Genomic DNA, 72,089 nt, shown 5'->3' on the forward strand with positions numbered 1-72,089 from the left:
ATTGTCTTTGTTTAGTTTCTATTTCAATAACTTGTCCATTCGTGAGAGTGGGGTGTTGATGTCTCCCACTATTATTGGGTGGGGTTCAATGTGTGTTTTGTGCTTTAGTAAAGTTTTTTATATAAATGTGGGTGTCCTTGCATTTGGGGCATAGATGTTCAGAATGGAGAATTTCTCTTGATGGGATTTTCTCTTTGATGAAAATGAAGTGTCCTTCCTTATCATGCTTGATAACTTTTGATTGAAAGACTATTTTATTGCATATTAGGATGGCAATGCCAGCTTTTTGGGGGGGGGATCATTTGCTTGAAAGACCTTCTTCCTCCCATCCCCCCCCACGTCTACTCTGAAATAGTGTCTATCTTTGTTAATCAGGTGTATTATATGCAGCAAAATACTGGATCCTGTTTGTGTATCCAGTTTGTTAGATGATGTCTCTTTATAGGTGTTTTGGGTCCATTAATATTGAGAGATATTAAAGACAGGTGACTGTTAGTTCATGTTATGTTTGTTTTTGTAGGTGGTATTATGTGCATGTGTGAGATGCTTTGTTGTGAGATGATTGATTCCTTTTTCTTTTTTTCTTTTTTTTTTTTTTTTGTAGGTACCCTCCTTGTGTTGGAGTTTTCCTTCTATAATCCTCTGTAGGCCTCGATTGGTACATAGATACTGTTTGAATTTGGTTTTGTCCTGGATATTTTGGTTTCTCCATCTATGTTGATTGAGAGTTTTGCTGGGATAGTGGCCTGGGCTGGCATTTGTGTTGTCTGATCAGAGACCGCATGACCTCTAATCAGAGTCTGCATGATCTCTGATCAGGCTCTTCTGGCATTCATAGTCTCTGTTGAAACGTCTGGGTAATTCTGACAGGTCTTCCTTTGTATATTACTTGGGTCTTTTCCCTTGCAGCTTTTAATATTCTTTCTTTGTTCTGTGCATTTAGTGTTTTGATTATTATGTGATGAGGAGATTTTTCTTTTCTGGTCCTGCTTATTTGGTGTTCTGGAGGCTTCTTGTAAGTTTATGGCAATCTATTTCTTTAGGTTGGAAATGTTTTCTTCTATGATTTTGTTGAAGATGTTTTCAGGTTCTTAGAGCTAGGAATAATCTTCATTCTTCTATATTCCAGTTATTCTTAGATTTCGTCTTTTAATTGTGTCCTGAAATTCCTGGATGTTTTAGATAAGGAGATTTTTATATTTTGAACATCTAGTTTCTTGAGTTCTTTTCATGTTTTATATATATCAGGCCTGTGCCTTTTGTGGTATTGGTCAAAATATTTCCCCATGCCTTGGCCTGTCTCTTTGTCTAATTGATGTTGTTTTTAAGTTTCATGGGGTCCTATTTATTACCTGCACTATTGATGTTCTATTCAGAAGGTTGTTTCCTGTGCCATGTGTTCAAGGTTGTTCCCTACTTTCTCTTCTATCAATTTCAGTGTATCGTGTCTTATTTTGACGTCTTTAATCCACTTGGGCTTGAGTTTCGTACATGGTGATAAATATGGATTGATTTAAGTTCGTCTATATGCAGGGATACAGTTTAACAAGCACCACTTGTTGATGGTGCTGTTCTTTCTCTATTGTGTATTTCTGGATGTCTTATGTGGGTAAAATTATGTCTGAATTAAGTTTGATTTCATTGAGCAATGTGTCTCCAAACTCAGAAATCCGCCTGCCTCTGCCTTCCAAGTGCTAGGATTAAAGGCGTGAACCACCACTGCCCAGCTATGTCTGTTTTCATGCTAATTCCATGCAGTTCTTTTATTTCTCAGGATTGTTTTAGCTAGCCTCATGTTTTGTTGTTGTAAGAGGTGGGAACCGTTCCTTCAAGGTCTGTAAACAATTTTGCTTGAATTGTGATTGAACCTTGTTGAATCTGTAGATTGTTTTGGATAGGATGCCATTATTACTCTGTTAATCCTACTGATCCATGAACATGAGAGATTTTTACGTCTTCTGATAATTTTTCAATTTATTTATTGAAAGACGTGTAGCTTTTTTTTTTGTCAGACTAGTCTTTTACTTGTCTTTTTAGAATTACTTCAATATATTTTACATTATTTGAGGGTATTATGAAGGGTGTTCTTTGCACGATTTCTTTCTCACTTTTTGGTAATTTATTTTTACTTTATTTTTTATTTATTTACATCCCAGTTGCCCTCCCCCCAATTCCCTCCCAATAGAAAGTTCCTCATTCTATTCCTTCTCACCTTCCTACTAAAAGGGTGCTCTCCTCTCACCAGTTCTTCTTCCCTGGGGCCTCAAGCCTCAAGGATTAAGCACATCTTCTCACACTGAGATGTGAATAGGCAGGCTTCTGCTATATTTGTGCCAGGGGTCTAGGTCTGACCCATCTATGCTCCTGGTTGGTGGCTCAGTCTCTGGGAGCTCTGTGGGGTCTGGGTTAGTTGAGACTGCTGATCTTATAGGGTCACTCTTCCCTTCAGTTTCTTTAACACGTCTCCTAATTCAACTATAAGAGTCCCTGACTTCAGTCTAATGTGTGGGTGTAAGAATTTGCCTCTGTTTCAGTCAGCTGCTGGTAGGGTCTCTCTGAGGACAGGCATGTTAGGCTCCCATCTGTAAGCACATCATAGCATCAGTAATAGTATCAGGCCTTGGTGCTCCACTGCATGAGATAGTTCTATACTCTACAAAACTGGAAAAATCTAGATTAAATAGCTGAATTTATAGACAGATACCATGTAACAAAGTTAAATGAAGATTAAGTAAATTATTTAAAAAAAAAAAAAAAGCCAGGTGGTGGTGGCACACACCTTTAATCCCAGTGCTTGGGAGGCAGAGGCAGGTGGATTTCTGAGTTCAAGGCCAGCCTGGTCTACAGAGTTAGTTTCAGGACACCCAGGACTACATAGAGTACATAGAGAAACCCTGTCTTGAAAAAAACAAAAAACAAAAAACAAAAACAAAAAACAAAAAAAAAACAACAACAAAAAAAACCAAAAACCAAAAAACAAAAAACAAAAAAAAAAAAACAAAAAAAAACTAAAATAAAGCCCAGGTTCAAATGGTTTCACTGCAGAATTCTATGAGACCTTCTAAGACAAGCAAGCCACAGTTCCTCTGAAACCTATACCATACAAAGACCTAATAAAGAAAGGGAACTTCAATCCACTTTCACTTGTGAATATCAATGGAAAAATACTCAATAAAATTCTCACAAACTGAATCCAAGAACACATCAAAACTATCATTCACCATGATCAAGTATGCTTCATCTCAGGAATGCAGGGATGGTTCAATATATGAAAAATCTATCAATGTAATATACTATATAAACAAACTGGAGGAAAAAAGCCACATGATCATCTCATTAGATGCTGAAACAGCCTTCAGCAAATTACAACTGCTGGTAGTTCATGTTCAAAGTCTTGGAGGACTAGGGATTCTTGGCATATACCTAAACAAAATAAAAGCAATATACAGCAAACCAACAGCCAACATCATGGAGATGTTCTGTGGTATCTACTAGAGGCATACATCGGGGGAGATGAAGCTGATTACTAAGAGAAACTCTGAGTATTGCATCTCAGGTAACAGGAAGTGGCAAAGGTCTGGAGGCATCCTACTTGGTCCTATACCCAGTGAATTAATACTGAGGCATCAGAGTCCCAGGGCTTATTTGTTTACTGTGAATATATTTAGAATTTTGTTGTTAATCTGTGAAGGACTTATTGGATAAAATGTTCTATGTGGGCTGAGCAAGCAGGTCATTCAGCAAATATTGTTCTTGGGTTTGACCTGAGTTCCTTAAACACAGCCAACCAAAGGTGGGAAACTCATAAACACCTCCTACTCCTGCTCCAGGAGATCTGGCACTTTCATTTCTGGTGTGTAACCTGTATATACAATGGAAGACATTCTCTCTCAAACACACAAATAGAAGGATAGAAACTGGGATAGACTTGTTTTCAAAAGTGCTTATGTATGACTTCTAAAACAGTGTAAAATAAACTACTTAGGTGTATAACACAAACCCTTTGTTTCTGTAAAAATCTGCTTGTTGAATTTACTTTTTAAAAGTTTGCATTTCCTCACATATCCAATAATCACTCATAAGAAACAAAATGGTTTGTAAATGACCCTAACAGACATCCTTTTATCATGAGAGAAGAACATACTTTTAATAGTCAAAACTATTTCTGTGATATTGAACCATTTTATGCTGGAGTTGAATCTCTCCAATTGGGATAGCCCTCTACTCCCAATCCATTTCTTGGTATTGGTAAAGAAAAGAAGCAAAGTGCATAGGGTGAATGCTGACCAGAGATTTCTTTGATTTCTGATTTTGACTATACTCTTGCACTTCTTCTTTAAAGGACTATGTTATATGTATAGGTCTGTCGTTTATCTCCTTTTATCAGTGATCCATCTATGTTTTATGATTTAATTAATTATAGCAATATTGTTTATACTTTCACAGTTTTTTTTCTTCTTGAACCTAAAAGCTTGCCTTTCCTAATTTCTTGGTAAATCTGTGTTTTCTAGTTGCTACAATCATCAGTGTGTGCGTTTTTACTACTTACATGATTGATAGAGTTAACACATTTTGGGGTTTTTGAAAACTTTTTCATATATTATTGTGTCATCATTAGATTTAGTTCTCAATATTTCAGAATGTCAGTCATCAGACTGGCTACTCAGCTGAGCACTGATCCCCATCAGAATGGTTGGTTGCTATGCATGTGAGAGATGTGGGAAGTCTGTTCCACTGAGGAGGGCAATATCCCTACGCAAGTGTCCTGGTAAGCGAGGTGGCCGGACATAAGGCAGCAACCAAGCAAGGGAACAAGCCAGTAAACAAAGTTCTTTTATGGTATTTATTGATTGATTGATTTATTTATTGATTTATTTATTTTTTGGGTTTTTGAGACAGGGTTTCTCTGTGTAGCCCTGGCTGCCCTGGAACTCACTTTCTAGACCAGGATGGCCTCAAACATAGAAATCCGCCTGCCTCTGCCTCCCAAGTGCTGGGATTACAGGCATGCACCACCACGCCTGGCTCTTTTATGGTTTTTATATTCATTTTCTAGCTTGTGTTTTTAACCTAAGCTCCCAAAATAATGGCCTGTGGTCTGACAGAACCATCCAAAAATCCACTTTTTGCTTGAGAGGATTTTGGTTAGAATATTTAATCTCAGCAGCAAAGGAGCAAAGTAGAACAAAAAATGGTAAGCAAAATGTGATTTTGCTCCTGGACATAACCTGTGAATGCCCTTTTTGGAGGAATGTGGAAAAATGTCAAGACTTGACCTAGAAAAAGGCATGTAGAGCAGTACCCAGAGCTTACTCAGGTGTTCTTTTAACATCTGGAAGACTGGAGTGTTGAGAGTACTACAGAGGAAGTTGAGTTATATGATTTCAATGGAAAATTGACTCCAAAAAATCTTTCACTGGAGATTATTTGTGTGATATTTTGGTCCAAAATCTTTTTTATTCTGTCCATGCCCTGAGATATTGAGTCAGTCATCAGAGGGAGATGGAAAAGAAAGAAAGAAAGAAAGAAAGAAAGAAAGAAAGAAAGAAAGAAAGAAAGAAAGAAAGAAAGAAAGAAAGAAAGAAGGAAGGAAGGAAGGAAGGAAGGAAGGAAGGAAGGAAGGAAGGAAGGAAGGAAGGAAGGAAGGAAAAGAAAAAAAGAAAAAAAAAAGAAATAATCAAGAAGTCCTGACACTGCTGGATGGTTATTACTAGTGACTCTTGTAGGACTACAGTGAAGAAAAGCAGCAAGTGGGGCAGAAAATAAATGCAAAATGTGTTCGGTAGAGGAAAACAGCACTAGGTAATTTCAGATGACAGGCAAATGCTGAAAGAGAGGCAGCAATTTTCAATGAGGTTATCACCATTATAGAGAAAGAGCAAGGGCCTTCTTTTTAATGGTGATGGCTTCCATTAAAGTGTATAAAGTTATCCTAAGAATAATGTTCCCTCCTGCTAAGCCTTCTATTCTGGAAATAGTAAGAAAAGTGATACCTAGTCACCAGAAGGAACTTCATATTATAAAACCTTCTGCAATTATAGTCTAAGCATGGCACGGTCCATCCCAAGTTAGAAGTCAAATGTGGTAGTATCACCCATGTTGTACTAGCTGTGCGTGCAAGAATGATATAAACTTTAACATCATGGATTTTTTTCTTTCTATTTGGTTTCATTTCAACACTGTTCCAGCCATCTGTTTGGCAGAGTCAGAGCCCCAGTGTGGAAACTGAGAGTTCATTGCAGGAGGCTGTGAGGATAAAGCCTGAGTTGAATTTTGAGACCACAGATGTTGAGATTCCTAAACTATAAGAAATCTAACATGGAGAGATGAATATAGTGGAAGTAAACCAAAATGAAAGATGTATGAGAAGACACAGGGACAAGGTTGTCCAAGTTCATTGAAACTGAAGCTCCATGTATCTGAGCCAAAGATGGAGGATTTGGTGTTTGCGCTGCTTAGTTTCTTGCCTTGGTCCAATCCCCCCTCAATATTTACACATTCCTCTCCACTGGAAAGGGAAGGGGTATTCTGAGCCATTTTATGTTGGACAGATGTATCTGATTTTGCAAGATGTGGCAATCGAGATTGTTCTGAGTGTCAGAAAAGACTTTAGACATTTGAATAGTGCATGGGCTGTTGTAAACTTTTGGGATCATTGGAGTTAGACTAAGTGCATTCTCAACATAGGATGACACTTGTCTCTCCTTTATCTGTTTCTTTGTCGTCCTTATGGTAGCTTGTGTAGAAACAATCTTTCTAGATTCCCTCTTGGGTTTGGAATTTAAGTGTTTATAGACTCAATCCATTTCCTGTACTTTGTGTCTACTGTGTTGATGTTGAACCTAATCAATCAGGTCCTGCCTCTTGGAGTCTTGTTTTCAAGACTCTATCCCTAATTCATCTAACATACAGTAGAGGCAGTTGCTATTCAGTGCTAAGCTGTTTTGCTAGACTGATGTTTTTATGTTTTTAATTTTGTTGCTTTTGCCTTTAAAGATAAAGTTTCTCTTTGTAGCCCTGGCTGCCCTTCAAGTAACTACATGGACCAGACAGGCCTCAAACTTAAGAGATCCATCTGCCTCTGCCGCTAGAGTATTGGGATTAAATGTGGACCAACATGCCTGGCAATTTTTGTTTTTTTATTATTGGCTGATGGACCTGGAATGTAGGCTTCTGTACACATCAAGAATATGCTAGTCTACTGATCTTCATCCATATCTTGAATTTTGAAATTTGAGAGTATATTCTATTTTTCAGAATAGCATGTATTCGTGGCATTAATACTACTTAAGACCATTGAGTCATTAGATTGTAATTTTGTAATAGTCTTTAAACCTGTTTTTTTTAATGAGTATGAATATTTTGCCTGTGTGCATGAATATGCATCTCATGTGTGCCAGGTCCTCAGAGTAGTCAACCTGGCCTCAGAAGACCTGAACTGTGAATAACAGATAGTTGTGAGCCCAAATATTAGCACTGGCAATTGAGCCCAATTATTAACATGGCCAGCAAGAGCTCTTCACTAGAGATCAATCTCTTCTGCCCTTTGTTTCATACTTATGATCAACATTTATAGTGCTTATATTGCTACCTGTTCATTTCCTTTTAGTCAGATTTTATGTTACAGTTCAAACAGGGCACTGTGGATTTCTGGAAGATGAATACAAAACTGAAGTGCAGGTACAATTTCTTGGAGGAACTTCAGTAAAAAGCGTCTGAGTTCTTTCTGTCTTTTTTTTTTTGTCTATTTGATTGATATTTATACGGAAGACCTCTGCTGTCCTAGAACTTGTTGCATAGACCAGCTTGGCATCCAGCTCAATGCGTGCTCCTATCTCTGCTTCCTGTGTGCTGGGATTAAAGACACAAGCCAATACCCCTAGCTTAACTATCTTTTCTTTTTGTACCTAGTTAATACCATTTCTCTCATGTTTCCTCCATACTTTTCATCTGTTTGCTTGTCTCTTTTTATGTTGATTAACTGAGATTTCTCTGGCAAGGCAATGTCCTATTCAAAGAGCTCAGAAATGACAAGAGGTGAACCTCCTCATTTAGTTTTCTTCTAAATTGGCTTAGTGATCACATTAGAACTTTTTCATCAGGAAATGAATCTAGAGAACACCAAAATTATGTGAATATATTGCCAATGAAGTAAACAGTTACAGTGTTTTTTCATAAAGCTTTTTATTTTACACATGTATGGAATATTTTAGAATGGAATGACCTATGATGATGTGCATGTAAACTTCACTGGAGAAGAGTGGGCTTTGCTGGATCCTTCCCAGAAGAAGCTCTACAAGGATGTGATGCTGGAAACCTACAGAAACCTCACTGCTATAGGTAGGACAGTGAAATTTCTTTGGCATTTTAAAATAAGGGGACAGCTGGTTCTTTGGTATTGATACTCTTTTGTAATTTCAAATGAGGATGAGGAGGAATAAGGTTATAAAACCAAACATGGTTCTAAGGTTCACTGAAAATAGCAACTTCAGTTTTGCCTAATTTCCAATAATATGTCATACATTTTTCTGATACTATTATTTTAGGTTACAGTTGGGAAGACTGTAATATTGAAGAACATTTTCAACGTTCTAGAAGACAAGAAAGGTAATTTTCAGGTGCAGGCTGATAGGAATATGCTTCTTAAGAAAATTTTAAAGAAAAGCAACAGTGTAAAGAAAAACTGATTTTTATCAATGATTATTAAATTTTCACAAAGCCATGTACCTCAATGTCAGGTGTTTGCAATTCATACCTCTCGGAAGGAAGACAGGGAAACAGTGCCTTAACATATCCCCATTTGAATCAGCCCCTTAGCAATATGTTGTCAAACTGCCAATCTGTTTAATCTCATACAACTTAGATGTTACAAAAGGTATACACATTGAATAGGTAGGTGCTAAGTATATATCCAAAGCCTCTAATAAGCAACTATTCCATAATAAAGCTGGTGTTACTTGTGTACTTATAGTATTGTTAAGTTTAGTAAAGTGGACAGTTTATGAGAATCAAGAAGGTTGTTGTGGAGAAATCTCAATCTCTGTATCACATGTCTGTGAAGAATAAAAAGTCAAATTATGTGAATGTAATTTGGAAACCTTTTTAACATTTTTTATTTGATATATTCTTTATTTATATTTCAAATGGTATCCCCTTTCCTCGATCTCCCCTCCCCGAAAGTTCCATGAGCCCTGTTCCCTCCCCCTGTTCCCCAATCACCCCTTCCTGTTTTCCTGTCCTTGTATAAACAAGTATTTTTTTAAGGCAGATTTATTTATTTATTATATGTAAGTACACTGTAGCTGTCTTTAGACACACCTGAAGAGAGTGTCAGATCTCATTATGGATGGTTGTGAGCCACCATGTGGTTTCTGGGATTTGAACTCAGGACCTTCAGAAGAGCAGTTAGTGCTCTTAACCACTGAGTCATCTCTCCAGCCCTTGGAAACCATTCATTTGATATTTTTCTTTCAATAGGTATATGTCACAGTGGATCCAAACCATGTGAGCATAGGGATATTAAAAGAAGCAGTGTATCTTTCTTCCAGTCCCCACTTTGAATAGGTTTTCTGAATGTGTTAAAAGTATACAATTAATTTGTTTTCCAACTTCATTGGGAATACAACCACAAACTCACACTGCAGAAAATCCCTATATGCTAGGAATGTGGAAATTCTTCTGTATATCCTGGTTCACTTTGCATATGCTGCATGAGTCACATTATAGGGAAATTTATGAATTCAATTAGTGTGGTAATGCTGAGTTCTTCCAATTCTCTTCAAATATGAAAAAAAACTCTCATATAGAAAAATGATGTTATAAATGGGAACCCTGTAATAAAAGTTCTTACCATCCCAAGTATCTTCAAAGACACAAAACTAACCCATAATGAATGGGACCACCATGATGTAAACAATGTGTTAAAACCTTAAGATCTGATTCCTCTTTTCCATTAGAACAGATTGTAAAACTCATTCATAGAGATTAAAAAGATTCATCAGTGTGATGAATGCAGTAAAGCTTTGACATGTTTTGATTATCTTTGCAGGCACGAAACAAGTCCTACTGGAGAAAAACCTATATATACTCAGTGTGGTAAAGTGTTTACACATCACAGTCATCCTCAAAAACATGACAGAACTCATCCTAGAGAGAAACCTCATGAAGGTATTCAAGATGGTAGAGCCTTTGTACAGCACAGTCACCTTCAAAGGCATGAAAGTATTCAAACTGGAGAGAAACTTTATGCATGTAATCAGTGTGGTAAAGCTTTTGCACATCGTAGTTACCTTCGAAAGCATAAAAGAATTCATATTGTAGAGAAACCCAATGAATGGAACCAATGTGGTGAGGCCTTTGCATGTGAAGGTAATCTCCAAATACATAAAAGGACATGTCCTGCACAGAAACCCTATGAATGTAACCAATGCGGTAAAGCCTTTAGGCGGCACAATAGTCTCCAAGTACATAAAAGAACGCATACTGGAGAGAAACCCTACAAATGTGATCAATGTGATAAAGCCTTTTCACAACAAGGTCATCTTAGAATACATAAAAGAACACATACTGGAGAGAAACCCTATGAATGTAATCAATGTGGTAAAGCCTTTGCAGTCCACAGTACTCTCCAAATACATAAAAGGACACATACTGCAGAGACACCCTATGAATGTAGTCAATGTGGTAAAGCCTTTAGGCGGCACAACACTCTGCAAATACATAAAAGAACACATACCGGAGAGAAACCCTACAAATGTGATCAATGTGATAAAGCCTTTTCACAACAAGGTCATCTTAGAATACATAAAAGAACACATACTGGAGAGAAACCTTATGAATGTAATCAGTGTCGCAAAGCTTTTGCACGCCATAGTCATCTTCAGATTCATGAAAGAATTCATACTGGTGAAAAACCTTACAAATGTAATCAATGTGATAAAGCCTTTTCACAATATGGTGGTCTTCAAATACATAAAAGCACACATACTGCTGAGAAGCCCTTCGAATGTAATGAATGTGGCAAAACTTTTTCACAACACAGTTATCTCCGAACACATAAAAGAACACATACTAGAGAGAAACCCTATAAATAAGGAATGTGGTAAAGCCTTTGTGTTTAGCAGAAGTTTGTAATCAAGAGCCAATTCATACTGCAGAGGATATATATATATATATATATCAGTGTGGTAAAGTTTTGCACTTCATGGCATCATTATACAAGAATACAACCTTTGGTGTTATCAATCTGTTAAAAACCTCACATCATAGTAGTTTTGAGTGATGAAAAAAAGGTCATACGGAATGGAATCTATGACTATAAAGGATTTGATAAGATTTTTTAGCCAATAAATTTACATGAAGTTAGCAAAAATTACTGATTCTGGGTTATAAATCTGACAAATTTCAACAATCAAAAATTATTATGTCCCTCTATTATGTCCTGATGACCTGGAAGAAATATAAGTTTGATTGCATCAGAAGTATCTGAAGCCTTAGCACTTTAAAGAAGTTTCAGAATCCAAATTTCTACAAAATGAAGAATGAAAGGAAATATCAGGAGAAAACAGACAAGTCTTAAAAAGTGGTGGAGCACTTGACCAATGCCACAAGACAGTTTATTTCAAATGTGGTTTAAAAAAAAAAAGGCAGCAGTGAGAGCCCACAAGGAAACAGGTAACTTGTATGCCTGCTGGAGTTTATGTCTCCCATAAGGAGAGAAAGAAAGTTGCAGTCATGAAGTCTGACTTGTATGAACAGGAAGGTATTCTGCTTCTCTGAGCCTGTGAAATTCTGTTAGGAGGACTTCAGGAGATTCTGAGCCTTAAACAGAAGTCACTCTAAGACTGGGGCAATCATGCCTTTACAAAGAGCTGTGAGAGGTATGGAAGAACTATGAGGGGGAGAGCCTTGGATTTGAAAGCTAAAGGATCAAAAGTCTAGAAAGCAATGCTCAGGGTGTACCTGAGGACAAGCTGGCTCCTACCGTACCCTCTGCATCCACTTAGCTGTGGTGGGACAGCCCCTCCAGGTCTTCTACTCTTTCCTTATTCTTGGCAACTACAAGGTAGCTGCCAATAAAAGCACTGTGCTCTTTCCCTGGCAGTCCCCACCCATTCATTAATCCCTGTAACCTGCATCCCTGGGAAGACTGAGGATATTCTAAAGAATATTTCTCCCTTTGGCTAACAATTGGTGAAACAGTGGACTGCGTAAAATTCAAATTTCCTGGGTAATCACATTCTGGGTAAGACTGAGTCCTCCAGAGCAGATTGTTTCTGCTGAACAAACATTTGCACATTGCAGGAGACAGGAGCTAAGGATGCAGTAGGTTTGAGAGACAGCTGGAAAATTGTTATAGTGCTTGGATGGATTACTTACTTTGCATCTCTCTCCTTCCACCTAAATATGTTTCTGACACAAGGATTGAAGAGTTTGCTTCTGTCTTTATCATTGTTCCAATTTAGACACACTTAATAAATACTGTTTCTAATTTTCATGATAAATTTGCTTTTTTCCTGTCTTTTTCTATTGTTTTCAATTTTTTATTATTATTTTATAGAATAGTTTCACCATGAATCTGGCTGGCCTGGAAGTAAGTAAGTAGATTCCAGTCTTCTAGAATATCAGGAAGATTTGCCCACCTTTCTGGTAGAGGGCCCCTATTATAACAGGGCATTTCAAAGCCAGCTAATTAAGGCTGTCTTGGTTGGCTTAATGGGGTTATGTGGCTGAGCCTGACTCCTTAGCAAGGCCAGGAAGATATAGGCTACTCTGAGGAACTGAAGAAGGCTACCACCAAATACAGTCCTTTTTGCCTTAAACTCTTCTATCTCTAAACTATAAGCAATATTGTTTTTCTTTATCATTGTTATAACTGTTATAAACTCTTGTGACTCATGAAAGGACTAGTAGAGACTTCTTTCTTTATTCTAAAGATGGTTCAACTCAAGCTCACAGAGATAAGTGGTTTTTCAACTGTAGGAAAGTGTAACTGAACATCTTACTACACCTGCAAGTCTAATGACCGCATTAGATGAAGTTGAAGCCACTAAAGACAGGCATTGTGACACAGGCCTTTAATCACAGAGCTCAGAAAGTGGAGGCAGAAATTTCAGGATTTCAATGTCATCCAAGTAGAGAGTGATCAGTGGGTATGGAGTGAGGCCCAAGGAACCAAGAGAGTGATTGGCTCAGGCTGATGTCTATACTATTTCCTGAAGCTCCATGACTTTACAGGTTATTACACTATCAGATTTTAGCTCTGGGGCCTGCCCAGGATGTGTTCTGTCCCCTCAGGACTTTCATCCTCTTCCTGTAGCCTAAAAATCTAGTTTATGAGCCCTGTGAAATTTGAATCCCACTCCTGTATTCTTAGCCTAACCCATTTGTACAGAGTAGAGGATGTCTCTTGGTATACGCATAAGTCGGGGCAAAGAGAAACATGAAAGGAGGGAGCAGGGTGGGTGAGGAAACGGAGAAAGGGGGAGGCAGGATCTGGTGTGGGGGAAGACAGAGAAGCCTAGAGGGGCAGGAGAATGAATAGAAATATGCAGCAGTGTGGAGTTAAGGACAGGGGAACATCTAGAAAGTTCCAGATAGCAGGGAACACGTTAAACACAAGGGAAATCTCAGAAGATACAACTTTTAAAATAGATGCTAGCTTGGGCAAGCATGTGATTCAAGAGACCTGTTTGTACATCTGGGAGTTTTAATTTAAACATACAATAGAAGATTTAAGAGACAAAATTCCTGAGTGAGGCTTGTGTTAAGGGAGGGGACCCTGCACTCCGAGTGAGGCTCACTGGTGGCGGATTGCCCACTGCCCCATGTCCGGGCATGCAAAGTCTCAGCCTGGTGTGGCTGCTGGGAGATATCACCCTTCTGGCGGCTTGGGTCTCCTGCAACCAGACTGAGAACTTTGCACGGGCTGAGCTTATGCAGTGGAGGAACTCTCTGGGCTGGTGGGGGAATAGTGGCAGGCGAGCACATCACCGCGCATCCCTGGGCATAGTTATGATGGAGGTCCCTAACCAGGGCCAATCAGCAGGGACACCCGAGAAGTGCCCCCAGAGATGTGCTAGAAACAATCCTGTTCTGGGCACTTCCAATCTCTACTTGTCGACGTGGTTCAGGGAGATAGGGAAAGGGCACCGGCAGGGCTCAGTTTCCCCTCCTTGCGGTTGTTCCTTTGCAAAGAGTGAGTCATTAAGAGTTTTTCACAGATCTTGTGAACTACATTCAACCCGGTCCTACTAGACCCTCGGATTATAGCAATATGCTGGTTCACGGCTGGGTGGAGGGAGTGGGAGCCTGAGCCCTGGAAAGTTCCCACCTCGCCCTTTGCACTCGCACCCACACACTGAACCCTTTCTTTGGGGATTGAATGGTAGTGTTCAAGACCCCCTAGGGGCTACAATTCCTGGCATATCAAATGGATGTGCTGGGCACAGAACTCAGGTGGTTCGGATGTCACATGGTGGTAGAAGGGGTCCCTTGTGACCCTTATATTTTGACTAGGTGACATTCTAGCCTAGAGATTTCGAGACCTTCCCACCCCAACCCCCAACCCCCACCCCCTCAAGCGCACATTGGCAGCTCTGAGGCTGCCAAGCCCAGAACTGCAAGAAAGTGGTTCAGGGTGGTGCTTCAGTGGGTTTGGGCAGGTGGTGCTGCTCCAGGTGAACTCGAACTGGCACTTCTAGAAGTCAGGGAGAGCTCTGCAGTCTGTAGGGTAGAAGGTGATAGCACTACTGCAAAACCCAGCCTGCATCATTTCCTAGCTAAACTTGCTGGAGTCTTAAAGGAAGAATAATATCAACCAACCAGACCCCCCCAGAATTCCCAGGGACTAAGCCACCAACAAAGGCATACACAGGGCTCCTGCTGCATACGTAGCACAGGATGGCCTTATCAGGCATCAATGGGAGAAGTCCTTGATCCTATGAATGATCGATAGATACCCCAGTGTAGGGGAATCTAGGGCAGCGAGGCAGGAGTGGGTGGGTGGATGGAGAACACCCTCATAGAAGCAGGGGGAGGGGGTATGGGATAGGGGGTTTATGGGAGGGGGAAATTGGGGTAAGGGGATAACACTTGAAATGTAAATCAAATAAATAAATAAATAAGAAAAATGAAATTTCTTTCATGTTTTCTTTCTTCATGTTCTCATTCTTTCTGTATTTCTTCTTTCCCACCTTTCTTCCTGTACACTTTTCTTTTAATTTTGTTTTGTTTTTGTTTTTGGTTGGTTGTTTTTTTTTTGTTTGTTTGCTTGTTTGTTTGTTCAAGGAAGAGCTCCATAGACCTGGCTGTCTTGGACTCACTCTGTAAAACGGGATGACCTACACTTCCAGGAAAAATTCGGTAAGCCCTCACTGCAGAGATATTAGAAAGAAAACTACAAACTAAGGAAGCCAACTACATTCGAGAAATAACAGGAAATAATTCACACTAGCAAAAATCAAAGCACATGCAAGCACACCCATAAACACCACACACACAGACATACACAGTACCATCACCAATATCAGCAATATAACAAGAATTAGCAATCACTGGGCTTTAATATCTCTCAACAAAAAGAGGACTCAATTTACCTATAAATAAACAGACTATCTGAAAGGATGTGAAATTGGGATCCATCATTCTGCTGCATACAAAATATGCACCTCAACATCAAATATAGGTTCATTTACACAATGGAATACTATTCAGCTATTAAGACTGAGGACATCATGAGTTTTGCAGACAAATGGATAGAACTAGAAAATATCATCCTGAGTGAGGTATCTCAGACTCAAAAGGACATGCATGGTATATACTCACTTATAAGTGGATATTAGCCAAAACAGTACAGAATACCCAGGATATAATCCACAGAGCTCAAGAAGGTTAACAAGCCAAAGGGACCAAGTGAGGTGCTTTGTTCCCACTTGGGAGGGAGAAGCAAGCAGAAGGCAGGTAGCAGGCTTCAGGGGGGAGGGAACTGTGTGGAAGAGGGAAGGTGGAGGGACAGGGGAAAAGGGGAACATAATCAGGTCTTGGGGGTAGACCAGTAGTAAAGCCCTGAGGGCCAGTGGAATGAATGGAAATATACAACCTTGGGAAGTAGGAGGTGGGGGAACCCTCTAGAATGTACCAGAGACCTGGGAGATGAGAGAATCTCAAGACTCAAAGGGAGGGACCTTAGATGAAATGCCCAACAGTGGAGAAGGGAACATGTAGAGTCCACTGACAGTAGAGAGAGAGAGGATCAAGTGAAGGAACAGGGTTACCATCTCACACTCAAAAACTCTAACCCAGAATTGTTTCTGTCTAAAAGAACTAGAAGGACAAAAATGGAGAGGAGACCGAGAGAAAGGTCCAGTGACAGACCCAAAATTGGGACACATTTCAAGGGGTGGCTCTAAGGTGTGACACTATTACTGATGCTACGATGTACTTGCAGACATGAATCTAGCATTGTTTCTCTCTGAGTGACCCAATAGGCAGATGACTGAGACAGAGGCAGATGTTTGCAACCAACCAATGGTCTGACGTCAGGGGCCCCTGAACTTGAATTAGGAAAAGGCTGGAAGAAACTGAGGAGGAGGGCAACCCCATAGGAAGACAAGCATTCTCAACAAACCTGGACCTCTGAGATCTCTCAATAATAAGCCACTAACCAGGCAGCATAAATTAGCTGGTCCAAGACTCCAGACACATATACAGCAGAGGACTGCCCAGTCTGGCCTCAATGAGAGAAGAGGCACCTAACCCTTGATAGACTTGAGGCCCCAGGGAATAGGGATGCTTGTGGGGTGATGTGGGGTTGTGGGGACATCCTCTTGGAGACAGGGGATGAGGAATGGGATAAGGAAATGTTGGAGAGCAGACCAGGTGGAGGATAGCAACTGGACTGTAGAAATATGATCAAAGATATAAAAAACAGTAAAAATAAGCATCACTTCAGAATAAAGTGGTAAAAAAAGTTTTTTTCAAGCAAACTAACCAACAAGCAAGCTGTGGTAATCATCGTAATACCTAATAAATTAGATATTATGTACTAATTCCATCCAAAATTAATCAAGAGATATAGAAGGACATGTCATACTATTAAAAATGAAAAATCCACAAAAATATCTTCTGAATTTTTACTATCTATACCCCAAATATACAGGCATATTCATAAAAGATGAATGAATGTAATGTTACTAAAGTTTAAATGACACATTTAATCATATTCATCAATAATGAGAGACTTCAAAATCCTACAAGTCATCCAAGCAGGGAAAAAAACAACACAGGAGTAATGAAACTAACAAAGGTTGAGAACAAATGGACTTAAAGATATATACAGAACATTTCACCCAAATACACACAAGAAATACCTTCTCCTCAACACTTCATTGAACATTCTCCAAAGTTAACCATATATTTAGTCACAAACCAAGTCTCGACAGATACAAGAAAATTGTACCTCCTATATCTCATCAGACCATCATCAATTAAAGCTGAATTTCAACAACAACAGAAACAAAACTACTAAATCAGGACCAACTAGACCATCTAAACAGTCCCATAATGCCTAAAGAAATAGAAGGAATCATAGAAAGTCTTCCAACCAAATAAAAGCACAGGACCAGATGGTTTCAGTGCAGAATTCTATCAGACCTTCAAAGAAGAGTTAACACCAATACTCTTCAAATTATTCCACAAAATAGAAACAGAAGGAACACTACCCAATTCCTTCTATGATGCCACAATTACGCTGATACCAAAGCCACACAAAGATCCAACAAAGAAAGAGAACTTCAGACCAATTTCCCTTATGAACATCGATGTAAAAATACTCAATAAAATTCTTGCCAACCGAATCCAAGAACACATCAAAACGATCATCCACCATGATCAAATAGGCTTTATCCCGGGAATGCAGGCTTGGTTCAATATACGGAAATCCATCAATGCAATCCACTACATAAACAAACTCAAAGAACAAAACCACATGGTCATTTCATTGGATGCTGAAAAAGCATTTGACAAAATTCAGCATCCTTTCATGCTTAAAGTCTTGGAGAGAACAGGAATTCAAGGCCCATACCTAAACATAGTAAAAGCAATATACAGCAAACCGGTAGCCAGCATCAAACTAAATGGAGGGAAACTTGAAGCAATCCCACTGAAATCAGGGACCAGACAAGGCTGCCCCCTTTCTCCTTATCTTTTCAATATCGTACTTGAGGTACTAGCTCAGGCAATTCGACAACATAAGGAGGTCAAAGGGATACAAATTAGATAGGTGATGCATATGAGTATCTCTGTACATAGAGACAGCTCTGAGACTGGTTGAGACTTAAATATATATATATATATATATGTATATATGTATGTATGTATATATGTATATATGTATATATACACATACATATATATATTTATATATATGTATATACATATATGTGTATATATGTGTTTATGTATATGTATATATATACATATATATATATGGGTATGAAATTCTCAAGACTTATTATTACATATTATCTTTTAAGATGGTATGAATGGAATTTAAATTGTAGTTTGATTATGTGATCAAACTAATCTCTAAAGAAATCGCAGTTGTCTTTCTTTATTGATCTTCCTTAATTGAACTCTGCACTCTGCAAGTTCTATATAAATGTCTTTACAGAGATATCTGCTGCTTGTAAGGTTTCTATACTGCAGAATGGAAAACAAGAAAGATAGCCCTGAAAGGATTCAATCTCTGGAATGCTGAGCTTTTGACACTTTCTCTTACAGTTCTCTGCTTTATCCTATCTCAACTATATTGAAGCTGTTTCCTCTACATTCATGCATCCAGGACATTTCCAGAACATCTAGCTGGCTCATCCAGCCTTTCAGAATATTTTCATGTTACAGTCAGGACTTCAGCTAATCCATGAACTTTCTTAGCTAGCCTTCCATTGACAGAAGCATTTTTCATATTTTCCTTTGGACTCCCAGAAGATAATTCTTTACCCCAGTTCAGCAAGGTGCAAGCAAAGGAAGATTGTTGTCCCATTCCCTTACATTTGAGTGGATAGCTCTGCATATTTTTTATATTTTAGATATGTCATTTTAAGGTACAATTTGCAAATATTGTAGCTTTTGACAGGAAGGAAACTAGAGAGCTTAGAATAGGGAATTTCTACTTTTCCTTTCCTCTTATCCATTGTTTCTTAGGCAAAGGAAGCAGGGTGGAAAAGAAAGGGGGATATAGTGATTTTATAGATATTAGACATATATAGATGCGTTATTACATTTACTTTTAAAGTATTTCATACCAATAATCTTACATTGGTAGAAATCTTTCTATTTGATGCAGAATTGAAGATCTAGTTCTTACATTGGTAGAGGATTTATCTATTGATACAGGTTTAAGATTCTCATTAGTATAAATCTTTATATATTGATACAAAATTTAAAATTAATTTTCTTACTCTTAGGTAGGACTTGTACCTTACGCAACTCATTTAAGAACACAAGGCTCAGAACCAGTCCTTTTAATAGTTGCTATTACAGACTGTTTAGGATGATTGAGTAATGCAATAGTCAGATAGTGAAACTTGTGGTCATGTTATATTCTAATTCAATCAATTACAGTAAAATGTTTTTAAGAGTATTCAAATAATGAATAGCTAAGTAATCTGTTTGACAATACAGTTGTGTTATACTTAAATAGATCATCTTCAAAAGTCTCAGTGATCCACAGAATATAGCATGTAATTTTATTTCATTATTAGAAGATCTTTTGACTATGAGACATGTCTGTTCCTTACAGTATCCCCATTCCACTTCAAGGAAGGATAATAGCATCAATACCTCCAAGTGAAGTTGCTCCAATTGTGACAAGTTAGACAATGGCAAGAAATGTCCTAATTTCATCTGCAGACATAGTACACTCCCAAAAGGAAAAATGGATCCAAGTTAACTTTGGATCTGTTAAACTTTGCCAAGACAGGGTAAGCTAGTCATTCATAATTCTTTTTCACTTAAGGTCTGTCAGACAGTTCCGGGCCAGATGGCTGAAGACAAATGGTCCAACAGTATAAGAAATATTGGGGACTGTCCAGGCAGTCAACTCTCCCTGCCAATTGTTCTTGGAAGCTGTCTCATTTTTGCTTCTTGTTGCTGGAATTTCCAACCCCAGTAATCCCATATAAAAAACACAAAATCCAGTTATTATAAGATATATGTCTAGGTTGGGCAGATTTGTGTATATTCAAGTAATATTTAATTTATTCTCAAGTCTCTGATGGGGTTGAAAACGAGTTATAATTTCATAATTGAACTTATGTTGTTTAGCATTAAAAAGTTGTTCCAGATTTGAAAAGATGGTTTTCAGATGGTAAAACAAGTTGAAATCAAACTTGAGGTACAGAATTGTAAACTGTTTTAGTTACAGTATGTGGTAAAAGACTTTGTCTTGATTGCCAATTATATTGCCCTGGACATTATATATGTAATTCATACTTAATAGTTTTCATGATGACTTCAAAATAGTTCCTAGTATGTAGTTTAATACTATAAGAGAAAGACCCATTTTATTTGGACAAAAAAAGGAGAAATGTAGTGAGCTGGCTTGATGTTGTTTGTATTCTGATGTTTATTCTGCTTCTACAAGAGGGGTTGCCCCTGAAGAACAGTCCATCACATACTCAGGTGATCTGATGTGAACTTTCTATCAATTTAACTGGTCAATAAATGTTAGAGCCTGTGATTTGGTGGTGGAAGAGCAGAAGGTGGGACTGGAGGTTTGAGGGTGGGGGTCAGTAGAGAGACTAGGATGAGAGGAGAAGGAGTGAGGACAGAGGAAGACATGATGGGCAAGAACCATGTAGCCTGGGGAAACTGTAAGTTGGGGAATAAGTTAGCATAGTGTTATATCTGTTCAATCCAGGCATATAGTTTAAAATTACAATATCTGGATTGTGTGACTTTTATACAGGCTTATTGGGATTGGAGACTACAGCTTTGCAGTAGGTCAGACTGACTCCCTGGGAAACAGCCTTGACAGTGATAAGGGTGCAGCCTTAGGAGACAGTGTCCCGTATCCACATCCAGGATGAGGCACTGCCAGCTTGAGCTTGGTCTTGGCACACCCTACATAGCAATCTCTCGTTACTGATTGCTCAGTGGAAACACTCTGGCATGGTACTTAAATGTTCCTTGGAATGAAGAGCCCAAAAAGCTCAGAAGTTTTTACTTCTTAAGTTACCTAGGATCTTGCAGAGTTGGTTGTATGGAAATGACAAAGAATTATATGTCCTGAAAAGAAGTCTAATGTGATGAAAGGAAAGCAACAGACACAGTGGGTTAATAGGCAGGAGAATCAACTTCACAGCTACAGACATAATGCTAGCTTCAGATTGAGAGAGTACCAAAAGTAAAACAGCCTGATGAAAGCACACAGCTAAGCTCAGGCTGGATCAGAGTGTCCTACCCCCTCCTTTCCCTGCTTCACTCCCCTTCTCCTTTTAAGATATCACTCAGTTGCCAACAAATACCTCCAGGGTAGTTTTTTCTGGCAGCTCTTAGGATTCTTTATAACAGTTGCAAAATTTGGGAATTGGGTGGAGTGGTGGTGGGAAAGGGGAACGGTGTATGTTCAGGAAGCAGTCATTGAGACATGGCCTTTTACAATGGTACTGCTTTCCTAATGTAGCTAAATTCTTGGACATTCTTTGAATTTCACATTACTTAGACCATAAAAATGCAACAATTAAAAAATGCAACAATTCAGTACTGGTAGGGTGGGACACCACCTCATCTGAATCTATCACCTTATTAATGATGGATTCTCCATATTAGAGTACTCTACAACTTCACTGACTTGGTCATCCACTTCATAAGACCCCTGTCTTATCACATCCTGAGACTTCCATCCTGTCTCCTATTCTGGGAGACTTTCAAGTCAGGTTGCACATCTGTACCAAGTGCTTCTTTCAAGAACATGGAAGGCCAGGCTGCTGAGAGGAGAGGGAAATAGAGAGAATGGAGAAGGAAGAGAGAGAGGTAGAGAAAAATCAATAAACTGAGATTGAAAGTACTGGTATGCTTAGCAGGGTCTTATCCTTGGTTTGTACTCCACAACTGGTATCTTGAAAGAACATTCCAGATACTGGTTTTCACCAACTGTGGTCCTGAGGCAAATGAGACACCTGTGTCTTGTCCTTTGTCTCAATTGTTGCCTCCCATGTCCTCCACGTCTTATAGTTTCCTAACTTTAAGCCAGACCAAGGCTTAAAGGGTTGAAGCATGGCTGCTCCTGAACATGAACAGGCTACAAAGTTGAATTTTAAATGTTGTTTTAGTAAGCCATGTATGAAAACTCCCTGTTCTAGTGAGAGATTTTACTGCTGCATGAAACACAACAACCATAAAGCAAGTTGTAGAGAAAAGGGTTTATTTATATTTTCTTATTTCTGATCATCATCTAAGGAATTAAAGAAAGAATCTTAAATAGGGCATGAATCAGGGGGCAGAAACCGAGGAAATGGCCATGGAAGGGTACAGATTACTGGCTGGCTCAGTTTGTTTTTTTATAGCACCCAGGACAACCAGCACAGGAATGGCACCATCCACAATGGGCTTGGCCCTCCTCCATCAATCACTAAAGAGGAAAATGCCTTGCAGCTAGATCTCATGGAGGCATTTTCTCAATCTCTGTTCCCCTCTTTCAAGTAACTGTAGCTTGCATCAAATTGACATAAAACTAACCAACACATCTCCTTTAAACCTGAACAGCACAAAATGCATTTTTTTCAGGGGAGATTTACAAAATATTGGCTTCTGTTCAGGGGTTCCCCAGATCAAGAGCTATCAGCTTGACCATAGATAAATTCTTCAGCTGCCGGTTAACACGTTCACACTACAGAACAATTCTGATTGTTTCTTGTGTTTTTATCATGAAAGTTTTAAGATTATCATCTTGATTTCTTTTAAAACATTCTTATGGTCTGATTGGACAACATTGTGTTGGTTTGATTGTGTTAGAAACATAAGTTAATGCTATTTAATTTCTTTCATATACATATATATTTTAAGAAGCTTATACTGTAGTAGATTTCCATATGTCTTCTCATATGGCACTAAGTGTTATCTGTTCCTCCTAGTACTTCTTCCCTAAACCCTACCTTCCTTCCCTCTCTCAATTTAATATTTCTAGTTCTTCATTCCTCCTGCATATATCTTGTGTCACCCTCTCTATATAGTCTATTTCCCCTTTCTTGGAAGATTCTGCCATTCCTAATTGTCCCTCACTCTATACCTAAGCTCTGTGGTTATATGGATTGCAGCATACCTACCAAAGACTTAAAAGATAGCATCCACATGTAAGAGAATATGTGCCATATTTATCTTCTTGGATCTGGTTAACTTCACTCCAAAGATGGGAACTAGTTCAAAGACCCACAATTGAACAAGTGCTGAGAGCAAGAGGCCTTGGAATATGTAGTAGTTTGAATATGTTTGGGCCAGGAAGTGGCACTATTAGGGGGTGTGGCCTTGCTGAAGTGAGTGTGGCCTTCTTGGATGAAGTGTATCACTGTGGGGGCTGGGCAATGTGACCCTACTCCTAGCTTTGGCCATATGGCTCTGGTTTTAGGGTCAGGAATAGAAGGTACTAATGGGACAATTAATGCTGGTTAGCTGAAGCTAAGGAATTAACAGTGATTAAGAAGAGACTATCATCACTAAGATGGAATCTTTTGGGAAGTATTTTCTGATAACACAAAGAAGCTATGTTCCAGAGAGTGCCAAGGTTGTGCCTCATGCTGCAACTGGACTTGGTAGTGTGTAAGAGTCACTCAGGTAGTACTGGATTTGTAGGTATGAAGGGGTTATGGAGAGCAGGTGAGGCTTGGAACTTTGAGAAGCCAGGAAAGGCCATTTGTGTAGATTCAGCCTCAGTTGCAGTTTATGGCCCAGGACCGAAGGGATCATGCAAAGAATTTGAGGTTTGATACCATGAAGCGAGCCTATGAGAGGCTATTGCTGAAGTCTAGTTGTAGCAGAAGACCCCACCATATTGGAGATGCCAGTACTATGGGATGACCACCAAGAACAACAGCAAAAGTAGAGTGGAGTCAACAAGAGCCTAGAGTGCTAAAAAGAGCAGAGCTGGAGAAGTGACCCAAACCCTTTGGAGGAACCCAGAAGACCATGTGTGGATCCCAGACATTGGAGCAAGAAGCTGTGAAGCTGAAGTTTACTTGGAGACCACAAGAAGCTACGATGCCAGAGCCATGAAATACTTGTTGAGGAAAAGTGTGTGAACCATCCCAGGAGAAAGAAGTTTGTTGTAGTTAACAAAAGTGAAAAAGGAGTTGGAGATCTGAAGACTGGTTTGATATCAGACATGGAGATGCAGAGTTTGGAGTTTGCCCAGCTGGTTTCCTGTCTTGCTTTGGAGATTACAATTAAGTGATTGGATAAATCTCAGAAGAGACTTCGGACTTTAAACATTGTTGAGACCGCCATAGACTATGGGGACTTTGGAAATTTGACTAAATGTCATTATTATTATGAGGTATGGCCCCTATCGGCTCATGTTTTGACCAAGCCTATGGGGACCAGGAAGTGGAGTGTAATTATTCAAACATGCTTGGCTCAATAGGGTGGCACTCTTAGGAGATGTGACTTTATTGGTGTAGGTGTGGCCTTGATGGAGGAAGTGTGTCACTGTGGGAACAGGTAATGTGACCCTCCTCCTAACCATGTGAGAACCAGTCTTCTCTTAGCTTCTTTCAAAACAAGAGGTAGAATTCTAAGCTCCTTTAGTTCCATGTTGCTGTGTACCTGCCTTGATAATAATGAACTGAACCTCTGAACCTGTAAGCCATCCCCAATTAAATGTTATTCTTTCTGAGTTGCCTTGGTCATGGTGTCTGTTAATAGCATTAAATCCCAAACTAAAACAGAATAGAAATCTTAAAGGGAGTGGTGTAGGGTTCAAGAATCATTGAAGAATGATACTCTAGACTCAGGTAGTATGCAATAGCAAAAAAAAGTGTTTATTCAGCTAATTTTCCTGCATACAGTGGCCTCCCCCATTGGGTATAGAAACCTGAGATGGACTGTCAGGTCATTTTTATTGTCAGTTACAGGAATTCCAGGGAGTGTTATGTGCCATTTTACCTTGATTGGTTAGCTCTATCCCTGGGCTTCTGACTGATTCTACAACAGGTTTGGCTCTGGAGATGTTCAAGGGAGTTGCTTACTCATTCAAGCTACCTATTCTTTCTTCAGGCCAAATGACAAGGTGTCCTCAGATTGGCTGTCTCATTCATGGATCCTGGTTCTTATTTTTGGGAAACAGGAATTTAGTCCTTATCTCTCAAATTGTCATTTTTGCAACCTATCATGGAGTAATTCTGGCTATGGCTTACTCAGTCCTCTCATTATCAAACCCTTCCCTTCAAAGCTCAAGGAGCATGTGTAAAGGAGGCAGAAAGATTGTAGAAGCCAATGAAAATGGATGATAGCAGTGATACCAGTTAAACAGGCCCTTATACATAGACAGGACTGGCAGAACTCTGTGGGTCATAAAAACAGTAGCAGCATTCACAAAGCGTTCCCAAGACCATGCTAGATGTGATCCTAGTACTGAGAGGGTAAGTAGACACAAGCCCTCATTCCTAAGCTAGAAAATGTCTCCACTTGAACTGATCTCAAGGGAAACATTAGCTTTCTCTAATGGAGTCCTATTGAATATCCAAACCATGCTTAAGGCTGAGCCTCATATCCAGTATTGCATGGCCAACCCCAAACAAACAATGGTATGTTTGTCCCATAATACTTGGTTTGGGCCTTTTAAATTTTAAAGGTCTTTTACTTATATATTATTGTTTCCTGTGGTGTTGTGTGTGTGTGTGTGTGTGTGTGTGTGTGCATATGTTTCTTGAGCTTTTTCTTTTTTGTTGCATTTTCTATTTGTTTGAACTATTTTTTTTTATTTGCCCATTTTTCTAAATTGAGAGAAAATGAGAGAGAGAGGGGGGAGGGAGGGAGGGAGAGGAAGAGGGAGAGGGAGAGGGAGGGAGGATCTTGGACCCTATTAAGAAGGAGAAAATAATGAGAATATATTGTATGAAAAATACTTTTAATAAAAATGATAAGTTGAGAATGGCTTTCTTATTGTCTGATCCTTAAATAGCAGATACAGTATTGCTATTATTTATTACTATAAGCATTAGTCTGTATGATTCAATGCTTTGAAATTTTGTCAATCTCCAAAACTCCCACTGAAAAGTAATTTAATTTTAAAAAAAATCTTAGGGAGTTCAGTGACACAAGGTATATAACTAAACACTAGAAATACACATACAGCAGTTCATTATGCCAAAATTAAATTATATGGAGAGAAACTTAGAGCAATTTCACCTAAATCTGGAACAAGACAAGTCTGTTGATTCACTTCCTATCCCAAATGTTATATTGTTGAAGACAATATAACATTTGACATTCTAGCTAGAACAATAAGACAACTAATGTCAATCAAGTATATAGAAACTGGAAATGAAAGAAGTCAGTTTTGCTATTTGAATGTAATATGATACTGTATAAAAAATGACCTCAAAAAGTCTACCAACAAACTCCTACAGCTGATAAACACCTTTAGCAATGTAGGTGGATTCACAGTTAACTCAAAGAAATCAGTGCCCCTCCTTTATGCAAAGTATGAACAAGCTGAGGAAGAAGTTACAGAGATGACACCCTTCACAATAGCCACAAATAATGTAAAATATCTTGTTGTAACTCTAACCGACAAGAAAGTGAAAGGCAAGTGTGACAAGAACTTCAAGTCTCTGAAGAAAGAAATTGAAGATATTAGAAGATCAAAGTTTTCTCATGCTCATGGATGAATAGGATTAATTTACAGACAGCAATCTACAGATTCAATACAATTTCCTACGAATATCTAAATACATTTTTTTATAGACATCGACAGAACAAGTCCCAACTTCTTGTGAAAAAAAAAAAAAAAAGAAACCAGGATAGCTAAAACAATCCTGTACAATAAAATTATTGGTGGTATCACTGTCCCTGATCTCAAGGTGTACTACAGAACAATAATAATAAAAACTTTATGGTATTCATATAGAAACAGGCAGGTTGATTAATAGAATTGAATTGAAGAAACACAAATAAACCCACACACCTATGGATACCTAATTTTTGACACAGAAGTCAAACCATACAATGGGAAAAGCATAACATCTTTAGCAAATGGTGCTTGTCTAACTGGATGCCTACATGTAGAAGAAAGCAAAAATTTACATTCATTTAAATCCCATAGATGTTTTTCATTCTATGGCAGTTACTAAATTCTTTAAAATGTATTTGATATTAAAATTGTAAGATTCAATGTGAAGAGCCATGTCTCCAGGTTGCTGTTCCAACAGTACAGAAGTTTACTGAAGTCTACAGGCTTCATGTCTGACTAACTTAACTATGTGGTATTTGTTATTTGCAAGTGTTTTATTATTCATTTACCTTTTACAAAAACAATCGATGTGTATTTAATATACATTGTAAGGGTTGGAGCAGACTTAATTTAAAAAAAAAAAACAAACAAAACAATAATAAAAACCTAGCTTAGAAATCAAGGAGAAAGGACAGACAGTCTAAGGAAAAGGACGACACAAAAGAAAAGGCAGACCGCTTGTGTCAGGGCTCTTGGCTGGAGACCTGCTTTGAATAGGTCTCTTGCAGGTACTTCTTAAATGCTGTAGGGGTTTTTTCAGAGCTCTGTAGCATGTGTCTTCAAAGGGCTATCAATGTTGGGTTCTCCTAGCAGGCTCTGGATAGAGAACAAGATGGTCCTGACCTCATAGAGTGCAGACCACTTAGCCTTGAGGATGTCCAGGCAGATGTTGCCCTGGGTGTCCTGCGGTGGTAGCAAGGTGTGAGGAACTTCTCTGTGGGTGCGTTGTAAGGGTAGCCACTGGGGAACTCTAGGGAGAGGTTATACCTCAGGTCTTCATAGACAGTGCCGATTGCTACGTGGAAGGTCCCTACCCAATTGAACAGGTAGTCTGATTCATGGAAGGCAGAAATTACTTTGTCACCAGACATCATGAGGGTCATCAGCTCCTGCTGTACCCGCTTGCCCACAGGACCCTGAGCGGTGCCCCTGCAGGGTTCAGCTCCTTTTCGAAGGGCAGCAATGCTGGCAGCAGCTGGGTCGCAGTTTTGCAAGGCCATCCCAGAGGTGCTGGCACCGAGACAGGAGTGTGGAGATGAAATCACAAGTGTTTTATAATAAAGGTATAATATATTATTTAATGATTTTTTAAAAGTAGTTGAGAAATGTTTCAAAGACTAAAATATTTCTAAACAAAGTTCAGAATTCTGTCATCACCATAATTATTTTTAATATTTCAACTTTAGTTTTTCCCCTTCATTCCTCTGAGTCCCTTTCAATAATTCTCTAACCCCCCTCTTCATCTACTCCTTCTCTTTTTCTATTTAGAAATGAGCAGGCCTCCCAGAAACATCAAGAAAACATGGCATTTCAAGTTACAGTAAGACTAGGCAACTCCCTTCATATTATGATTAGACAGGGCAAACCTATATGAGTAAAATGGTACCCCAAACCAGCAAAAGTGTCAAAGACATTTTCTTTTCCCACAGGAGTCCCCAAATAAGGCCAAGCTTCACAGCTATATACATATGCAGAGGATTATGTTCAGTCCCGTGCATTATCCATAATTGGCAGTTCAGTCCAAGTTAGTCAATTCTGTGGGTTTTCTTGGGGTGTCCTTGATGTCTCAGGCTCCTATAATCCCTTTCTACCCACTTTTCAGTGTTCCCTAAACCCCGACTAATGTTTCACTGTGGGTCTCTGCATCTTTTTCTATCCATTGCTAGATGAAACTGCTATGACAGTTGCACTTAGGTGCCAATTTATGGGTATAGCGGAATAGCAATAGGAATCAGAATTCTTTAAATAAAGCTTAACATGATTCTGTTAGAGATGCAAAGCACAAGGGCAGTATTGGAAAGACTATTGTGATAAAGTTTTTGATGGAATTGAAAGTTCAGTGAAAATTCATACAAGATTGCCTTATTATATATAATGACAGAGATTTTCAGTCATTTCATCCATGCATGCCCTGGGACAAAGTTTGAGGTAAGCCTAAAGGTGTCAGAATAACTTATATAGTAGAAGTAATTCCAGACAGCAAGCATTTGGGCAGACATGGGACTAGACCTGATATTTTTCATTTTTCTCAGTAAATTGAGAATGGAACTCAAGACCAATAACAACAAAGAGATAGAGCAGAAAAATTACAAGTTACCCATAAAACCAAAAAGTTTCTATTGCATTTTGAATAAAATGTTGTGTTCTGCAATGAAAAGTTTATGAAGGACTATTCTTGTTCTTCAGATGCTTCAAAGCCAGAGCTACCAGACACAGAGAAACAGAAGTAGAAATAGGTTTGAAATAAAGGTGAAGAATCTTATTTTGAAGAGAAATATGGGACACTCTTCATAACCAACATCATGTACAGATTCATTTTTTCATGCCCATTGCTAAGATATCCAGAGCTTATTGTAGCCCAATTGCAAGTAGTTCAGCAGACAAATCTTTTAATTACCCATTTTTGGTATGATCTTTATGGTAGACTCTGCAGTCATTAACTATGTAATGATGTTAAATGAAAGCTTGGGGGTTCAAAGTGTGCTTCGAAAGGTCAGAGTCCGTGACAGTGGTCTACAATGAAGTGATGTATGCTGCTCTAAGAATGAAGCCAAAGCTGCAATCATTAAATAAGGAAATAAAATGTGCTTGACTCAGTCATGCAGATACTTTTCTAATGATGCCACATAGGCCACTAATAGCAAAGGCAAAGGGACAATGTTATCCATGGAATTGGGAGCCAAGACAGAGTGGTATGTCTCCTCAGAAATGGATCATGCACAAAAAGTCCTTCCAAGGCTCATGGATTGTTGTGCAAAAAGAAGTGGCAAATAATGTGAGAGTTGGGGCAAATGGGTAGAATAGTGTAATATAGCTTTTAAACTCCATAATTAAATTACCACTCCATTATCATATTTTAGCAGAAGTTACCTTGGTTGAATGGAGAGTATACAACAATTGAACAGATCTGTGCACTGATGGCTAGGTCTTTGGCATTAGAGATTAACACTCCAGAACCAAAGGAGCCATGGATAGTCGTGATACCTTGACTTTCCATTCTAGCCATTAGTGTAATGGCCAGAATGAACCCTTTGACCTGGTAGTACATGATCTTTCTAGATGCTAGGGAATATAAGGAGTGGAGATTTAACTGAAAGTAGGGGGACTTCTAAGTAGCACTTTTGTGCAGTGGTACTGTAAATACAAAATATTCTTCCTTCCTTGTATTTCAGCATGGAGTTTCTGTAAATTCCAAAACCAGATCTACCGCATGTCCCATCCATATCTTTACAAGGGATTGAATGAAATAGAGATTTACACACCAGTGTAGTTTGCAGCATTGCCATTAATATCTGTGTTAGAACTAGACCTTGGTGTCCAACAACAGAAGAACAAATTATGAAGATGTGGTTTCTACCCACATTGGAACAAGTTTCATCTAAAATGATGAATGATGTCATTTAGTTTATAGCAGAATATATAAAACTAAAAATAATGGTATTGTGACAGTTGTATACAGGCCCAGGAAAACATCATTTTATGATTTCTCTCATATGTGGAGTCTACATATTACATGCCTACATTAGAGCAATTCAAGAACTTGAAGGTAATGTTGAGTAGAATAAAAAGGATGACTCATGGTTGTGGTAACAGGTAAGGGGTGGTAAGGTATTGGTAACAGAGTTAGTGTGTCAGTATCCAATATACCCTTCAAGGAAAAAAAACATGCTCAGTGACTAGTTAAATGAGAATTAAAGTCAACAAGAATACTTTAAATACTAATGTAACATTTTTAAATTTCTCTAATACTAAGAAAATTTTTCTGAACTTCATTTCATGTTATATTTCTACAAGGTTCTTAATTTGAAAATATAAAAATTAACAATATCAGATTTAAAAGATATACATCTGAATCCTTTATAACACTCCTAGGATGAAAATTGATGACAGTGGTCACACGCCCATGCTTACATTTACTTGTAAACCAACACATGCAGATGACATCACCAGAGACCTCCATAAAGTGCTGATTTCCATCACTTCCTCATACTCAAACTTCTCTTTGTGGCATTCATCAATACAGATGGTGAGATTGTTTCATACTGGCCCTGTTAATGTTGTTTAGATGGGTGACTCTGAACAGCAAATAGCCCTTGTTATAATGGAAATTATTGGTATTTACTAGATGTTAGGGATATGATATTTTGAAAATAAATACCCCATGAAAATCTTTCCATAGGTTAGACACAATTCCCAGTAAAAATCCAATGCCATTCCTTTTTACAGAAGGAAAGAAATCTTACCATTACCAAGGATTCACAAAATACTCTGGATAGCATAAGAACATCCCATATGAAGTCAATGTTCCACAGCCATATTAATGAATACAGTCTACTTCTAGCAGAAAGCAAACTTTTAGACAGATGAGCCTGAATTGAGTTCAATTTACAAATACATGTAGTTAAATCCCATTGATTTTTAGATAACAAAAATGCACCCTGGATCAATCATGGTCTGTTCATAACATGGTGCTGGGAAACATGAATATCCATATGGTAAGAATGACACATGACTCTACCTGGCATGATGGAGTATTACTTTAGTCCAAGAACTCTAATGGTAGGGCCAGAAGAGGGGCAGATGCAGAGGGAGGCAGAACTTTGTGAGTTCAAGACTATCCTGCTGTACATAATTAGTTCCAAGACAGCCAGCGCTATGTTGAGACAGCTTGTCTAAAGATACTAAAAGTAAAAATAAAAATACATACATACATACTTAAATGAATCAACCAACACATAAATTAATTTACCTATGTGTCACCTTTTAAAATGAAAATGGCATTTGCATCAGAGACCTATGCCAATGACATCCACCTGGGGAGTAAACTGACACAGGCAGCCATTGTGGGTCAGTGCTTAGAGGCAATGAATCTAGATACCTACAGGGACTACTACCAAAGGCAGCCAATGTGTAGAGAAGTTCCTCATCAGACTTTTCTCTGATGAAACAGAGCTTAATTTACTGGGGATGATACTCCCTGTGGCCAACAGGAAAACTGAATTCTTTTAACTCCTTGGGGCCAGTGAGAACTAGAAGGAAAGACAACATTCACACACACACACACACTCACACACACACACACAGAGTGGATAAAACAAGAGTCAGAATCCAATTGTGGGGAGGGAGGGGCAGCCTCAGTGGTCAGGAATCTTTTTTCTTGTTGGTTCTTTTTGAGGCAACAGAGGGGGAAGAACATAGGTGGAGATTAAGACTTTGTCTTATGAGATATTTAGGGTTGCTGTATAATAATAATAAGTTTACTTATCTAAGTTTAAATTACTATGCTACTATAGCTGACCTGCCTTCTGTGTTTCTCTGAGGCCAGAAACTGCAGCCTCTGGCACTTAACACCTCATCTTAAAACAACAGGAGATAAAGTGAAGGATTAATTGCTAGAGCCTTTCCCCTTTGGTCCTGATGCCTCTTGCTTGTCAGTCTAGGGGGAAGTTTGGAGCAATAAACTTCTATTGAACCATGAGAATAGAATAATGCTTTCAGAAGGAAAAGCTTTTACATAGGCAAATATGAATAAACTCACATAAGTTATTATACAGATTCACATGTGCATTTATGCATTTCCATTCAAACCAGTTGGGCTCAGCTTGCATGATTCTCACAATTACACACACACACACACACACACACACACACATGCATACATTCTCACACTTACATACTTGCACATATTCTCACAATTACATACTCACACACATACATGCATGCATCCTCACACTTACACACACACCCATACTTACACATGCATATGGAGCAAAAGACCAAGCACCAGTGCAGAAAGAACTCACTCATTCTGAATGAAAAATAAGCTTCAATCTTTATTGCCTAGAGAAAGAAGAAGCATCTACTCTTTTAATGCTAAATCAATTAAACCCCCGTTGAAAAGAAAGAAAGCTTTGTTCCTTTTATTAAGACTCAGCCTGCCGGACATGGTGGTGCATGCTTGTAATCCCAGCACTTGGGAGGCAGAGGCAGGCGGATTTCTGAGTTCGAAGCTAGCCTGGTCTACAGAGTGAGTTCCAGGACAGCCAGGGCTACACAGAGAAACCCTGTCTCAAAAAAACAAAACAAACAAACAAAAAAAAGACTCAGCCTTAGTTGTGCGGTGGTGGCGCACACCTGTAATCCCAACACTCTGGGAGGCAGAGGCAGGCGGATTTCTGAGTTCAGTTCGAGGCCAGCCTGGTCTACAAAGTGAGTTCCAGGACAGCCAGGGCTATACAGAGAAACCCTATTTCGAAAAAACCAAATCCAAAAAACCAAAAAAAAAAAAAAAAAAAAAAAAAAAAAAAAAACCAAGAAAAAAAAAAAAAAAGACTCAGTCTGCCTTGTCATTAAGAAAGGACCTGTGCTGTCCCATGGTAAAGAGAAGCCTGCCTGCTCCTCTGCTCTCTGCAGCTTCTTTTTTCCTCTTTCCCTCTGTACTCTGCACATTGCTCTCTTAGTTTTGTAATGTCACCTATAGTTTCTAAATTATTCCACTCTGGATTCTCCTTCTATTTTTTTTCTTTTTTCTTTTTTTTTTCTTTTTCTTTTTTTTTTTGGTTTTTCAAGACAGGCTTTCTCTGTGTAGCTCCGGCTGTCCTGGAACTCACTCTGTAGACCAGGCTGGCCTTGAACTCAGAAATCCGCCTGCCTCTGCTTCCCAAGTGCTGGGATTAAAGGTGTGCGCCACCACCACCCAGGAGGGCTGGGTTCTCCTTCTAATCTTGTTCTCTCCTCCTGCTCTGAAGTCACAACAATGCTCTTAATCTCATTGTCTTTCCTTCCAAAGCTATGCCTATACTTCTAAGTTTTTGAGTTTAGTTCTGTCTAAAGTGTTCTGTCTAAAATCTCCTCAGCTCAGTTCCTCTCAGCTCAGTTCCTCTCAGCTCAGTTCTGACTCTTTGTCCTCAGCACTTAAACATCTTTCAGAATATATGATCACATGCCAAAAGGTTCATCAAAGGTACACACACAAAAATCAAATCATAAATTAAAATAGAAGTTTACAATGCAGAATGTTTACATGCATATCCATTAGGAGTAATTATCTGGCTAAACATCCATCACTTGTCTGAGCTCCACAACTTCACTGTAAGTTGAAATACCATAACTAAGTTATTAGTGAAGTTTTGTATAAATAAACCCAGTCAATATTTTATCTTCTGTCCTAGCACCTATAATAAATCATTAGTTCCTTTTACAAACTTCTATTGAACCAGGAGAATAGAATAATGGTTGCAGAAGTTTGTTTTACAACCTCTTGGAATTTGCTCTGAGTAGGAGAAAGTCTGGTTACTATCTAAGAGTAATTAATTGGTGACACTTGGGAGACTGGCAGAGTCCCCGTTGCAGTTTTGACTATCAGAAAAGGACCTAATAGCAGTCCCACTATAACAGAGTTTAATAATCACATATATAATTTTAGGAATTCTTATAGGATCATCATTAAGACTTAAGTCATCTATTTGTCTATATAGCATCACTACAAGACAATACATCTTCATGAATATGCAGAGATCTTCTCCAAAGGGGTATGCTATTCCAGCCTCTTTTCTTTTTTTTTTTTTTTTTTTTTTTTTATATTTTACTTGGCTGTTTTCTCTTACTGCCTTTAATATTCTTTGTTGTTTAGTACACTTAGGATTTTTTTTTATTCGATATATTTTTATTTACATTTCAAATGATTTCCCCTTTCCTAGCCCCCCCACTCCCAGAAAGTCCCGTAGGCCCCCTTCTCTCCCCCTGTCCTCCCACCCACCCCTTCCCACTTCCCCGTTCTGGTTTTGCTGAATACTGCTTCATTGAGTCTTTTCTGGGAAAAGCATGACCCTGGAGCCAGACTGTTTGAGGGCTCAGCTTTTCTTTTCTGTTCATGAGACCTTGGGCATGCATGGTAGCATCCAGGCTTATATGGTGCTAAAGGAGTAGTTCTATACCTTGATCTGCAGGCAGCAAGGTAGAGACTGGTTTCCATTCTTGGTGGAATGTGTGTGTGTGTGTGTGTGTGTGTGTGTGTATAATTTCCTCAAACCCAGACCACAATAACACTCTTGCTCCAACAATGCCATTATTATTCCAACAAGATCATATCTCCTAATAGTGCCACTCCCTGTGGGACAATCATTCACACATGGTCTAAGGGGCCATACTTATTCAAACTACCCCATTCCATTCCCTGGCCTCCATAGGCCTGTAGCTGTAATGTAATGCAAAATGCATTTCAGTCCAACTTTAATTGACCCTACTACTCAGGAAACCAAGACATGCAGATCTCTGAACTCAAGGCCAGCCTGGTCTACAGTGCAAGTTCCAGAACAGCCAAGCTGAGGCAGTGAAGGAAACAATGGAAAACAGAAATCCGGTGGAAATATAATTGAGAAAGTTGGCTATGTTCCATCCCCAGCGTACAGGAGAACATGGCATCCTCAGTCATGTGGTCTAGCTTTAGAATCAGGAATGGAATTTCCCTCTATAACTAAAAAAACTTGCAGAAAACAGGTGTGTGGCAGGGCTATCACTGCATGGAGGCCTAGAGAGGTCATTGCACGAAGTTATGAACGTAAAGCCTTGATTTTGTTAGAGACCCCAAGAAATTTGAGAAGCCAGCTCCCTAGGATGCCTGACATGGAAAGATACTAATAGGGAGTGGATCCAGCCCAAAAGAGAGAAATGAGTTGTTAACAAAGCTGAAAAGAGGTGGATATCTGAAGAGAATTTTGACATTAGACATGCAGATGCAGTTTGAAGTTTATCCAGCTGATTTTTGGTTTTGCTTTGGTTCATTATTTTCTCACTATACTCTGTTCCCTATGTTTTGGAAAGGTAATGTATGTCCTGTGGCAGTATGTGACCCGCTTTATAATTTTAATTTTATAGAAAAGATTCAGAGGAGACTTTGAATTTTGGACTTTCAAACATTTATGAGTCTTTGTTAGACTGTGGGGTCAATTAAAGTTGGACTAAATGCATTTTGCACAAAATGTTGGGCAGATACCAGCAAACCTGAACCTAAGCATTTCTTTAATTCCTTTTCATTATATATGTTCATATGCATGGCCACTACACGTCAAGATATCAAAATTATTATTATTATTATTATTATTATTATTATTATAGATGCTGTTAGCTTACCCCTGTAGCCACAGAGGTAGAGCAAGAAGCTAGTTGGTGGGTTTGCTTACCTATACCAAACAATGGTCAATAGGTACCGGCAGATCCAGCCAGCCCTTTGACCCATTCTGACTACTTCAGTGAAACATGAAACATCTACCAAGATCACCATTCCTCTGTGTGAGAGCAGCAAAGCAAATTGTAGGTAGCTCTGAATTTGGAGCAGAAATGACTTCCAATCAGCTCCATACTGTGAATGCAACTGGAGATGGAAGGTGGCCATGGGGTGAGGGAGCCACAACCCCCACTTCCCTTTCAACCCATCAGAAGTACAGGAATGGTTCTTTCATTTGAAAACATTTATGCCTGCAGTGTATATTATTATCAGTATTATTATAATTATTATTATTATTACTTTAGGTAGAATGTTGCAGAAACACAAACAATTAGAAAACCCAGAACCCAAGGGGCTAAGGAATTAGCCCCTTTCCTAAGGCTAACTAAGGTTAATTAATAATGGTGTGTATCCTGATAGTCTTCCTCCCTATGGAATAAAAGTTAACTTAAGGTCACTTAGAAATGCAAATATTTCTCCATGACTTCCCCCTGTGTCCTGTCTTCAGCCACTCTGCTTTCCTTGGACTAGAGGCAGGACACAGCCATAGGCTCTTCAAGGAAAAGTAGATATTTAGGGTGTTTCTAGCTCTCGGCTTCCATAGACAACTGTCTCCAGTGGGACAACTTTATCCAGTGACAAAGAGATCACAGGCCAGTTGTTCCCTTTGATTTGATTTTCCTGGCAGACTTCTCACTTAACCAAAGCTGGAATTTGCTTCCATAAATGTAGGAAGTTAAGTCTTCAATTTCTATGGTGAACACACACATTATCTTGGGGCTAACTGTAGAGAAAGAAGAGGAGTAGAAATGGATAAGGAACAACATGGAGAGCGCATTAACTTTTACGTAGAGCATTATTCATATAAATTTGTATCAAACTGTATCTGTCATAAAGTCAGAAACAGGTAGAAAATCAGAGATATGAGCTTAGAACTTCCAGTTTTCAGCAGAACAGAGTTGACCTCAAGGCTGAGAATGAGCACGAGGAAGCACTTTAGACTGTGTCTAAGGACTAGGTTCCCCAATTACAATGGGACCAAAGCCAAGCATCTCCTGCTCTGCCCCCAATTTAACCTTAATTTATTTCCTGGTTGGACATTTTTGAGGCTAAATTTCTGCTCTCAAAAAAGAAGATATGAGCTGGGCGGTGGTGGCGCACACCTTTAATCCCAGCACTTGGGAGGCAGAGGCAGGTGGCTTTCTGAGTTCGAGGCTAGCCTGGTCTACAGAGTGAGTTCCAGGACAGCCAGGGCTATACAGAGAAACCCTCTCTCAAAAAAATGAAAAAAATTGTATCAATATACAAAGATTTATACCAATGAAAACCTTAAACCTGTATCAGTATATAAATTCTGTTTGAATATAAGAAAATATACCCTCAATTCTGCATCAAATATTAAGATTTCTACCAATGTAAGATTGTGGCTATAAAATGTTTTCTTTAACAGTAAATTTAATAACCCATCCCTATTAGTCTAATTTTTATATTATTATGACACCCTCCCCATTTTCTCTTCAATATTTTCAACCCTTACCTAAGAAAAGACAGAAAAGAGCAAAGGAAAGATAGAAATTCCTGAGTCTAAGCTCTCTATTTAATTTCCTTCCTGTTCAAAATGAAGATCATTTCCAAATTATTCCTTAAAATGGCAAAATACATTTATAAAATGACTTTATAAAATAATAATAACCAGATACCCAAACCCAAGGGATCAGGATGATGACTCTCCACAAATGTCTTCCTGCTGAGTTGGGGTTACGAATTTTTTAAATGGGTGGAAAGGGGTAGGAAAATTAGAAAAATTGCTTAGACTTAAGAAAGCTAGCTTTAACATTTGTTATCCAGTCTCTGTATTCTTAGAAAGGTCAGGGCTTAACTGAAGTCCTGACTGGAACCCTCTGAAAGGCTAGATAAGCCAAGAGCATTGGAAATCAGCAGACACTCTTGAAGTTGTTCTGGAAGCAAATCTCTGGAAACATCATCAGGTGAGGCAGAATCAGCCAGGGAGAGGGCCCTCTCACCATCCCCGAGGGTGACTCTTGTCAGAGCTCTGTCTTGGTGTTTCATTCTGTAGTATATTAATCTTACAACCAAATTTTTAGTTCTATAGAGATATTTGTATGGATTGTGCAAGATGCACAGATCCGTTAAGGATGAATTCTTGTTTCTTATTTGAGCCAGTAAAAGACAACTGTCTTTTTTATAAATTAGTGAGATATAACCAATTGTAAAACAATCTTCATTCATGCCATATAAAGAATGGCATTATGAATTTTAAGGATACTACAGCCAAAAAGCTTTATTAGCTAATTTTAGCTAAAGTTTTGGCTAGGGACATGTTTATGTCTATGCCAGTTTCAGGGCTGTTCCCACGTGGAGGGTTCAGTGATTTATGTTACCTGAACTGTTTGGTCATTTTGAAGTTGTCTTTCCTGTCTGTTGCCAAGATCTTCAGGATGTGTTCCTCTATCATATTTGATCCATATCAGTGTGGAAGGGGTCCAAAGCCTGTTCTCCTTTCCCCTTAACACAAATACAAAGCCTCTCTGGCAGCGCGACATAGACTGGGGCAACTCAGCAGCCTCACTGTTCTTAGGACTTGCTCTGCTATGACCTCGCTTCCAAAGGAACAGTAATGCTATTAATACCACCAAACTAATAACCACATCAAAAACACTTAAAGCAATTTCAAGCAATTACTATTATTTGTTGAGATAGGGTTTTTTCTCTTTATCCCCTTGCCTTTCTTTCCTACTTTAGAAACTAAAGGCATAGATTTCTTTATTCTTCCATGTATATTTAAAAGCAATTAAACAGTTAGCACTATTTCTTCCTTCTATCTTAAAAACAATGGAATTTTCCTTTGTTCCTCTCTTCTACGGAGATTAGTATCTCTTCAAAACAATTTAAAACAATTAATATTATTCATTGAGATAGGACTTCTCTTTATCTCCGTGCCTTGATCTCCCACATTTGTAATCAAAAACCTGGATTTCTTTATTACTCCACGTACACTTAAGGACAGTCTAACAATTACCATTATTTTTCCATTCTATTCTTTTTTAAAGATATTTAAGTTTAATACAAATTGTATACAAAGAATGTGAAAAAATACTCCCATATGCTAAAAGTAGTTAAGCTTCCCAAATAAAGCTAGCTAGACTAGATTGGTTTTTGTTTTGTTTTTTGACGACAGCAATTCACAAATTTTCTCTCCTGTTTTCTTCTAGCGTTTCTTCTTTTCTTCTCTAGTAGGGGTAAACTAGCTGGTCAATGTGCAGCTTGCATCCTTTTACCAACAACGAAGAGAAAGTAAACGGAGACTAAAATGTACAACGGAATGCACTGGAATGATATAGAATTAACTTTTTCCTGATATACACACATCACCTTTTGTTCTATCGATGCTCAGTTTACACAACATAGAAAATGAAACTACAGCACACGTAGCATTAACCAACGGCGTGTTGGGTCCTGGCTTTCTCTCACACTGCCCGTGTTTCATGCTTACATAAAAACGTAGAACTCCAGCAGATAAATAATACATACATATTCCAGCCGCAGGCACGCATGGCCTCATTGTACACCTTGCCTTTTGAGTCTTTGCTTCTGAGAAGCACATCTTCACAAATCTGTGTTTGTGTTTATGGGAAAAAACTCAGCCCAGCCTAGAGAAGGGGTCTCCTTGCATGAAAGCCATCTGTCTGCTGCGTTCGTATTACCACAGGGATTGTTTGTGTGGACCTTCTGTAAAAAGGGTTAAGGTTAGGGTTTGTCCTTTCAGGAACCATAGCTGGAAACAAACTACACACACACACACACACATACACACACACACCTCTGTGTCCTTCAATCCCAGCAAGCTTGTGTTTCCTAATAGGGTCTTGTAGGGTCTGTGAGAGGGGGCCAATGGCTTGGTGTGGCGGGTGCCTGAGAGCCCCCGATCATGGTGTGCTGTGGTGACAGTGACTCCTTTCCTAGGTATGCAAGGACAAGGTCCTATGTGAGAATATCAATCCCTAGGCCTAGTCCTGACACCACAGTGAGGCCAGCAGGCTAACTGACCAGCCCCTGGATTATCAAACCATTCATATATATTTTTTTCTTTTTTGTTTTTTTTATAAGCTAAGGTCAGTATAGATATGAAAAATGAAAAGGAAAGGTATGCTAGGTCAGTGACATCACAAAGTGTACCTACTTACGCCTAAAGTGCTTGGTTCACAAGGTAGAGCTGTCCCAGCCAAGGTAGGAGCTGGCATGGAGTCAAGTTGCTGTCCTGTAGCCAAGCCCACGGGCAGAGCCCGAGTGTTGGGAATTCTAAAGGTGGCAGTTTTCCACTTTCTGTTGCTTCCTGAAGTTTGGGTTGTTCCCCGTTGCCTCCCAGCCTCCCTTCCCCCCCCCCTCCGAGGGAGGTGTTCGGGCTTACAATGCACCCCTAGTCCCAGAAGGTGTCTAGCCGAGACTTGGGAGATTCTGGGCATGATTCTTCGTGCTGGTCCCTTCACTGTGCTCAGAGCAGGATGACCCTCGCTTCTCCTCATTGCTGCTCCACAAACCCACCTTGCTGCCCTGGGAATGGGACTTCTAGGCTAGGTAGTTGTGTGGCTGGTGGTGTGTAGTGGTTGGGGTATAGGTAGGCTGCTTGTTACACCTCTTGGTTGGAGCCTAAGAGCATGGAGAAGGGTGTCTCTCTGGAGCCAGAAAGGTCCAGGGTCGAGTTACTGTCACTGTTCTCCACTGACACCTCTCTCTTTGGGGGTGGTGGCTGGTTCTGCAGGTGCTGACTGTGTATTAGAGGAGCTGCTCTGCGATGACTTAGTTCCCATTTCTGTGCTTGCCTCTGCATGTGTTCAGGCCAGTGGGCCTGCCTACAGGGGTAGTCACATGTAGCTGATGTTCCAGCAGCAGTAGAAAATGGCCTCCTTCTTGCAGTTGACACACCATTGCTTCTTCTTGGTCTAGTCTACTGCCGGCTGCTTCTCCAGCTCCTGCTGCTTCTTCACCTCAGCAATGAGCAGATCCTGCTCAAGTTCTAGGCTCTGCTGCATCTTACCCATGGTTATCTCCAGGTTGTTCTTCATCTCCGCGAGCGCCTGCTGTTGCAGCCACTGCAGATTCTCAATCTCAATCCTCAGTCTTCGAATCTTAGCTATTGTGCTCCCAGTGGTGTTCTTGAAGAGGTCATTGTAGATTTCTGCCATTGTCATTTTTATGGCGTCCATCATTTGACTGCTGTACTTGGCAATGTCTGCAGCAACGCCAACTGAGGCAGTGGCAATGGGCAGGGGGTCAGCATTGATTGCGGATGCCAAGGTGCTTGCAGAGACTGAACTGCTGACCAGGGATGCCAGCTGGTCACCAACGTGATGATGGTCATGGATGGGCGCTGAGTGACCTCTTTCTGCTGAACAGTTGATGCGTTGCACACGACCCTTTGCACAGCTGGGACAGTCTCTTTCGGTAAGAGTAGCCTCTGCTTTTGAACTGGGTTTACTATGATGGCAGTAGCCAGCACTGTGACCGTGATGGTAGACGTTGTACTGGTGGTAGTGGCCACGGTAACCCAAGCCACAGGTGCTTGTGTGGCTAAGCGGACGAGTACCTGCGTCTCTGGGGGAGACTAGTTGCCCGCTGAAATGGGCGGTGCCAGTTTACCTATAGCATCTTGCTTAGGCAACAGCACCTTGGGTTCTTCATTTTGTTTTTTTGTTTTTTTGACCCTCCTGCCCAGAAGGATCTTTTCCTAAGTCTATGACAAGTTCGCTCTGAGTCCGAATCCAAGCCCAATTGCACTGTGCGAGAATCTGTTTCATCCTTTCCCCTCAGCTTGTCCTTTGTGAGATGAGGTGATATTTCCTTCACCTCTTCTCTCCACTATGAGAGCCACTGTAAATGTGTCCCAAGTTCTAATATTGCTTTTTTCATATTTTTCCAGTCTTGTGGGATTATTCCATTTTTAATTGCCTAAGAAGTCAGGATTTGTTTTACAAATGGAGAGTGTATTCTAAAATTGGTGACACTTTTCCTTAAATTTTCTAGGCTCTAATACATCCACAGGTTGCCATTTGGATTTTTGATAATTCTGAGGATGATCATGATATGCTTGCTGGTCCTTGTTGTATACCAGCTGGATAAACTAAATTTTGTTTTTTTTTTTTTTAACAGCTGTTCGTTGGCTTTCTCTTAATTTTATCTTCTATCTCTACCTGAATATTTTACCTAATGAACATTTTAAGTTCCTGTCTTGAGGTCAGTGCCCATGTTTCATCTCTCCTTTTGCTGTTCATCCTGTTCCATAAATTCCTGTATTCTCTGCTCAAGGTTCTGCTTCTGCATTTTTTCTTTATATTATAATATTCTGGTATCTATTTTATTTTTATTGATTAATTTAAAACCATTCTCCTCTAAACCGTGCTTCCAATCCTCATTATTTTCTCTCTGTTGTTCAGTCTGATCTGTGAGATGTCGCATGCTTTGTTCTAGTGCCTTCTCCAGTTCCTGTTTCCTACCTTCATTTCCTTCTTTGTTGTTTATCTTGGCCTACAAATTATGGTACCATTAGTGCTAGACCATTCATCTAGGCCATGTTGTCAAGTCTTCAATGTTGTTTATTCTGCTCCATAAATTCCTGTGTCTTTTGTTCTAGGCCTTGCTCCCACAATTTTAATTTTCTTTATGTTGTAATTATGATATTGTATCTATCTCATTTTGACTTACTAATGTTAGTGAATTTTCTTCCAGAATCTGCTTCCAAATTTTACCGCTATCTCCTTGTTGTTCAGTCTGATCTATGAAATTTTGTACTTTTTGTTCTTACCATCTTTTCCAGCTCCTGTTTCCAACCTTCATTTTCTTGTATGTTTTTTGTTCTATAAAATCTTCCAATTCCTTTTCTAAGGCTTGTAATTTTTTGTTTTTATTTAGGGTCCTGTCTTTTTTTAAGACATAGTAAACCAAGATATTGTAATTGTAATTACATTACAATTAATTGTAATTATTAACATTGTAATAATGATAATTGCCAAGGTGTCAATTTCCTTTAAAGCCATCCCTTTCAAACTATTCAAAATAGCATTCCATAAAACCCAAAACGTATCCATCTACTGTGTGCGTGTGTGTGTGTGTGTGCGTGTGCGTGTGCGTGTGCGTGTGCGTGTGCGTGTGTGTGTGTGTGTGTGTGTGTGTGTTTGCGCATGAGGGTAGCTTCTTGCACGTTTGTCTCCCTCTGGTGTTTGATTCAGCACACTGCAGTGCTTTCCAATTCTTATATTTGCAGGAAGGGTTCTGTTGAGCCTTCTCTTTTGTTTGAGTTGCAGTGGGCAACCTGCAGTGCAAGTAGTTGGGGGAGCAGGATTGTCTGTCCAGTGTCCTGTTTAGATATGTGGGATAAAACAAAGTGAGCTTCAGAAGGCTGGCTTAGGTGCAGATGCCCAGATCAGCACACTGTACCCGTGAGGCTGCTTTGGAAAGTTAGCTGCTGTTTTATCAGTTGTTGATTCTCAGCTCTGGAAGCTGATTTGGAGGTTGTCATGCTCCAGAGTCAGTTGTTAATCCTTTTGTGGGTTCAGGGAACCCCAACTGTGTGCTGCCTGTATTAGCTCAGGTTTGGGGTATTGCCTCTGGTTGGAGTACTTGGGGTTTAGGGAGGGAGCTTCTCGGTTACCTATCTATAGACCACTTAGACCCATTCAGTGTTTAATTTCACCCTGCTACACCTTTCAAGCACAGCTCTAGTTGTTTATATTGGGGTCAATGGACTTTTATTACTGGTTAGTTCAGTTCTAAGCACCATGGTGGGCACCAATTATAGTTTTCAACACCAATAAGCCCATATAAACACACACACAATCCAGTTGTTATTATAATTGTAAGCTATATGTCTACATTGGGCAGATCTGACACTATGCTGACTTATCGCCCAGCCATAAGGCCCCTTACTACTTGCAGTCTCTCTTGGCCATGAGGTTCAGGTTCATCAGGGTCCCCTCTCGCCCTCTTCTCTCCCCCACTTCTTTCCTCCCGTCCCACCTTCCCCCTCCACAGCCAATCACAGGCTCTAGCCTTTATTGACCAGTTAAAATGGGGGAGAAGATTCATATGAGATCCCCTGAAGACATGATTAACTGCTTGTTGTGGGGCAAGCAATCTTCAGGAAACAGAATTAATACCATAATACAAATAGCATCATTAGGACAACCCAAAAAAAAACACCAGAGATAACCAGATGTCAAAAGACAAGCACAATAACAGAAGCAACAGATGCCAATGTAACATGGCGCCGTCACAACCCAGTTCTCCTATCACAGCAAGACCTGGCTACTCTAACCAAACAAAGAGTAAGGTACTGACCTAAAATCCCATGTCATGAAGATGATAGAGGCCTTTAAGAAAGATATAAATAAAAATTCAGCATCCTTTCATGCTTAAAGTCTTGGAAAGAACAGGAATTCAAGGCCCATACCTAAACATCATTAAAGCAATATACAGCAGACCAGTAGCCAGCATCAAACTAAATGGAGAGAAACTTGAAGCAATGCCACTAAAATCAGGGACTAGACAGGGCTGCCCCCTTTCTCCTTATCTTTTCACTATTGTACTTGAGGTACTAGCTTGGGCAATTAGACAACATAAGGAGGTCAAAGGGATACAAATTGGAAAGGAAGAAGTCAAACTATCATTATTTGCAGATGGCATGATAGTCTACCTAAGTGACCCAAAAAACTCCACTAGAGAACTCCTACAGCTGATAAACAACTTCAGCAAAGTAGCAGGTTATAAAATCAACTCAGGCAAATCAGTGGCCTTCCTATACTCAAAGGATAAGCAGGCTGAGAAAGAAATTAGGGAAATGACCCCCTTCACAATAGCCACAAACAGTATAAAGTACCTTGGGGTGACTCTTACCAAACATGTAAAAGATCTGTATGACAAGAACTTCAAGACTCTAAAGAAGGAAATGGAAGAAGACCTCAAAAAATGGGAAAACCTCCCATGCTCATGGATCGGCAGGATCAATATAGTTAAAATGGCCATTTTGCCAAAAGCAATATGCAGATTCAATGCAATACCCATCAAAATCCCAACTCAATTCTTCACAGAGTTAGAAAGAGCAATTCTCGAATTCATCTGGAATAACAAAAAACCCAGGATAGCTAAAACTATTCTCAGCAACAAAAGAAATTCTGGGGGAATCAGTATCCCTGACCTCAAGCAATACTACAGAGCAATAGTGTTAAAAACTGCATGGTATTGGTACAGTGACCGGCAGGCAGATCAGTGGAACAGGATTGAAGTTCCAGAAATGAACCCACACACCTATGGCCACTTGATCCTCGACAAAGAGGCTGAAAACATCCAATGGAAAAAAGATAGCCTTTTCAACAAATGGTGCTGGTTCAACTGGAGGTCAGCATGCAGAAGAATGGGAATTGATCCATCCTTGTCTCCTTGTACTAAGCTCAACTCCAAATGGATCAAGGACCTCCACATAAAGCCAGACACTCTGAAGCTAATAGAAAAGAAACTGGGGAAGACCCTTGAGGACATTGGTATAGGGAGAAAGTTTCTGAACAGAACACCAATAGCATATGCTCTAAGATCAAGAATTGACAAATGGGACCTCATAAAATTACAAAGTTTCTGTAAGGCAAAGGACATCATCAAAAGGACAAATCGGCAACCAACAAATTGGGAAAAGATCTTCACCAATCCTACATCAGATAGAGGGCTAATATCCAATATATATAAAGAACTCAAGAAGTTAGACTCCAGAAAATCAAACAACCCTATTAAAAATGGGGTACAGAGTTAAACAAAGAATTCTCACCTGAAGAACTTCGGATGGCAGAGAAACACCTTAAAAAATGCTCAACTTCATTAGTCATTAGGGAAATGCAAATCAAAACAACCCTGAGATTTCACCTTACACCAGTCAGAATGGCTAAGATTAAAAATTCAGGAGACAGCAGGTGTTGGAGAGGGTGTGGAGAAAGAGGAACACTCCTCCACTGCTAGTGGGTTTGCAAATTGGTACAACCACTCTGGAAATCAGTCTGGTGGTTCCTCCGAAAACTGGGCACCTCACTTCCAGAAGATCCTGCTATACCACTCCTGGGCATATACCCAAAAGATTCCCCAGCATGTAATAAGGATACATGTTCCACTATGTTCATAGCATCCCTATTTATAATTGCCAGAAGCTGGAAAGAACCCAGGTATCCATCAACAGAAGAGTAGATGCAAAAAATGTGGTATATATACACAATGGAGAACTATTCCGCCATTAGAAACAATGAATTCATGAAATTTTTAGGCAAATGGATGGAGCTGGAGAATATCATGCTAAGTCAGGTAACCCAGACTCAAAAGATGAATCATGGTATGCACTCCCTAATAAGTGGATATTAACCTAGAAAACTGGAATACCCAAAACATAATCCACACATCAAATGAGGTACAAGAAGAATGGAGGAGTGGCCCCTTGTTCTGAAAAGACTCAGTGAAGCAATATAGAGCAAAATCAGAACAGGGAAGTGGGAAGGGTTGGGTGGGAAAACAGGGGGAGGGAAGGGGACTGATGGGACTTTCGGGGAGTGGGGGTCCAGAAAAGGGGAAATCATTTGAAATGTAAATAAATATATCAATAATTAAAAAAAATAAGAAAAAAATCTTACTGATGAAGTATTGAAAAAAAAAGAAAGGTATAAATAACTCACTTAAAGAAATATGGGAAAACATAGGCAATCAGGTAGAGTTCCTTAAAAAGGAAACAAATAAATCCCTTAAAGAAATACAGGAAAATACAATCAAACAGGTGAAGGAATTGAACAAAATGGCCTAAGACCTAAAAAATAAAGAAATAGAAACAATAAATAAATCACACATGGAGGCAACCCTGGAGATGGAAACTTAGGAAAGAAATCAGGAACTACAGATGCAACCATCACCAACTGAATACAAGAGATGGAAGAGAGAATCTCAAGCATAGAAGGTTTGATACCATAGAAGATATCAACATATCATTGAAAGAAATTACAAGTTGCAAAAAGTTCCTAACTAAAAATATACAGGAAATTTGGGACAGAATGAAAAGACCAAACCTAAGAATTATAGAAATAGAAAACAGTGAACATTCCCAGTTTGATGGGTCAGAAAACATCTTCAACAAAATCATAGGAAAAAAAAGTTCCCTAACCTAAAGAAATGGAAGCCCACAAAAATCAAATAGTTTGGAAGAGAAAAGAAAATCCTCCTGCTATATAATAATAAAAACACTAAATTTACAGAACAGAGAAAGAATATTAGAAGCAGTAAGGGGGGAAAGCCAAGTAACATATAAAGGCAGATCTATTAGAATCAGACCAGACTTCTCAACAGAGATGTTAAGAACCAGAAGATCTTAGACAGATGTCATGTAGACCATAATAGACCACAGAGGCCATCCCAGGCTACTATACTGAATAAAACTCTCAATCACCATAGATGGAGAATATTCCATGAGAAAAACAACTTTAAACAGTATCTTGCTACTAATCTAGCCCTACAGAGGACAACTAGGATTACTAAAGGATAACTAGAGGATAAGAAGGAAAACTCCAACACAAGGAGAGTGACTACATGCAAGAAAACACAAGAAATTAATCATATTACAATATATCCAAAAGAAGAGAAACACACACACACACACACACATACTACTACTACTACTACTACTACTACTACTACTACTACTACTACTACTTTCAACAAGAAAAATAACAGGAACTAACAATCATTCTTCTTTAATATTTCTCCACATCAATGTACTCAAGTTCCCAATAAAAAGACACAGGCTAACAGACTGGATATGTACAAAGTGTCCAGCATTTTGCTATATTCAAGAAACATATCTCACTGACAAAGACAGCCACTACATCAGGGTAAAGGGCTGGAAAAAAGTCTTCCTAGCAAACAGATCTAAAATACAAGCTGAAGTAGCCATACTAATATCCAATAAAATAGACTTTGAACCAAAGGTACTCAAATGTGATGAGGAAGGACACTTCATACTCATAAAAGGAAAAAAAATTCACCATGATGAAGTCTCAATGCTAAACATTTGTGCTCTCAATGCAAGGGCATTGAGAAAATCAACAAGTTAACACTTAGCCACATTAAGGACACAGAGTCAGTATCCAAATTAACCAAATTAGAAATGAAAAAAGAAACATACCAACATAAACTGAGGAAATTAAAAATATTATCAAATCTTACTATTAAGGCTTATACTCAACAAAACGGAAAAATCTAGATGAAATGGATGATTTTATATATGGATATCACATACCCCAGTTAAATCAAATCAGGTAAAGTATCTAAACAGACCCCCAATGTGTAAGGAAATAGAAGCAGTCATTAAAAATCTCCCAATGAAAAAGTCCCAGAACCAGAGAGTTTTAGCGCAAAATTTTACCAGACCTTCAACAAAGTGCTAAAACCAATATTTCTCAAACTATTCCAAAAAATATAAACAGAAGCAACACTACCTAATTCATTCTATGAAGCCACAATTCCTCTGATACCAACACAGAAACAGAACTTCAGACCAAAATTTTGCTTATGAATATTGATGCAAAAATACTCAATAAAAATTTCACAAACCAAATCCAAGAAGACATAAAATCCATCATTCACTATGATTAAGTAGACTTCATCCCAGGAATGCAGGGATGGTTCAATATATGAAAATCCATCAATGTAATACACTATGTAAACCATCTAAAGAAACAAATAGCATGATAATTTCATTAGATGCTGATAAAACCTTTGATGAATTCCAATATCACTTCATGTTAAAAGTTTTGGAGAGATCAAGTATTCATGGCAAATAAACTAAACATTACAATATACAGAAAACCCACAGCCAACATCAAATTAAGTGGAGAGAAACTGGAAGCAATCGCACTAAAATCAGGGAGAAGATAAGGCTGCCCACTCTCTCCCCATATATTCAATATAGTACTGGAAATTCTAGCTAGAGCAATTAGACAACAAAAGCAGATCAAGGGGATGCAAATCAAAAGGGAAGAAACAAACATATCACTCATTGTGGATGATATAATAGTATACATAAGCAACCCAAAAAATTCTACCAGTGAACTTGTACAGATGATAACTTCAGCAAAGTGGCTCAATATAGAATTAAATAAAACCAATTGGTAGCCTTCCTTTATACCAATGATAATTGGGCCGAGGAAGAAATTAGGGAAACAACACCCTTCACAATAGCCTCAAATAATATAAAATATCTTAGTGTAACTCAAATTAAGCAAGTGAAAGTTCTGTATGACAAGAACTTCCAAGTCCATTAAGAAAGAAATTGAGGAAGACCTAAGAAGGTGGAAGAATCTCCCATGCTTATAAATTGGCAGGATTAACATAGTAAAAATGGCCCTCTTAACTTTTTTCTCTAATGTATGCGTACTCTGTCTTTGTCTTCAGACACACCAGAAGAGAGCATCAGATCCCATTACAGACTGTTGTGAGCCACAACTCTTTCTTCCAGGTTTCTGTCTTGTCTTCCCTCAATTGACATGATTCAGGATATGCAAACCAAATAAACACTTTCCCCTGCATTGCTTTCAGACACAGGGTTTCATTTATACATTTCTAGTACTTTCAGTGGCCAACATATTCTCATTGTAAAACTATGTAATCAATGTGAAAAATAATTTTAGCTGACATTGTAAAGTCACTTGGAAAATGCACAGATTTTTCTGTGGTGCTTTTCTGTTTATTTGATGATTCCTTTGTGTGTAACCAAGGTAGGGCTAATTAATGATTTTTCATTTATTTTTTTCGTGCCCTAGAGAGACTCAAGGAACAGAAACTCATTTTTAGATATTTGGGCCAGGCTATCTCCCTGTTGCTCTTTTTCCATGGATATATGCTCACACCTTAAAACTCGCTCTCAGACTTATAGGAAATGACTCTCACAGCTTAAAAGAAGTTAGCCAAAGAGAAAAAGAAAAGGTACACTCAAACCTTGGTTTCTCTTTGGGTTACCAAAGACTCTGAGCCTTGGGTCACCTCTGCATTGACTTGAAGAGAAAAAGGGCATTTATGGCTTTTTAACCAAGTGCTTCTTCATGAAATAAACAGTATTTTTCCATAATTTATTTTTACAAGAAAGAAGACCCAAGTAAAGATACTTCAATCAGCTTAGAAGGGGAAACAAAATAATCAGAGGAAGGGAGGGACCTGGCTGGGAGAAGTAAGGGAATGTAGAAAGGGTGGCAGGATCAGGTATGGGAGGAGACAGGAGAGAATCCCAGAGGGCCAGGAGAATGAATGGGAATATGTAGCTGCAGGGCTTGGGGTGCAGAGGGAGCCTCTAGAATGTCCCAGATAATTTGGATGTGAGAGGCTACCAGGACTCAATGAGGATGACTTTAGCCGAAATGCCCAACAGTGGGGACATGGAAGCTGAAGGGACCACCTTCAATCCCTAGACAGTGCCCCCAGCAGAGAGATGGATCACCAAATTACCTTCAAATTTTGAACCCAGAATTTTTCCTGTCTGCAAACAATGCAGGGACAAGAATGGAACAGAGATTGAAAGAAAGGCCACCAGTGACCTGCCAAACGTGGCATCCATCCCATTGGTTATCACCAAACCCTGACACTGTTACTGATGCCATGTTGTACTTGCAGACAGGAACCTAGCATGGCTGTCCTCTGAGAGGTTTTACCAGTAGTTGACTGAGAGAGTTACTTACAACCAACCATTAGACTGCAATCAGAGACCCCTATGGAAGAGTTAGGGGAAGGATTTAAGGACCTGAAGGTGATAGCAATCCCATAGGAAGAACAAAAGTATCAACTAACACAGACCCCTAAGAGCTCCCATAAGTTAAGCCACCAATGGAAGAGCATACATGGGCTTTTCTATGGCTCCAGACACATATGTAGCAGAGGACTGCCTTTTCTGGCCTCAGTGGGAGAGGATGCACTCAATCCTGTAGAGACTTGATGCCCCAGGGAAGAGGGATGTAGATGTGGGTTAGGTTGGGGTGGATGGGTGAGTAGCTGGGTAGGGAAGTAACCCCTCATAGGCAAAGGGGAGGGGAATAGGGTAAAGAATGGTTGGAGGAGGGACTGGGAAGTGGGGCAACATTTGGAATGTAAATAAATAAAAAAATTAAAAATATATAGTTTCAAGATAAAAAAGGAAGTGTGTCATTTCCTTTTTTCTAGAAACCTAAAAGAAAAACAGTCTGTTACCATGGGAAAGAGATTCATGTATTTTTAAAGTCTAGGACAGATGCTAAATGATTAGAGTCCTTAGCACCACCAATGCATGCCTTTTAGAGGCCTAGGCCAGGAACAAGGAAATTGGAAGGGGAGGCTGCTCCTTTGTGGCAGAAGGCAGAGCCCCTGAGACTAAATGGGCAGGGTTGTCTAGTGAGTCCTGGACTCTCCAGTCCACACCCTGATCAGGAAGACTACACAATGGTGGATGGCAAGACCTTTAGGAAAGATGGAATTACCTCTGTGGCTCTACTTTAATGCCAAGAGCCTCATGTCTCTCTTCTGGAAGAGGGGCCTTTGGATTTCTTCTTCTGCATTGGCTTCTGACAAAGAATTCCAAAACTCAGCCTTGTGCTGCAGATGGCTCTCCCAGTCTTGTTGGCTACAGTCCAGTATGCTGCTTCAGGAATGCCCACACAAAGGGCCCAGCCAGCTAGATTCCCAGCTCCTGCTCAGAGACATGGTGCTGTGGTTGGTTCACAGTTCTGCCCACAGACACCAGGGCCCTCATACCCTGGTCCAGAGAGCCACTATCTTTGCTGATCCATCTGTCTATTCACAGAGACTCACACATCTCTTCTGCCAAGTGTTTGCTATACACAACTGCTGAGATGTAAAAGAAACACTCCTATGCTATTTGTGACAGTGCCCCACACTGCAGCCAGGCCACACACCTGACTTCCTGTCCTGCTTCACTGAGGTTCCTCTGCTGAGGATTCAAAATCATTTGCAATGCAAGAATTTCCTAACCCTTGTGAGAAGGAAGCTTGAGACATAGATGATACAGGTTATTTAATCAGCCATGATCAGCTTAAAGGGAAGGGAGGTGGGGTTCTTAGGGAAATGAACCACTCCAGCACTATTGGAAAGGAGGTTTTCAGGAAAGTCATTTGAGGAAGAATTCTGAAAATGGGCATCACAGTTCTCTTTCCTTGGCTTCCAGCCCCGTGGACCCTGTGTGAAGACTGCTCCAGGAGAGGTCTGCCCAACCACACTTGTAGGCAAAAAGTGTGAGTTGGGAGTTACTTGCTTTCAGCAACACACACAACAATGTCAAGTTACATGGATTTCTAGGGAAGATTGGGTAAAAACACTTCACAGTTGCACCAGTCCTGAAAACACTCTAGTTTCACTACTTCTTGCACTGGAGCAGTTACCTCACTGTGCAACATATATCTCAATTGGCCTTCATCTGCTGCAACCCTCTTTCTTGAGGTTCGATCTCTTCCTTGGGTCATTAACTGGGTTCTTTCTGCACTATCCAGACAGTAAGAACAAGTCTGATGCTTACTGCCAGCTTTAGGGTAATGAATGAATCAACAGTGACTGATACCTTCTCTGTGATAAAGTAAGGGAGTCCAAATACAGAATGCTGTCTTTGAGGTAGTTTAAAGGCACAGATGGCTGAACAATCCATCATTGATATCAGGACAATTGTTTTTTAAAAAAAATATATATATATGGTCTCTCATCCATGGGGAAGTAAAGCTAAAGATGAACTGGCCTTTTAAAATTTAGATTTCAAGAATATGTTGTATTTAGGAGCCAGAGGTGAAGGTTCTTCCCAACTGACAAAGCATAGCTGAAACATCCAAATAGAATTTGTAACATCCATTTATGAAGCGGGATGAGTAGTGACCAGGATGCAGTAAGCCACATCAAGACCTGGTTTCAGATACACACTCTGATCCTTGATTTCTTTTGTGTCCTGAGTTAATTCTGTGTAAGCTGTCTTGGGACTCTGTTGAGACAGGTACCTCTGATTCATTTCACACATCGGCTTCCAGATCCTGTCCCTCTATACCCTCATCCGGGCCCATTCTGCACCTCGCATCCCATTTGCCCTTCATTATTGGCTAGCTTCTGGAGCACTCTGACCGTGCCTTTTCCAGGCCTTGCTCACTTCCCCCCTTTCTTTGCTTTGTTCAGCGGCTTTCTTGTTTAAATTTCCTCTGGAAAAACCCAGTATGCCCAACAAACAAGGTACGCACAGGTCGCCGACTAGCTCCATGCAGCTTCAATGAATTGCGACCAGATTTGAATATGGCGCCTCACTGACGCCATCGGCATGACGCCATCGATGTGTGTCTGTCTCTGCAGCACATGCGCCTTGAGGTTACCTCCGGAGCTGATAGAGGCCCGCGCTTTGACGAGTGGCGGCTGTTCCATGTGGTCGGTTTGCAACTGTCTCTTGTTGGAGCACAAGGGCTACAGGTCAGGAATCATTGAGTATAGTGAGGCGAGCTGTCATAGAGAGGACGCAAGGGGCCATGGGGACTAGGGAGGGCACAAGTGGGCTGGGATATTGGCAGTAACGGCTGTAGTGAGGTCTTAGGATTCTTTTTATTTTATTTTATTTTATTTGAACAAGAGGCTCACAATGTGACTCTGGGTGGCCTAGAATTTACTCCCGAAATTACTATTCACACTTTGTTATGGTGGCGGGGGACTTAGATCTATTTCTGCTACTAAGCACTTTTGTGGCCTCTTTTAAAGTTTCCTTTTCAGTGGGTAAAAAGAAAGAGTAGGTTTAATTGGTGTTGCCAGCCAGAAGGTAGATACCCATAGTTAGTGTAGCTATTAAAAGTTTGTTTTATTACGCTGAGTCTTTACACAAAAGGTTCACACCCTAAATTTTTTTTAATTGTTTCAATTTATTTTTTCTTTTTTCTTTATTTATTTTTATTAGATACTTTATTTATTTACATTTCAAATGTTATTCCCCTTACCAAGTTTCCCCTCCAAAAACCCATTCTCCCTCCCCCTGCTCACCAATTCACCCACTCCTGCTTTCCTGTCCTGGCATTCCCCTATACTGGGGCATCAAGCCTCCTCAGGACCAAAGGCTTCTCCTCCCTTTGATCTCCAACAAGGCCATCCCCTGCTGCATATGCACTGGAGCCATGGGTGCCTCCACGTGTACTCTGATTGGTGGGTGGTTCAGTCCCTGAGAGTTCTGGGGAGATGGGCTTAGGACTATAGTTAAGAATTTATGGTAAACAACCATATGAACACCCTAAATTCTTAACTACAGTCCCCCCAAGTCTACTTGCCTGTATGATTTCTCTTAACTGAAAATCCGGCCCAGACTCTAGTAGAAAGAAGTCTTTGATTCAAGGTTTGGAATCCCGAGGGAGACTCTCCAGCTTCAGGACAGATCAAGGTACCATCTCTCCAGATGTGCACAGAAGAGAGTACACCTTGGTCTCTGCTTATACACTATCCAGTGGGTATTATGGGATTCTAGGAATATGTCTTGTTATCTTGAGTGAGTGTTGTCACTGGGTTCTGGTTAACAGTTTCAGCCACAATTGTGTGTAGTCGGATTTTTTGACTAAACTGTTTTCAAATGTCTAAAGGGCATTTATTTTTTACTGTGCTCATTACAGGTGATATTGATGGTCCTAGCTCTTTTAAATTTATTTTTTCACTCTAAAGACAAAGTCTCCCTGTGTCACTACATCTGCTGTGTAGTCTAGGCTAAACTTGAAAGTGTAATATTCCTGTTTGAGCTTCTGGAGCATTAGAATTTACAGTCTTTCTTACTGCATCCAACCCAGAAAACATTCTGGAGACTTGGAGCATTAGTTCTGTCATGATAAAAGAGAAAAAGTTATTCTCATGACTATAGATCTTGGACACAAAGGCCCAGCCCTGCCTTCTCTCTAGCCCAGGTATTACATTCTCTTAATGGACCCTTTTAATATATCTAGCTTAGCTTTGGGAATCTGTCTGTGTTCCTTGCGATTCTCAGATTACAGTAGGATGGTGGGTTCCTTAGAGTAACAGTGACACCACAGTTGCCTGCTGGCTAAAATCTTTGCTTTTTAAAAGGAGACAGGCTTATTTTGTCATTCCCAGAAAACAGTGTATGAAGAAAGATACCTATTAGAATTCTTGTGATTCTTGTTTATGAGAGCAAAGTACTGGGAACAATGTTTGACAGCCACAGACTGAGCAAATGAAGTATGCACTGATTTATTTGACAAATTAAATTTATCACAAGGGTGATGGCATGCACACCTGTAATCCGAGACTCATGAGGCTTGGACAGGATGACAGTTTGAGGCCCTCTTAGCATTCATTTCAAGACCCTGTCTGAAAAAGCAGACAAATGAAAGGTTTCAAATTTTTGACTCCTAGGCATCTCTTGGGAGAGTTACCTAGCAGAAGAGTCCCCAGAATCTATTTTATTTTTATTTTGTGTTCTTTGGTGTTTTGCCTGCATATATATCTTTATAAGGACTTAGAAGCTCTGAAACTGGAATTACACAAGTGTGAACTGCAATGTGGGCTCTGGGAAATAGAACCTGGGTCCTATGGAAGAGTAATAATTCTGAGTCTTTCCAGCTCCAGGAATGGTTTTAAGTGTGTGTGTGTGTGTGTGTGTGTGTGTGTGTGTGTGTGTGTGTGTGTGTGCATGTGCATGTATCCATAGAGATAAAAAGAGAACTCCATTGGATCTGAAGTTACAGGCGGTTTGGTACCACACAGTGTAGTTGCTGTAACCTCTGGAAAAACCACAAGTGCACTTGATACTTGAACCAGCTCCTCAGACCCCAGAATCTCTATTTTTTAATCACTTAATTTATTTATTTGTTTACTTATTTATTTATTCACTTTACATCTCGGTCACAGCCCCCCTTTCTCCTCTCCTCCCAGTCCCACCCTCACAAATCCCTCCCACCATTATAACCTCCTCCTCAGATAAGGCATAGATACCCCAGGAACTACTACTACTACTACTACTACTACTACTACTACTACTACTACTACTACTCTGGAACATCAGGTCCGAGCAGTGCTAAGTACATCTTCTTCATCGAGGTCTGATCAGGCAGTCTAGCTAGAGGAAGAAGATGCAATGGCAGGCAAGAGTCAGAGAGAGCCCTGTTCCAATTGTTAGGGGACCCACATGAAGACCAAACTGCACATTAGCTACAAATGTTTAAGCCTATATATGCTCTTTGGTTGGTGGTTCAGTCTCTGTTAGCCCTGATGGATCCAGGGTGGTGTTCTTGTGGTATACTTGACACCTCCAGCTTGCTCAAGCCTACCCCTGACTTCCACAAAACTCCTTGAGCTCTGCCTGATGTTTGGCTGTGGTCTCTGAATCTATTTCCATCTGCTGCTAAATGAAGCCTCTCGGGAGACAGCTATGTCAGGTTCCTTTGTGCGAGCATAGAAGAGTATCATTAACAGATAACTTGGATTAGTTCTTTTATCACTTTTCTAATTATTATGGGAGTCTGTAGGCATGTTTGTGTCACGGCACATGTGTGAAGGTTTAAGAATAGCTGTAGAAGTTGATTCTCTCCCTATAGTATGTGTGCCCCTGAAATTGAATTTTTGTCATTAGGCCTTCCAGCAATTACATTTACCCACTTTTTTAGTTAGGGTTTCTATACTGTGATAAAGCACCATGACCAAAAGCAACCTGGGGAGAAAAGTATTACTCTTAAATATCCTGAGTCCATTGAGGGAAGCCAAGGCTGGGGCTCAAACTGGAAAAGAATCTGGAGGTGTAGTGAATACACAGCCCACTACGTTTTCATCCTCTCTCCTTTTTAAAGTTTTATTTATATATTTTATGTGTGTGAGTGCTCTTCCTTATTGCACACTAGACGAAGGGATCAGATTCCATTACAGATGGTTACAAGCCACTATATGGTTGCTGGGATCTGAACGTAGAACCTCTGGAAGTGCTCTTCACCGTGGAGCCATCTCAACAGCCAAGCTCAGCCTGTTTTCTTATAGACCCTAGGTCTACCAGCCCAGGAGTGGCACCACCTACAATGGACTGGGCCCTTTCACATCAATCACTGATTAAGAAAATACCTTGCAGGTTTACCTTCATCCCAATCTCACTGAGGCATTGTCTCAGTTGAGACTCCCTGATCTCAGAAGATTTTAGCTTGTTTCAAGTTGACACAAAACTAGCCAGCAAGCCTACTGAAACATCTTGGCAGCCCCTTAGTTTTTGTTTTTTTTTCTTGCTACTGTGACATAACACATGGCAGAAAAAAATGGAGAAAAGGTTTATTTTGGCTCATGTTCAGAGATCTGCAGTGTATCGTAGCACAGCAGGTATGGTGGAGTTGCTCAGTCGGTGGCAGGTGTTGTATGTGACAGTGATTGCTCATGGCATGACTGACCAGGAAAAACAGAATGTTCAGAACCACATCTGGAACCTTAAAGGCCACTCCTAACTGATTGCTTTTATGAGGAAATCTGGTCTTTATAAAATTTCCGCAAGCTTTCCTAAATAGAACCATGAACTAGGGAACAAGTGCTCTATACATGAGCCTCTAGGAAACATGGTAGATTCAAATCATGTGTTCCAGTAGTGAATGAGATCCATTCATCTAATGTCTCCTGGTGACAGTGGTAATCACTTTCTGTAGCCCTTCATTTTTATATAAAGAAAACATTTCTACTGGATTCCTTGTCACTGAAAAAAAGGGCAGAGGGTTGAAAGAAATGATCTCCAAGCATGCAATAAAAATCAGAATGCCTTGTTATTAGAATTAAAATCTACTAAGTTTCATTCCTCTTTCATTTCATCTGTTGTATGAAATATGAATACACACATGCATACATGTACCTCAGCCTGCCCAGTGACAGGTAACAGACTATCATACCCCATTCTGTTTTGCTTAAATGGTTGTGCATATATGAGAGAGATGTATGTGAGAGACAACCTTTTTTGTACTTAAGAAAGCCTTGTGTGTAACATCTTGAAAACAACAGCAGGTATTTCTTATCCAAAATAATTGGGAGCAGAAGCATCTCATACTTTGGCATTTCCTGTACTTTGAAAATATTGGCATGGGTTTGATGATAGGACAGTCTTAATCTGAAAACTTAAAGCTGGAAAGTAATCTGAAATCTTTAGGTTTTTCAAGACACTTTAGATTCTGGGACATTTTGGATCTTAGATTGGGGATTTTCCTGTGCTTGTTTCATAGGCTGACTTGAAATATTCTGCTTGACAGATGATACCCAGTAATATTAGTGCCCGCAAAAGTATTAGGCACAAGATTATGAACTTCCTGGAGCTGCTTTGCACTGATACAGTACTGGCCTCAGTAGAGAGGACTGGCAAGTGGAGCTGGAGGTTTTGGATGGAGGAGAACATGGACACCATGGTACCAGCATTCCTCAGGTTGGTTCATTATTTATTGTGCTTGTGTGATTGTGTGTGTGTTCACCATGCCATGTATGTGGAGGTCAGAAGACAACTTAAAGTAGTTACTTCATTCCTTCTAGTATGTGAGTTTAGAATATTGAACTCAGGTTGTCAGACTTGAGAGCAAGCTCCTTTATTCACTGATCCATTTTGGTGACCACATTCTTCTACTTTATTAGTGTCTCCCAAAGGCACAAGGGGATCAGAATACTAACGCCGGACCTTACTTCTCTCTATATATATTTTTTTTGTTATGCCACACAATGCTGAGGTTAGAACCTAAATTTACTACTTGCTAGGCAACAGCTCTACTATTGAGCTCTTCCAAAGGTCAATGTTGGGCACTTCTGCTGGGCAAACCCTTTCCCATATTGAATAAGTAGACACATAGGCAATAGAAATTTCAGGTCTGATCAAATTCATCCTCCTGCTCAAGAGGTGGCACTGTACTTTAATATTTGGAGTATTAGCAGAGGCTATGACACATGTAGCCCAATATCAGTTTTTCAAGTACAAGACCCTAGTCTTCCAACCTGTGAAAGTCACTCTTGAAGACTATTTTGACTCCGTGTTGTATACAGTAGAGCTTCAATACATTTTCTTTTCCAGGACAGGGTCTCAATCTAGCTCTGACTATCCTGAAAGTCATTATGTAGACAAGACTTTTCTCAATCTTAAAGAGATCCACATGCCTTCTCTTAAGTGCTGTGATTTAAGATGTGAACCACTCTACCAGGTTTTCAGAAGGTTCTTTAAATTAGCTGAAGTGTATTGCTGTGAGCTGACTCCCTTGAACAAAGCTTGGTTTTGTGTGTGTGTGTGTGTGTGTGTGTGTGTGTGTGTGTGTGTAGGGGCTTGACATGAATTTAAGCCTGTTTAGATTGGGAGGTATTCTAGACACTGGAGGGGTTTCCAGAGCCCTCCCTGTAGGCTGCACGGGCACACACTCAGTTCACACTTGCACTCCTCTTTCTGACAAATACAGTCTCAGAGACATAGCTGCTGTTCTGTCAGATTTCCCTGCTTCCTTGCTGGTTTATAAGACTGGGAAGTGAGAGAGAGAGGAGTGAAAGCAAAAAGCAAAGTTGGGCTGTGCTGATGGCGTCCTAACCCCTGCTTGGAAGGAAGAGACCCACCTCCCATTCAAGCCACCAGGGACCTGGAGCTTCTTAAGCCTAGTTCTGTGAAGAAGAGAGCCCCCCAGCATAGCTGCTTACAGCACTCTAAAAGGTGTTTAAAGGCCTGTGCTTTCTGAGAGGTCCAAGTACCTTTAGCTTCTGCTTTGTCTGTCCTTTAATGTGCAACATGCAGCTTAAAATTTAAAAACACTTTAGAGGAATATATGCAGAAGCAATGTTGAGGGGAAATATGCAGAGGCAAGAAACTGTAGGTGAGGCCAGGAGAGAATAGACCCACTGGACACAGGAAACTGCACGCGAGGCCAGGTGAGGACAGAGCTGTGGATGTCCCAGATGCCTGAACAGGAAGAAAGAGCCACAAGATGCTATGACAAACACATGAAATAGTTTAGAGGGAAAGATGGACTCAATAAATGAACAACTGATACACAAAAATGCTAAAGACTGCTCATTGTTCTCGATGGTGGCTGAGTGTGGAAAGTTAACACAGTAATAATTAGCAAGCATAAATCCAGCCCAAGATCACAGACACACTAGCAGCTTACACATGCTAGACAAGTGTTCTGCAACTGAGCTCAATACGTACCTTCTTTTTTATTTTATTTTGAGCCCAGGGTATGTTGCCCAGGCTAGCCTTGAAATTGTGATCTCCGTACCTCAGCTTCTCAAGGATGTGAGATAACAGGTTTGCACCACCATGTGTAGCAACAATTACCTTGTGTCTGCTTTGAGGTCTCTCCCTGGATATCTTTGACATGGAAGTGACCAACTTGGAAAAACAAAACCACTGCAGCAGGGGGTCTTCAGAATGATACTTTAGCTGCCCAGTAGATGGCAGTGGAGTGTCATGAATGAAACAGGGCTTCATTCCAAACAAATGAAACAGGGCCTGCCTTCCAAAGTCAGGGAGTGATTTCCCTCCCTGCCTGTTAAAAATCAGGTTTACCCAGCACTTCTGAGGATCTCAGCTGGATCTTGTGAGTAGGATCTGGGGACATTCAGGATCAGAGTTAGTTCTTTGATATCAGTGGAGCTGGATTGTGATTTAACATCTCAATAGAGACAGGTGGCTTCAAGGAGACCGGAGGAGAAGAGGCATAGTTTCAGATGACATTAATGAACTGGTGTTTGCTCAAGGGGTAGAAGGGCAAAGTCCATCCACCCCAGAGGACAAGATGAACAGGTAGACTGTGGTGAGTCCAACACAGGATCGTGCTGATGAATGCAAGGGGGTTGACGTGCCGCTCTGGCTTTCTTTTCTTTTTTCTTGTTTTTGAAGGCAACCTTTCTCTCTTTTCTATTAAGAATTTTCTATACAGTAACTTTGCTGTTGCCATGGAGAGACACTCACATCTGGAGCATGTCTGTATTGAACAATATATGTGTTCACCATTGAGCACTATGTATGACCATGAGGTCATGAATTTAAGACACAAGTGTCATTTTCCTGTAACAGAAAGAGAGACCAGACAGAGGCAGCTGAAAGTCACTTGGGGAAATTGTTATCAACTGAGACAATTTATCTATTTTGCCACTTAATGTCTGTATGATGAAATTTCTTGGTGCCATCTAGACTGGGAATACAGTTTTTCCTCATCACTGTGGGAGACAAGTTCTTATGATAGGAGATTAAGGCAGGGGTGATGTCTGGGCTCCACGGTGCAGCTACAGGGGGCTGTGTTCATACAGCAATGATGGAGCAGCTGGCCCATGCTCAGGTAGCTTCCTAAGTGGTGTACTTCCAGCGAACACCATACAATACCAGATTCCCTATCATTCTCAGTGTAGTAAAAAGCAAGCTAATGCTCCAAGGACTGCAGGGCCAACATCCCAACATCATAAAGGAGAGTCTTTCCATCAGGCAGAGTGACCAGGCTTTCTTCAGGGTGATATTCTGAAAAGAAAATGTGTCTGGAGAGGGTGATGTAACCCCACCATGTCACAAGGCAAATCAGTAGGCTGTACCACTAAAAGAGTCAGGATGTACAGGGGAACAAGGGAGTCTGTTAAAATCAAAAGTTGGCGGAATTAGTTGAATATCAGAGTAACTCCATACACTGGTTCTACTTTTCCCCTCCTACTTATACCAAAGTTTTAATTCCCTCTGACTAGGAAAGAGCTCCTGGAAGCTTGACTTGGGTGTAACTAGGGACAAGTGGTTTGTTTCCTTTCATTTTGGCAATGGTGCAAGTGGACTGGACTCTGCCCACCAAGGATATCCATAAAGGGCGGCAGGAAGGCAGTGTGTGAGGGGACACAGTGCGGGAGCTCTCTCATACCACTTCCCTGAAATGGCCTTTTTCATTTGCCAGGTTGAGGCAGGCCTGCTGAATTCTGTCTTGTTCTTAGCTGAGTTCTCCGTTCCAAGCATTTCCCTCCTTTTTCTGGCAATGAGAAGAGAGTTCTTCTGGAGTCACATAGCACATGTGAACTTCTCACTGTTCTTGCAAGGTGATTCACTGTTACTGCTGAATGTCAAGCAATTCCTCAAGGGATATGAGAGCTGCACAAAAATTCATTCTGCTGGTCAGAGCGGCCGTTCTTCTCTTTAATTAGATAAATGATGAGTATCATTATGTAGAAAAAGTTATGCCTTGTTGACCATATTCCTTGATGTCAATGAGTGATGTTAATTTTTAGTTTATGAGCTCTGCTCTGGGCACTATTAGGAAGGCATAAAACTGTGTGATGGATCACAGTGTGTAATCTAAGGCAGATGCATCATTAGTAGATGTCCAGGAGATGTTCGTCCACTTATCTGGTTAACAGATACTAAAGTGGGCACTCATCCCTGGGAGCTTGTTCCTAATCATTGATGTTTAAAAATTGCACCCCTGGTAGTCATTTCGGGGGTATCAAGAAGGTGCTGGTTGGATCAGCGCTCCATCAGAGCTCAGGCAAGGGTGGAGGTGCAAGTTGACAGGGGACTCATTGTTCTGAAGCTGTGTTTGGAGACAGCTTTCAGGTTTTCTCCCTGAGTTTACCGCAGTCTTTTATTGATTACACAATTCCTTGTTATAAAATAACACATAATCAAAAGCCTTTTAATTGTTTTCCTCAAATTCATGATTTTTCCCAAAAAGCTTCATGTAACTATGTTACCAGAAAGCACAGTGCATACATAAATTCGCAGTTTAGTGTTTGCAAGGCAAGTTTTACATTAACTTTTAACCCTCAGAAAAGCCTGCAAATCATTGATCATCTGGGCATAAACTTGCCATTACAGCATTGGCATGAAAACAGAAAGGTGCTAAACAGGTCAGAGGAATATTAATATTTTTAGCTTGTCTAAATTTGCTGAATCTCTTCTGCCAATTTTTTAAGCTTATCCAAATATCTCTTTCTATAGAGCTTTTCAAACTCTTTGTCCATATGTAATGTTAATTCCTCTTGCGGCTTCCCCCAGAACTCTCTCACAAGACTGAATTATATCTCTAAGAACTTGTACCCTAGTTTCCTTAGGCAGGGAATACTAGGGGTTCAAATCATTATGTTCTAATCTTTCCAGGATGGTCAGTTCACTAATCCAACAGCCCCGTGCAGGGTCTAAACTCTTTTACCCATCTTTTTATCATACATATATCCTATTTTCCCCAATATTTCTGGACCAAACTTTCTATTATTGGAGACCAATCCTTGTGGGGGCTCTCACCATCGCTTACTAATTCAGTAGACCCAGTAGACCCTTCCTCTGCCTTGTGTCTTATATTTTCTATGGACATACCTCTCCTTAGTGACAGACCCATAATTCCTTTTCCTTGGGGTCTTCAATTTTCTAAACTACTAAAGCTTCAGATTTCTCAAAAACGTTTCCTGCTTCAAATATTTCCTGCAAACAACATAATCATTGTGAGTTGGCTAAAGTTTCACAGAGAACAGTTAATGCTGTCAGTCTTCACATGCAGAACCTCTCTTCCAGATATGCCTGGATTGACTGCTTGAATAGCCAGGACCCAGGACCAGATCAGTGTGTTCTTTATAGACATCAGAGCCATTCCCATCTCTACTAATGCCCTCAATGCCTTTCCTAGAAATTTTTCCACAGTTGTATTTGAGGGCAAATATGGTATAGAGAAAGGCAAAACAGACAAGCATACAAGAAAGAGCAGCACCATCATATACTAGAAAGCCAGAGATAAATTATTGAGGTTGACAGTGCTCCAGCAGCTGAAACTGTGCTATGCAGTCGCATTCACAACCATGCCATAGCTGACATTCCCCGATGACACATGAATGCCCATTATGCTCTTTGGGCTCCAGTGACAAGAAAATGACAGAGCACAGCTGACAGCAGCCTCTGCCCCTTCTGATTCAGATGGAAGCCACCTCCTCCCAACACTCAGTGTGCCAGCAATAGTAGCAACAGGCTTTTAGTCTGAGTACTGACCAATTCTCTCTCCCTACCCCATGTGTGTGTGTGTGTGTGTGTGTGTGTGTATTGGTCTAAGAGAGACTTGGGGAATTGTCACTTTCATGACAAATACTTATGTGCTGCAGGGATATGTGGAATGTTTTGACAGCTGGTTAGGAAGTAGATGGGAAGGCTGAATGTTCAGGTCCAATGATCTGGTCTTAAATGGCCCTCTAAGCCCCATGTCTGAAAGGCTTGTTGGAAGGTCCCACTGGGTGTGTGTGTGTGCAGCTTATGAGGTAAGCAATGCTTTCTGTCTCTGCCACTCTACACACCTACCATAAACCCAAAGTGCAGAGCCACCTTACCTGGAAATAGAAGCTTCAGAATATTGAGCTAGAAAGTGAACTTATAAATATTATAAAATAGTTTTGTCTCTTACCATGTATATTACTCAAATACAAATGCACCTAAGATTTCATATAATACTTGAAACTATTGAAAAAATTGAAGGAAGCTTGTCAAATACAAGGCAAAGCAAAGACTGAAAGGACCTCCTTCATTCAGGAGATGATGCCAGCCATTAACAAATGGAACTTTAACAATGAAACGTTTTTTTTAAATTTATTGATATATTTATTTACATTTCAAATGATTTCCCCTTTTCTGGACCCCCACTCCCCGAAAGTCCCATCAGTCCCCTTCCCTCCCCCTGTTTTCCCACCCAACCCTTCCCACTTCCCTGTTCTGATTTTGTTCTATACTGCTTCACTGAGTCTTTCCAGAACAAGGGGCCACTCCTCCGTTCTTCTTGTACCTCATTTGATGTGTGGATTATGTTTTGGGTATTCCAGTTTTCTAGGTTAATATCCACTTATTAGTGAGTGCATACCATGATTCACCTTTTGAGACAAGGTTACCTCACTTAGTATGACGTTCTCTAGCTCCATCCATTTGCCTAAGAATTTCATGAATTCATTGTTTCTAATGGCTGAATAGTACTCCATTGTGTATATATACCACATTTTATGCATCCACTCTTCTGTTGAGGGATACCTGGGTTCTTTCCAACTTCTGGCAATTATAAATAGGGCTGCTATGAACATAGTAGAACATGTATCCTTATTACATGCTGGGGAATATTTTGGGAATATGCCCAGGAGTGGTATAGCAGGATCTTCTGGCAGTGAGGTGCCCAGTTTTTGGAGGAACCACCAGACTGATTTCCAGAGTTGTTGTACCAATTTGCAACCCCACCAGCAGTGGAGGAGTGTTCCTCTTTCTCCACATCCTCGCCAAAACCTGCTGTCTCCTGAATTTTTAATCTTAGCCATTCTCACTGGTGTAAGGTGAAATCTCAGGGTTGTTTTGATTTGCATTTCCCTAATGACTAATGAAGTTGAGCATTTTTTAAGATGTTTCTCCGCCATCCGATATTCTTCAGGCGAGAATTCTTTGTTTAACTCTGTACCCCATTTTTTAATAGGGTTGTTTGGTTTTCTGGAGTCTAACTTCTTGAGTTCTTTATATATATTGGATATTAGCCCTCTATCTGATGTAGGGTTGGTGAAGATCTTTTCCCAATTTGTTGGTTGCCGATCTGTCCTTTTGATGGTGTCCTTTGCCTTACAGAAACTTTGTAATTTTATGAGGTCCCACTTGTCAATTCTTGATCTTAGAGCATACGCTATTGGTGTTCTGTTCAGAAACTTTCTCCCTGTACCGATGTCCTCAAGGGTCTTCCCCAGTTTCTTTTCTATTAGCTTCAGAGTATCTGGCTTTATGTGGAGGTCCTTGATCCATTTGGATTTGAGCTTAGTACAAGGAGACAAGGATGGATCAATTCACACTCTTCTGCATGCTGACCTCCAGTTGAACCAGCACCATTTGTTGAAAAGGCTATCTTTTTTCCATTGGATGTTTTCAGCCCCTTTGTCAAGGATCAAGTGGCCATAGGTGTGTGGGTTCATTTCTGGATCTTTAATCCTGTTCCGTTGATCTGCCTGCCGGTCACTGTACCAATACCATGCAGTTTTTAACACTATTGCTCTGTAGTATTGCTTGAGGTCAGGGATACTGATTCCCCCAGAATTTCTTTTGTTGCTGAGAATAGTTTTAGCTATCCTGGGTTTTTTGTTATTCCAGATGTATTTGATAATTGCTCTTTCTAACTCTGTGAAGAATTGAGTTGGGATTTTGATGGGTATTGCATTGAATCTGTATATTGCTTTTGGCAAAATGGCCATTTTAACTATATTGATCCTGCCGATCCATGAGCATGGGAGGTTTTCCCATTTTTTTGAGGTCTTCTTCCATTTCCTTCTTCAGAGTCTTGAAGTTCTTGTCATACAGATCTTTCACATGTTTGGTAACAGTCACCCCAAGATACTTTATACTGTTTGTGGCTATTGTGAAGGGGGTCATTTCCCTAATTTCTTTCTCAGTCTGCTTATCCTTTGAGTATAGGAAGGCCACTGATTTGCTTGAGTTGATTTTATAACCTGCCACTTTGCTGAAGTTATTTATCAGCTGTAGGAGTTCTCTAGTAGAGTTTTTTGGGTCACTTAGGTAGACTATCATGTCATCTGCAAATAATGATATTTTGACTTCTTCCTTTCCAATTTGTATCCCTTTGACCTCCTTATGTTGTCGAATTGCCCGAGCTAGTACCTCAAATACAATATTGAAAAGATAATGCTTTTCTATGTTGAGGTATGGGCCTTGAATTCCTATTCTTTCCAAGACTTTAAGCATGAAAGGATGCTGAATTTTGTCAAATGCTTTTTCAGCATCCAATGAAATGACCATGTGGTTTTTTTCTTTGAGTTTGTTTATGTAGTGGATTGCATTGATGGATTTCCGTATATTGAACCAATCCTGCATCCCTGGGATAAAGCCTACTTGATCATGGTGGATGATCGTTTTGATGTGTTCTTGGATTCGGTTGGCAAGAATTTTATTGAGTATTTTTGCATCGATATTCATAAGGGAGATTGGTCTGAAGTTTTCTTTCTTTGTTGGATCTTTGTGTGGTTTTGGTATCAGCGTAATTGTGGCTTCGTAGAAGGAATTGGGTAGGGTTCCTTCTGTTTCTATTTTGTGGAATAGTTTGAAGAGTATTGATGTTAGGTCTTCTTTGAAGGTCTGATAGAATTCTGCACTGAAACCATCTGGTCCTGTGGTTTTTTTGGTTGGAAGACTTTCTATGATCCCTTCTATTTCTTTAGGGGTTATGGGACTGTTTAGATGATCTATTTGGTCCTGATTTAATTTTGGTATTTGGTATCTGTCTAGGAAATTGTCCATTTCCTCCAGATTCTCCAGTTGTGTTGAGTATAGGCTTTTGTAGTAGGATCTGATGATTTTTTTGGATTTCCTCAGTTTCTGTTGTAATATCTCCCTTTTCATTTCTAATTTTGTTGATTTGGATACTTTCTCTGTGCCCTTTGGTCAGTCTGGCTAAGGGTTTATCTATCTTGTTGATTTTCTCAAAGAACCAGCTCCTGGATTCGTTGATTCTTTGTATGGTTCTCTTTGTTTCCACTTGATTGATTTCAGCCCTGAGTTTGATGATTTCCTGTCTTCTACTCCTCCTGGGTGAAATAGCTTCTTTTTCTTCCAGGGCTTTCAGGTGTGTCACTAAGCTGCTAGTATAAGCTCTCTCCATTTTCCTTTTGGAGGCACTCAGGGCTATGAGTTTTCCTCTTAGCACTGCTTTCATTGTGTCCCAAAGATTTGGGTATGTTTTGCCTTCATTTTCATTAAATTCTAAAAAGTTTCTGATTTCTTTCTTTATTTCTTCTTTGGCCAAGGTGTCATTGAGTAGAGTATTGTTCAGCCTCCATATGTATGTGGGCTTTCTGTTGTTTTTGTTGCTATTGAAAACCACTCTTATACCTTAGTGATCTGAGAGGAAGCATGGGATTAGTTCGATCTTCTTGTATTTTTTGAGGTCTTTCTTGTGACCAATTACATGGTTGATTTTGGAGAAGGTACCATGAGGTGCTGAGAAAAAGGTATATTCTTTTGCTTTAGGGTGAAATGTTCTATAAATATCTGTCAAATCCAATTGGTCTAAAGCTTCAATTAGTTTTACTGTGCCCCTGTTTAGTTTCTGTTTTCCTGATCAGTCCATTGAGGGGAGTGGAGTGTTGAAGTCCCCCACAATTATTGTGTTAGGTGCAATGTGTGCTTTGAGCTTTAGTAAAGTTTCTTTTACGAATGAGGGTGCCCTTGTATTTGGAGCATAGATGTTCAGAATTGAAAGTTCTTCTTGGTGGATTTTTCCTTTGACCAGCAAGAAGTGTCCCTCAGTGTCTCTTTTGGTGACTTTAGGTTGAAAGTCGATTTTATCTGATATTAGAATGGCTACTCCGGCTCCCGAGACCATTGGCTTGTAAAATTGTCTTCCAGCCTTTTACTCTAAGGTAGTTTTTTGTCTTTGACATTTAGGTGTGTTTCCTGTATGCCGCAAAATATAGGGTCCTGTTTCCTTATCCAGTCTGTTAGTCTATGTCTTTTTATTGGGAAATTGACTCCATTGATGTTAAAAGATATTAAGGAATAGAGATTATTACTTCCTGTCATTTTTGATGTTATTTTTATATTCGAGTGATTATCTTCTTTTGGGTTTGATGAAGGAAAGTTACTATCTTACTTTTCCAGGGTGTAGTTTCCCTCCTTGTATTGGAGTTTTCCTCCTATTATTCTTTGTAGAGCTGGGTTTGTGGAAAGATATTGTGTAAATTTGGTTTTGTCATGGAATATCTTGGTTTCTCCATCTATTGTGATTGAGAGTTTTGCTGGGTATAGTAGTCTTGGCTGACATTTGTGTTCTCTTAGAGTCTGCATGAGATCTGCCCAGGATCTTCTAGCTTTCATGGTCTCTGGTGAGAAGTCTGGTGTGATTCTGATAGGTCTTCCTTTATATGTTACTTGGCCTTTTTCTCTTACTGCCTTTAATATTCTTTCTTTGCTTAGTGCATTTGGGGTTTTAATTTTTATGTGGCGAGAGGTATTTCTGCTCAGATCCAGTCTGTTTGGAGTTCTGTAGGCTTCTTGTATATTCATAGGTATCTCTCTCTTTAAGTTGGGAAAGTTTTCTTCCATAATTTTGTTGAAGATATTTGCTGGCCCTTTCAGTTGTAAATCTTCACTCTCATCTATACCTATAATCCTTAGGTTTGGTCTTCTCATTGTATCCTGGATTTCCTGGATGTTCTGGGATACAAGCTTTTTGCATTTTGCATTTTCTTTGACTGTTGAGTCAATGGATTCTATGGTATCTTCGGCATCTGAGATTCTTTCTTCCATCTCTTGTATTCTGTTCTTTATATTTGCATATATGGCCCCTGATTTCTTCTCAAGGTTTTCTATCTCCAAAGTTGTCTCCCTTTGTGATTTTTTAGTTGTTTCTACTTCTGTTTTTAGATCCAGGATGGTTTTGCTCAGTTCCATCATTTGTTTGTTTGTGGTTTCCTGTAATTCTTTTTTTTTTTTTATTTGATATAATTTATTTACATTTCAAATGATTTCCCCTTTTCTAGCCCCCCCCCCCACTCCCCGAAAGTCCCGTAAGCCCCCTTCTCTTCCCCTGTCCTCCCTCCCACCCCTTCCCAGTTCCCCGTTCTGGTTTTGCCAAATACTGTTTCACTGAGTCTTTCCAGAACCAGGGACCACTCCTGCTTTCTTCTTGTATCTCATTTGATGTGTGGATTATGTTTTGGGTATTCCAGTTTTCTAGGTTAATAACCACTTATTAGTGAGTGCATACCATGATTCACCTTTTGAGTCTGGGTTACCTCACTTAGTATGATGTTCTCTAGCTCCATCCATTTGCCTAAGAATTTCATGAATTCATTGTTTCTAATGGCTGAATAGTACTCCATTGTGTAGATATACCACATTTTTTGTATCCACTCTTCTGTTGAGGGATACCTGGGTTCTTTCCAGCATCTGGCAATTATAAATAGGGCTGCTATGAACATAGTAGAGCATGTATCCTTATTACATGGTGGGGAATCCTCTGGGTATATGCCCAGGAGTGGTATAGCAGGATCTTCTGGAAGTGAGGTGCCCAGTTTTCGGAGGAACCGCCAGACTGCTTTCCAGAGTGGTTGTACCAATTTGCAACCCCACCAGCAGTGGAGGAGTGTTCCTCTTTCTCCGCACCCTCTCCAACACCTGCTGTCTCCTGAATTTTTAATCTTAGCCATTCTGACTGGTGTAAGATGAAATCTTAGGGTTGTTTTGATTTGCATTTCCCTAATGACTAATGAAGTGGAGCATTTTTTAAGATGCTTCTCCGCCATCCGAAGTTCTTCAGGTGAGAATTCTTTGTTTAACTCTGTACCCCATTTTTTAATAGGGTTGTTTGGTTTTCTGGAGTCTAACTTCTTGAGTTCTTTATATATATTGGATATTAGCCCTCTATCTGATGTAGGATTGGTGAAGATCTTTTCCCAATTTGTTGGTTGCCGATCTGTCCTCTTGATGGTGTCCTTTGCCTTACAGAAACTCTGTAACCTTATGAGGTCCCATTTGTCAATTCTTGCTCTTAGAGCATACGCTATTGGTGTTCTGTTCAGAAACTTTCTCCCTGTACCGATGTCCTCAAGGGTCTTCCCCAGTTTCTTTTCTATTAGCTTCAGAGTGTCTGGCTTTATGTGGAGGTCCTTGATCCATTTGGATTTGAGCTTAGTACAAGGAGACAAGGATGGATCAATTCGCATTCTTCTGCATGCTGACCTCCAGTTGAACCAGCACCATTTGTTGAAAAGGCTATCTTTTTTCCATTGGATGTTTTCAGCCTCTTTGTCGAGGATCAAGTGGCCATAGGTGTGTGGGTTCATTTCTGGATCTTCAATCCTGTTCCATTGATCCTCCTGCCTGTCACTGTACCAATACCATGCAGTTTTTAACACTATTGCTCTGTAGTATTGCTTGAGGTCAGGGATACTGATTCCCCCAGATTTTCTTTTGTTGCTGAGAATAGTTTTAGCTATCCTGGGTTTTTTGTTGTTCCAGATGAATTTGATAATTGCTCTTTCTAACTCTGTGAAGAATTGAGTTGGGATTTTGATGGGTATTGCATTGAATCTGTATAGTGCTTTAGGCAAAATGGCCATTTTAACTATATTGATTCTACCGATCCATGAGCATGGGAGGTTTTCCCATTTTTTGAGGTCTTCTTCCATTTCCTTCTTCAGAGTCTTGAAGTTCTTGCCATACAGATCTTTCGCATGTTTGGTAAGAGTCACCCCAAGATACTTTATACTGTTTGTGGCTATTGTGAAGGGGGTCATTTCCCTAATTTCTTTCTCAGCCTGCTTATCCTTTGAGTATAGGAAGGCCACTGATTTGCTTGAGTTGATTTTGTAACCTGCCACTTTGCTGAAGTTGTTTATCAGCTGTAGGAGCTCTCTAGTGGAGTTCTTTGGGTCACTTAGGTAGACGATCATGTCGTCTGCAAATAATGATAGTTTGACTTCCTCCTTTCCAATTTGTATCCCTTTGACCTCCTTATGTTGTCGAATTGCCCGAGCTAGTACCTCAAGTACAATATTGAAAAGATAAGGAGAAAGGGGGCAGCCTTGTCTGGTCCCTGATTTCAGTGGGATTGCTTCAAGTTTCTCTCCGTTTAGTTTGATGCTGGCTACCGGTTTGCT

General features: G+C 39.9%; 2 protein-coding genes and 1 pseudogene across 3 annotated transcripts in view; 1 reads left to right on the plus strand and 2 right to left on the minus strand.

Annotated features, from left to right (window-relative positions):
* Positions 1-11,106, plus strand: part of LOC127670627 (zinc finger protein 120-like) — a 20,186-nt gene extending 9,080 nt beyond the window's left edge. For both annotated transcript variants that reach the window (XM_052165101.1, XM_052165096.1), the window contains 3 exons: positions 8,214-8,340; positions 8,547-8,607; positions 10,049-11,106. In XM_052165101.1, coding sequence (XP_052021061.1) covers positions 8,220-8,340; positions 8,547-8,607; positions 10,049-11,093 — 1,227 coding nt within the window. In that variant the 5' untranslated portion in view covers positions 8,214-8,219 and the 3' untranslated portion in view covers positions 11,094-11,106. The remainder of the gene's footprint in view (positions 1-8,213; positions 8,341-8,546; positions 8,608-10,048) is intronic.
* A 16,657-nt stretch (positions 11,107-27,763) lies between these two features.
* Positions 27,764-28,227, minus strand: LOC127682621 (ubiquitin-conjugating enzyme E2 C-like). The gene is made up of 2 exons (XM_052179106.1): positions 28,012-28,227; positions 27,764-27,967 (listed from the first exon to the last, which is right to left on the minus strand). Exons 1-2 carry the CDS (start codon positions 28,225-28,227, stop codon positions 27,764-27,766), a joined length of 420 nt encoding a protein of 139 aa, XP_052035066.1.
* Positions 28,228-40,890: 12,663 nt separating this feature from the next.
* On the minus strand, positions 40,891-53,912 carry LOC127694811 (protein kinase C-binding protein 1-like; annotated as a pseudogene).
* Positions 53,913-72,089: the final 18,177 nt, after the last annotated feature.

This window comes from Apodemus sylvaticus, chromosome 1 (assembly GCF_947179515.1).
Source record: "Apodemus sylvaticus chromosome 1, mApoSyl1.1, whole genome shotgun sequence".
NCBI lineage: Eukaryota > Metazoa > Chordata > Mammalia > Rodentia > Muridae > Apodemus > Apodemus sylvaticus.

Coding starts and splice junctions, on each gene's coding strand:
- LOC127682621 (XM_052179106.1), bottom strand. CDS start 28,227: ATGGCCTTGCAAAACTGCGACCCAGCTGCTGCCAGCATTGCTGCCCTT. Junction 27,968..28,011: donor TCCACGTAGCAATCGGCACT/GTCTATGAAGAC, acceptor AGAGTTCCCCAG/TGGCTACCCTTACAACGCAC.